This window comes from Saccopteryx leptura, chromosome 9 (assembly GCF_036850995.1).
Source record: "Saccopteryx leptura isolate mSacLep1 chromosome 9, mSacLep1_pri_phased_curated, whole genome shotgun sequence".
Taxonomy (NCBI): Eukaryota; Metazoa; Chordata; class Mammalia; order Chiroptera; family Emballonuridae; genus Saccopteryx; species Saccopteryx leptura.
In genome coordinates, this window is record NC_089511.1 from 81,762,171 (window position 1) to 81,823,118 (window position 60,948).

Sequence of the window (60,948 nt, forward strand, 5' to 3'; positions counted from 1 at the left end):
CCCCTCCACGCAGGTTCCACTGTGTGGAATCACTCGTGCTGAACAGCCCCCTCCACGCAGGTTCCACTGTGTGGAATCACTCGTGCTGAACAGCCCCCCCCACGCAGGTTCCACTGTGTGGAATCACTCATGCTGAACAGCCCCCCTCCACGCAGGTTCCACTGTGTGGAATCACTCGTGCTGAACAGCCCCCCCCCCACGCAGGTTCCACTGTGTGGAATCACTCATGCTGAACAGCCCCCCTCCACGCAGGTTCCACTGTGTGGAATCACTCGTGCTGAACAGCCCCCTCCAGCAGGTTCCACTGTGTGGAATCACTCATGCTGAACAGCCCCCTCCACGCAGGTTCCACTGTGTGGAATCACTCATGCTGAACAGCCCCCTCCACGCAGGTTCCACTGTGTGGAATCACTCGTGCTGAACAGCCCCCCCCACGCAGGTTCCACTGTGTGGAATCACTCGTGCTGAACAGCCTCCTCCATGCAGGTTCCACTGTGTGGAATCACTCGTGCTGAACAGCCTCCTCTATGCAGGTTCCACTGTGTGGAATCACTCGTGCTGAACAGCCCCCCCCTCCACGCAGGTTCCACTGTGTGGAATCACTCATGCTGAACAGCCCCCTCCAGCAGGTTCCACTGTGTGGAATCACTCGTGCTGAACAGCCCCCCCCCACGCAGGTTCCACTGTGTGGAATCACTCGTGCTGAACAGCCCCCCCCACGCAGGTTCCACTGTGTGGAATCACTCGTGCTGAACAGCCCCCCCCTCCACGCAGGTTCCACTGTGTGGAATCACTCGTGCTGAACAGCCCCCCCCCTCCACGCAGGTTCCACTGTGTGGAATCACTCATGCTGAACAGCCCCCTCCAGCAGGTTCCACTGTGTGGAATCACTCATGCTGAACAGCCCCCTCCACGCAGGTTCCACTGTGTGGAATCACTCATGCTGAACAGCCCCCTCCAGCAGGTTCCACTGTGTGGAATCACTCATGCTGAACAGCCCCCTCCACGCAGGTTCCACTGTGTGGAATCACTCATGCTGAACAGCCCCCTCCACGCAGGTTCCACTGTGTGGAATCACTCGTGCTGAACAGCCCCCCCCCACGCAGGTTCCACTGTGTGGAATCACTCGTGCTGAACAGCCTCCTCTATGCAGGTTCCACTGTGTGGAATCACTCATGCTGAACAGCCCCCTCCACGCAGGTTCCACTGTGTGGAATCATTCATGCTGAACAGCCCCTCCCCACGCAGGTTCCACTGTGTGGAATCACTCGTGCTGAACAGCCCCTCCCCACGCAGGTTCCACTGTGTGGAATCACTCGTGCTGAACAGCCCCCTCCATGCAGGTTCCACTGTGTGGAATCACTCATGCTGAACAGCCCCCTCCACGCAGGTTCCACTGTGTGGAATCACTCATGCTGAACAGCCCCCCCCACGCAGGTTCCACTGTGTGGAATCACTCGTGCTGAACAGCCCCCCCCCCCACGCAGGTTCCACTGTGTGGAATCACTCGTGCTGAACAGCCTCCTCTATGCAGGTTCCACTGTGTGGAATCACTCATGCTGAATAGCCCCCCCCCACACGCAGGTTCCACTGTGTGGAATCACTCGTGCTGAACAGCCCCCTCCATGCAGGTTCCACTGTGTGGAATCACTCGTGCTGAACAGCCCCCTCACACAGGTTCCACTGTGTGGAATCACTCATGCTGAACAGCCCCCTCCACGCAGGTTCCACTGTGTGGAATCACTCATGCTGAACAGCCCCCTCCATGCAGGTTCCACTGTGTGGAATCACTCGTGCTGAACAGCCCCCTCCAGCAGGTTCCACTGTGTGGAATCACTCATGCTGAACAGCCCCTCCCCTCCACGCAGGTTCCACTATGTGGAATCACTCATGCTGAACAGCCCCCTCCAGCAGGTTCCACTGTGTGGAATCACTCATGCTGAACAGCCTCCTCTATGCAGGTTCCACTGTGTGGAATCACTCATGCTGAACAGCCCCCTGCACGCAGGTTCCACTGTGTGGAATCACTCATGCTGAACAGCCCCCCCCACGCAGGTTCCACTGTGTGGAATCACTCATGCTGAACAGCCTCCTCTATGCAGGTTCCACTGTGGGGCCTATGGGACATTTCTGCAACTTTAAAAGATGGGGCCCTTAAAACCTATTATTCTCCCTAGGAGTGGACATGCCTCATCATGCTCTAGACATGATGTTAGTGTTAATAGACTAAAGGAAATACAAAAAAGTCATCTGATAAAGTTCAGTAGATATTCATGATTAAAATCAATCATAGCAGACTAGAAAAAAGAGGGAACTGCTTTTCCTTGATAAGAGGTATCTATCAGAAACCTAAAATAAGCAATATTTTCAATGGTGAAATATTGGAAGTGTTCCCATTTATACATTCAGGGCCCCCCAAAAGACATCATTTGTCATAATGTCTTCAACAATATCAAGTCTACCAGAAAGTTCTATCCGTTTCTATCACAAGTTTCGACACGTAAGCACATGTTTATTTGGCGCATGTGTGCCTCTCTATTTTTATCACTTAATGTATACATACTGATGTAGCAAATTAACTAAAACAAAGTTGATTCATGTTAGTCTTATGTGTGAAGCGATAGTGTACCCATGGCTACTGACAAAGTTCATTTATGCCACTGTATTTTTACAAATTTAACAAGGAAGAAATGCTACAGAAGCATGTAGAAATTTATCGAAAGTGTTTGGTGAAGGTACAGTTTCTGATAGGACATGCAGAAGATGGTTCGAAAAATTCGAAATGGGTGATTTCGACCTTTCTGATAAGCCATGTTCTGGACAACCATCTTTGATGGATGACGATGTTGTTAAGACCATGTTGGAGCAAGATCCTTTTCTGACAACATCGGAGATCGCAGAAAGGCTTAATTCAGCTCAGCAAAACATTTTGGACCATATTCGGAAGATAGAATTGATGTGGAAATATTCAAGATGGGTGCCACATGAATTAAATCAGAAGAATTTGGATGATCGAGTCGTCATATGCACATCTCTGCTTGCTCGGAACAAAATCAAGCCCTTCTTGAACCAGATGATAACTGGGGATGAAAAGTGGATTACCTACGAAAATATTGTAAAGAAAAGGGCATATTGTGAACCCGGAAACCTAGCCCTTCCACCTCTAAACCAAATTTGACTCTGAATAAGAGAATTTTGTGTATATGGTGGGACATTCGAGGACTAATACGTTATGAGCTCTTAAAACTGAATGAAAAGCTCAATTCGGAGAAGTATTGTCAGCAACTGGATAATTTAAAGACAGCAGTCCAAGAAAAGAGGCCGGTGATGTTCAATAGGAAGAACATCATACTGCATCATGATAATGCCAGGCCACATGCTGCTTTGGGGACTCGTCAAAAAATTGCAGAACTAGGCTGGGAAATTCTGTTGCATCCACCATATACCCCAGACTTAGCACCCTCCGACTATCACTTGTTTTTGTCCTTACAAAATTTTTTGAAGGGCAAAAAATTCAAAAATGAAGAAGATATCAAACAAGCACTGGTTCAATTTTTCGCATCAAAAGATAAAACATTTTTCAAAAATGGGATATACAAATTGCCCTCACACTGGCAAGAAATCATTAATAATAATGGCAATTATATTATTTAATAAAGTTTATTGACGGTAAGAAAAATTTGTATTTTGTTTTATTCCAAAAATGGACAGAACTTTCTGGTAGACCGTATATATAGGGATTCTTGGCACCTTGAAAACTATAAGAATGATATATAAAAAATGTAAATATCATAATGAATTGGCCAAAGCTTGTCATCTGTCAATACAATCATATATTTATAAAATATAAGATAATTATATTAGAATTATTAGGGGACAAATGAGAATCCAGAAAGATGTATGAATATAAGATCAACAAAAAATAAATCAATAGTTTTCTTATAAACCATCAATAATTATTTTAAAATGTGATAAAAGTAGTATAGTAACAATAGCAAGTAAAACCACAAAATAAGCAAAAAATAACCTAATAAGAAATGAGAAAATGTCAAGTTTTGGAGGCTTAGACTATTCATCTATGAAACAGGGAAAATACACTTCTCCTTCTTGCTCTTTTGAACAGGGGTCCCAAACTACGGCCCGCGGGCCTCATGCAGCCCCCCGCACTTCCGGAAGGGGCACCTCTTTCATTGGTGGTCAGTGAGAGGAGCATAGTTCCCATTGAAATACTGGTCAGTTTGTTGATTTAAATTTACTTGTTCTTTATTTTAAATGTTATATTTGTTCCCTTTTTGTTTTTTTACTTTAAAATAAGATATGTGCAGTGTGCATAGGGATTTGTTCATAGTTTTTTTTATAGTCCGGCCCTCCAATGGTCTGAGGGACAGTGAACTGGCCCCCTGTGTAAAAAGTTTGGGGACCCCTGCTTTTGAATTTTGAGTAAGGCTCAATAATTTGTGTGCTGGGCCCTAAGCACATGTAGCCAGGTGACCACATTAAAAATTATCATTCATGGGAAAAAAAGCTATTTCTGCTCATTCCCATCTGGCTGTGTGGGTTCTGATCCAGAGCTTCCTCTTGCCTAAGAAGAGAATTATGTGCAGTGAGAAAGTGCATTAGAAGATGTTAAGGTAGGAGAAGCAAGGGCCTTTCTGAAGACAGGACCCATATGTGGTTGCCTCCTCAAGCCAGTAGGGACATGGTCTTATCCCCACAGAGCACTGGGGCATGGTCCCATTCCATGCATACCTGAGACTGGGGTGACCCACAGAGGCCTGGGACAGAGCCCTGACTATGGGAAACAACCAGGTGGCGGAGTGGAAAATAGAAGATATAATGTCACCACCCAAAATGGACTACATAGACTTAGAGCAGGAGTTATCTTAACACCAGCCATCAATACTGATGTTCCTTCACATGTTTTCTTTCTTTCTTTCTTTTTTTTAAGTGAGAGGAGAGACAGACATTCGCATACGCCCCAACCAGGATCCACCTGGTAAAACCCACTAGGGGGCAATGCTCTGCCCATCTGGGGCCCTTGCTCCGTTGCTCAGCAACCGAGCCATTTTTTTTTTTTTTAGTGCCTCAGGCAGAGGCCACGGAGCCATCCTCAGTGCCCAAGGCCAACTCGCTGGAACCAATTGAGCCATGGTTGCAAGAGGGGAAGAGAGAGAGAGAGAAAGGATTGGGAGGAGTAGAGAAGCAGATGGTTGCTTCTCCTGTGTGCTCTGACTGGGAATTAGACCCGGGACATCCACATACTGGGCCGATGCTCTACCACTGAGCCAACTGGCCAGGGCCATCCAGGTGTTTTCTGTCGCTCCCTAATTGCCCGTATAACCCCTTCCACCCAACAAAGAAAACATAACCTGAGACCGACTTTTTCATTTTTTAAGTAAGTGAGGGCTCTGAGCCAGTTAAGTTGATCTATAAAAATACCAAAATGTGATGTTTCTTGGAACCAGAGCAATGGAAATACATGTTCACACATTCATAATTTATTACACTTCAATCATCTCTGTTCAGCAGGAGGGTGGGGCAGTCAAGATCATGAGCTTCAGGTTTAGGTAGATAGGTTTGAATCCAGTCCCTGCCACTTTCTCCACAAACTCAAAAGTGTTTAATTTCTCTAAGTTTCAGTGTTCTCATATAAAAAAAAAACATGGAAAGTAATGCTGGTCCTTTGGCATTGTGTAAATATTAAGTAATATTTCATTTGCTAGAAGTACTTGTCAGGGTTCTTGGCACAGTACCTGTATGTGCTGCCTAAACAGTAAGTGGTGTGATGAGTGGTGTGAACACCACGTGAGATCTGAAGCTGAGTGGAGGTGTGTTCATCAGCAGGAAGTTATGTCTGGCGTGAGGGTAAGAGCTTCTCTAGAGGTACAGGCTAGCTGCTTTTAGGCCAGGAAGTCAAGCTGGCACCCCAAGACCCAGGGAAGTGGATGATACATACCAATGACTATGGTTGTGTTGGCTTTCACCATGCTGGGCCACCAGTGGCCCTCTGAGCCTATGGAGAGATTGACCACATGTGTTCCAGGGCTCCCAGGCTGCCATATAACCCCAAATTTCCAAATTCCCAGAAGTCTCCATGTTTCTGTCATACATTTAACCAGAACTTGTAAATTTTGATGGGACTGTGCAGGGGTGAGCTGCAGAGAAAGGGCAGAGGGGGCCAGGAAGCAGGCACCTGTGTGGGATTTTGAAGGAACCTTCCATTCCAGGACCTCATGGTTGCCATCTATAAATGAAGGAACTGGACGAGTGGAGGAAGGAAGGAGAGAAGTCTCTATCTCTTGACAAATGGCAAAGTCAGGAGTGGCTGCTAGAGTGTGGTGCGGGGAAGGAGCTCCAGGGGCGTGTCAGACTGATTAGTGATCAAGTGGGAGAGTCAGGGCCCAGCTGGGGAGTGGAGTGGCTGAGAATGCTTCCAACTCAAATAGCCACAAATAAATGTTGTTGATGAAGAGTTATAGCATCTCATATGTCAGATGGATCTACAAGATGGAAGCTGAAAGGCAAGGCAGGACTCTGTCTATCCTGTGGTTTTGATGCCTGCTCAAAATTCACAGATGGTCAGTCGGTACTGCAGGCAGTTCTTGTCGTTCCACTGCCCATCTTTGTACATCTCCACACACTTTTCTTTGCCCCGACCCCTGGGCTCTCCTGGGTACCAGCTGGTGTAATTCACAGGGGCCCCATCCAGGTAGTTGAAGACTCCAGGGGTGGGGCCCTCAATCAGGCCCAGGTAGGCATAAGTGTTGTGCTTCTTCACAATGCTTGCAATGGCTTCATTCTCTTCTAGACTCCTTGGGACTGCAATGCTGCCACCCAATTTGAGACATGACTCTCTAATGGCATCAAAATTGGCTGACTGCCCATTGGTGGAGAAGACTTTCTCTCCCACTTTCAGCATGGAGCCCTGCAAACTGAGGACTGAGAGCAGAGGAGTCTGGGTCAGGCGTCTTTGTCTCACTTGGGCTCTCTGCCTCTATACTCTCTCCAGTCTCTTCATCTCTGCATCTCTGTCTTACCTCCTCTCCAATCCTAGCTTTCACAATTCTCCTCTTTGCTCTCATCATTCTGTTCATTCACTCATGCATTTAAGCAATTATTTATTAACTGCCCCTATAAGTATGTGCCCAAAACTGCAATTTTTTAAGTGAGAGGAGGGGAGGTAGAGAGACAACTGGGATCCTCCTGGCAACCCTCATCGGGAGCCGATGCTCGAATCAACTGAGCTGTTGCCTAAGGCTGACACTCAGACCAGCCGAACCACTGGCTGCAAGAGAGGAAGAGAGAGAGGGAGGGGAAGAGCAGCAGACGGTCTCTTTTCATGGGTTCCCTGACTGGGGATCGAACCTGGGACGTCCATACATCAGGCCAATGTTCTATTCACTGAACAAACTCGCCAGGGCCAAAAAACAGCAATTTCTTGGGATTCAGTAGAAAGTAAGATAGGCCGAGAACTTGCTTTCCCCCAAGGAGTGGATCCGTGTCCACGTCTGTCCTCTCTGGGCCATCTTAGAGGTCAGAAAAGGGGAGCATCATTTCCTCCAAGACATGCATGTCCACACCCATGTGTCATATCTTTAGGTTATAGAGCCTGGTGTTGAGGATGAGGGAAACTTATGGGAGACCCCTTATCCTAAAGGCTCTAAGGGGTCCCTTACCTCCCATCGACTGCAAGATTTGATGTCTCAAGTCATGGAGTGTGGTTTGGAGCTCCTCATCTAGATAAGCTGGAAGCCCTGTAGAGAAAACCCCATCCAGCATGAGGGCATACCAACTGAGACCCCCCACTTGCTGCCAAACAGGTGTGATACCAGCTTTGCCTGGCATTCTTCCCTCTACTTGTCCATAGCCACTGCCCAGGCCCCAGGTTGTTAGGGTCCCCTACACTGGAGCGTGCTCCCACCCTCCTGCACACTTGTCCTTACACCTGCTGAGCCTCCCCTCCTCTCCTCTCCCCCCTCCCCTCCCCTCCCCTCCCCTCCTCCCCTCTCCTCCCTTCCCCTCTCCTCTCCTCCCCTCCCCTCCTCCCCTCTCCTCCCTTCCCCTCTCCTCTCCTCCCCTCCCCTCCCCTCCCCTCCCCTCCCCTCCCCTCCCCTCCCCTCCCCTCCCCTCTCCTCTCCTCTCCTCCCCTCCCCTCCCCTCCCCTCCCCTCCCCTCTCCTCCCCTCTCCTCTCCTCCCCTCCCCTCCCCTCCCCTCCCCTCCCCTCCCCTCCCCTCCCCTCCCCTCCCCTCTCCTCTCCTCTCCTCCCCTCCCCTCCCCTCCCCTCCCCTCCCCTCCTCCTCTCCCCTCCCCTCCTCCCCTCTCCTCCCCTCCCCTCCCCTCCCCTCCCCTCCCCTCCCCTCCCCTCTCATCTCCTCTCCTCTCCTCTCTTCTCCTCTCCACTCCTCTCCCCTCCCCTCTCCTGCCATAGCCTTTAATGGCTCTGTCTGCCCAGCTCTGTGGGTTTTTCTGGTTGTTGGGCAGAGCCTCCTCCCCCGCCTTCCACCTAGGGAAAGTGTGGTTCCCTCTGCACACTCCTGAAGGACCTTAAGTACTACACAGAACTTCCAAGTTTCCCTCTTCGCGTGGGGCTCCCAATCACACCATCCGCTTGGATCTTTGGTCCACATAACGTCCTCCACCTTTCACCATGCTCCGGGTGCCTCACCCTTAAGAAGTGCCTCCCCTGCTTCCTAGCACTGCCCCATTACTTACATCACACACCCTGTGCTCCTACAGCAGCCATGATGCATAGGGAACTTTCTACACCCATTGGTCCCTGCATTGTGGGCTGCTACCCAGACCCTTCCAATTTCCTTCCTCAACCTCATATTCTCTTATTTAGGTTGAGCAGCATACCCTTTGGGGGCCTCCATGGTTTTGTTTGATTCCTTCACCCCTCGTGTGACAGTCAAATGGGCACTGTGCCCATGTTGCCCCTGACCGCCTTCCCCACCCTGCTTACCTGGAGGGCCTTTTTCACCACGTTCGCCCTTATCTCCACGCTCTCCAGGGGCACCAGGGACTCCAGTTAGCCCATCCCGCCCAGGAAGGCCTGGCATTCCTCCAGGGGGGCCCATGGGGCCTGAGGAGAGAAGGGGAAACGAATGTATGCTATCTAGCATCCACAACAGGTTGGACTCGCATGACTGGACCTCCATGAACAGCCAGGCTACCTTATCAGTGCAGGGCTGTTGTAGTCTAATGGCCCTGGGACACTCCTACAGTGCCCCACCCTCCAGGACACCTGGGCCACTGTCCCTCGGCTGCAGTACCTGGAGGCCCAGGGTCTCCTTTGACACCATCTCTTCCGTCTCTGCCCGGCAGGCCATGCGATCCTGGACTGCCAGGGATGCCCGGGCTCCCACCACAAACTTCTTTCACATCACACTCGATGCCAGAGACCACCAGCAGGACAAGGGTGAGGACCAGAGAGCAGAGCAACATCGCTTCTGTTCCAGCTGCTCCTCCTGCGGAAGGGAAGGGCTGTTGGCCCCAACGAAGCATTTGCGAAGGTGTCCCCTCCCCCACATAGCTGTGCCTGAAGGTGTCCCCTCCCCCACATAGCTGTGCCTGAAGGTGTCCCCCCCCACATAGCTGTGCCTGAAGGTGTCTCCTCCCCCACATAGCTGTGCCTGAAGGTGTCCCCCCCCACATAGCTGTGCCTGAAGGTGTCCCCTCCCCCACATAGCTGTGCCTGAAGGTGTCCCCTCCCCCACATAGCTGTGCCTGAAGGTGTCCCCCCCACATAGCTGTGCCTGAAGGTGTCCCCTCCCCCACATAGCTGTGCCTGAAGGTGTCCCCCCCACACATAGCTGTGCCTGAAGGTGTCCCCCCCCACATAGCTGTGCCTGAAGGTGTCCCCTCCCCCACATAGCTGTGCCTGAAGGTGTCCCCTCCCACATAGCTGTGCCTGACGGCCAGCGCAGGCACAGGGGGAGCTCCGGGAAGACCCCAACTATCCTTGGGAACCCCTGGCATCACCTGCATCTCACTTGATCTCATGCCCCACTGTTCTGCCCTGGGGTGGGGTGGTACCTGGGCGGCCAAGGAGGAACAGGGTACAGAGCTCTGGAGAGTTAGAGGACCTGGCTGTAAAGGAGGTCCTTTACACCTTGCTGTGTGACCATGGGGAACTCACTTCACCACTCTTAACTTCAGCTGAAACTTCTGTTCCCTGGAGACACCTGACCTATCCCTCCCAGGCTGTTGGGAGGAGGGGTGGGTCACTCACTCACTTCATGTGTCCCTTATACTCTCAGCCCCTCTCCTCTCAGGTTCTAAGGGATCATGATCCTGAGGATAAGTGAAGATGACCAGGGTGTGTGGCCTGGCCACTCCAAGATGGTCAATGACAGGGAGACCAACTTGGCAGGCTGTCCTCTGCCCCCTGGCAGGCCCTGCTGGGTTCCGAGTGGGAATGGACCCGGCTGAGGAGCCCAGTGAAGTATAAGGATACTGGCAAGCCCACCTGCTTGCAACATAGTTAAAATCCTGTGAGTCAACAGCAGGGGTGTGTGGGGAGGCCCCTCCTTCCCCGCTCAGCCTTGCATTAAGCCTGTGACTGCAGGGTGGTTCTCACTGGCTGCATCGCAGGCCCTGGAGAACACCCAGGGGAGGGGGCTACACTCACCTACACTAACAGAGCCCACGTGGATCTGTCTCCAGGTCAGAGTGGAGAGGTGCACAGCACCATTTATACAGACGTAGGCTACCAGCTTTCCTCTCTGCCCTGGAGAGGCTCCTGTCACAAGGGCCTCTGCTCCGGGGAGGGCCAGGCAGGAAGCAGCTCTTGTGTTTGTAGAGCCGTTTCCTCAGAGAGCTCTCAGGCTGGAGGGCACTTAGGAAGCATGCTCTAAGAAGGGAAACTTTCCATGGCCTGGAGGTCCCCTCCCATGTTTCCAGGCAGTGCAGGATGAGAGCACTATACACAGGGCCTGACGGAGACACATGGCAAGGACACCCTCCCTCTCCTGGGCCTCAGTTCCCCATCCTGGCTGGTGACATGCTCACAGTCGAGGATCACCAACCCCAAATGCTCACCACAGGAAAGAACAGACCAAGGCTGGACTCTTCACAGGAGAGCAAAGAGGCAGCTCAGCAACATGCAGGGCCATGTCCATGTGACTCCTCTCTGAGGCCATTTCAGCTCTGGAGACTGTTGGGCTCTCAGAAGGGTCCATGTGCCTCCAGACAGTGCAGAGGCCCTGGGCAAGCTGAGGGTGGTCGGGTTGGTCTGGATCAGTGGAAGTCAACCTGGTCTCTACCGCCCACTAGTGGGCATTCCAGCTCTCATGGTGGGCGGTAGTGGAGCAACCAAAGTATAAATAAAAAGATAGGTTTAACTATAGTAAGTTGTTTTATAAAGATTTATTCTGCCAAACTTAGTAAAAATCTAGCATAAAGTACTTGGTAAGTAATTATTATTATATGCTTTAACTTGCTGAAACTCTGCTTTATAAATTTTATAAAGTAAAGTTACTTCCCTACTTTATAAATCACCATTACTATGGAACTTGTGGCAGTTACTAACAGAGATACAAAAGTGGGCGGTAGGTATAAAAAGGTTGACTACCCCTGGTCTGGATAAACTGTCTGTCACAGGCTGTGTCTCAGCACTGAGCTCCCAGCTCCTGCTTCTAGGGCCTGTGACTGGGTTGGTGGCACATAGTTCAGAGTCACAGGTATTGACTGGTATCGCAGGTAATGCATGTTCCCCTTTGCTCTGTGCTGGCAGAGTCAGCTGTGGGAGGCAGGGCAGGGCCCAGACAGTCACAGGAGGGCAGCAGTTTCTGCCTCTGGCCATGGGTGATGTCTGATCACCGCGATGGTGATGTCTTTAAGTAGTGGAATTATATATGAAGCTCTAATTGATGAGATCTCCTATTTAAGGCATTTGATTAGGAGGGAATCTCAAACTAGGGTTGAGAAATCAATACAAGGAAAAATTGTCCTGCTTACTTGTAAGTGGTTCAAAAAATCTTGAGATCCTCAGGAAGAGCTGGAGAGCTTTTCAGGAGTGGGAGCTCAGCTGATGGAACCCCACTCCTCAGGACAGGAAGCCAGCCAGAGCCTACTTGGGGCGCTGAGTGCTTTCAGCTGCCCAGCTGCTGCAAGCGACGTGCCTTAGTGTGGGTGCTGGGCCAGGTAGGACGGAGGAGCCCAGGCACGGCTGGGATCAGTGGGCGAGCAGTTCCATCAGAGGGACTCCAGCTTGGCTTGGGGGAGGGAGGGCTGTTCGGCAGATGAAGAGACAGGAACGGAACAGAAATCTTCTACGTGAATTTAGAAGGGTCTGGAGAGAGGTAGCTGAGATGCCCAGGGCCACAGGATTGGTGTGGGGGGGAGTGGACTTTGTCAGACACACCTGAGTTGCAGTTTGGAGCTGCTGCTTATTATTTATGTGGCCTTGGTCAGATTACACTGGGGAACATTTTTTTTTTCTGTTGCATGAGGTTTTAGAACTGTTTCTATATTTCTGCATTGCTGATTCCAAATATGAAAACCATTTTTTGGTTCATGCTCTAATTTTTATGCAATTTTAATTTCTTTTTGTTACAGTTAATGGTATGCATTGATTTTTAAATTGGAGTTAAAGGGCAACGACTCTTGGATTGACCATAACCACAAGGCAATTAATAATGTTTTACAAACATCACTTTTACATAATTGTAGTTGTTTTTAAGTGTAAAAAATTATTATCTGATTAAAATACCCTCTTATTTTGTTTTAAGATTAAATCATGGCTTCTTCGAATAGGCGTAAATGTAAGAATAGTCCTGACACCTTCTGTTATATATGTGGCTGTTACACACTTCAACATCAAAGGCGCGATATTTCATCATTCGTGACATGTGCATATATTGCCTATTTTCAAGTTCCCCTTGGCGATCAAGACAAGAATTGGGCTCTTCATATTGTGTGTCATAATTGTGAGGAAATGCTTCGTGACTAGACAAAAGGAAAACACAAAGGAATGCCTTTTGGTATTCCCATGGTTTGGCGTGAACCTAAGGACCACAGCAGTGACTGTTATTTCTGTCTGATCCATACAAAGGGCATCGGCAAGAAAAAACGGCATATGATCATATATCCTAATATTCCTTCAGCAATACGACCTAGCCCACACTCTGAGACACTCCCTGTTCCAGTTTTCAATAGTTTTATTTCTTCTAAGGATGAAGAAAATGAACATGGTGATCAAGTATATTTTGATAAGATGCATGAGGAAATGGTTGTAGAATCTGAAGGGTCTTCTTCTGATGCCAAGCAGTCATTAACCCCTCAGCAGTTTAGCCAACCCGAATTAAATGGCTTAGTAGGAATGACATAAAAATTGTCCTCGACTTTCCGAAGTATGAGGAGCATAACTGAATCATTTGTGTGGATCTTAAAATGGTAAATTTCCTGCTAGGACAACAGAGGGGTTTCATGAAGTATCCTTGCTTTCTGTGTTTGTGGGACAGCTGAGCTCAGGAGAAACACTGGACACAGAAGGAGTGGCTGAAACATGAAGCTCTGGAAGTAGGGATGCAAAATATTGTGAATAAACCTGTAGTTAATTGAGACAGGATCATTTTCTCCCCCACTTCACATCAAACTTGGCTTAATGAAGCAGTTTGTTCAGGCTTTGAATGGAGAAAGTGAATGCTTTCAACATATTATTTCTGCTTTCCCTGCCTTGTTTTTTGAGAAGATCAAAGCAGGTGTATTCAATGGACCTCAAATTCGAACCCTAATATGTGATGAAGAATTTACCAGGAATATGAATAAGGAGGAGAAAGCAGCATGGCAGTCTTTTGTGGAAGTTACAAGGAACTTCCTTGGCAACAAAAACAGAAAACTATAAACTTCTGGTTCAAAGGATGCTGTTGGCTTTCCACGACATTGGATGTAACATGAGCGTTAAGATTCACTTCCTGAACAGTCACCTTGATAAGTTTCCCAAAAATCTTGGAGCTGTTAAGTTTTGCGCAAATTTTATGATTAAAATAAGTGTTTTAATATGTTGTATTTTGAAATTGTAGACAAATTCTTTTGCAATCATATCTTTTAGTGTATTTACTGCATTATATAAATCATTATATTTTTATAGCGATGATGCCCAAGAAGACATTCTACTTCATTATGTTAAACTAAATGTTGAAAATTTTACAGGAAGATGAAAACCTAAAATCTTGAATTGCAAAACAACTGTAGCTTACAGAGAAAAACTAATGTCAGATTTGAGATCAGCACACTTGAATTAGGTAAGAACATGTGTTTTTGTGGATGCAACATAAATTTTGTTTCCCAGTGTTATATACACTTGCAGCCTTGGTTTACTCTTTTACTTATTATTTTGAAGCAATATTAAACTTAGAGAGAAGTGACAGGTACAGAACATACTTTCCCTGAACCTGTAAGGTGGCCAATATGATAGCCATCACCCCAGAACTTTCATTTACAGTTCACATAAGTAGATTTTCCTATGTAACCACAATAGAACTATCGAAATCAAGAAATTAGCATGATTCAGATAATATTTTTATTAAAAGTGATAGAATACCATGAAGTATTTTATTCATTTGCTTTAGTTACCTGCTAATCTAATCATTGAAGTCACTCACAAAGATCAGTGGCAATAGGTAAGCATGAGACCTACACAATTCTAGTAAAATGCCTATGCAGTGAGCTACCTGGCCTTACCCCCTTCTTCATCTGGGTCCCACCACTCTGCCTCCTGGACCTCGAAACAGAGAATGCTGCAAGTACACAGAGTGGAGGGGCTTTCCACATCCCTCTGTTTTTGGTCATGATTTTTCTCTTGTCTGGAGTGTTCTGACCGTCCTTTCTGACACACACAAAGAAGGAGATGAAGGGAGGGAGGGAGCAGAGAGAGAGAGAGATTATTATCCAGGCCTCCTGTGATCCACTTTAAATCCTCTGCCATAATATTCCCGCAGTGTGAGGGTGTGCTTCTTATCATTGTACCCAAAGACAAAGGGACAGACAAGTTAACCTACCACTTGTATATGGATTCAGGTCTGACTTCAGGAACCTAGAGGGCAGCTCAACAACACGGAGACAAAGAATTAGGAGTTAAGCCTGCCACTCCTTGACCATCAGCACAGTCAGTAAATAAACACCTGTTACACTGGTGTCTGTCCAATAAATGATATTTTGTTAAAAAAATAATATAATAAATAAATCTATTTCTAGTACCTAAAAATGACAATTTGTTTAAAAGGTCACATTACTTGATTTATTTCTTAATTTTTTTACCAACACAGCCTTCTCATCTTTCTCCCACCCTCAGCATTTTCCATGCTAGCCTGTGTGCAAATTCCAGAGAAGCACAGCATGTCTTAGGCTTTTTTTTTAACCTTTATTGAAGTACACTTGACATAACATTGTGAGGTTTAAGGTGTACATGTTGATTTAATACACATATACTGTGAAATTATTACCACAGTAGTGTTAATACCTTTGTCACTTCAAATAATTACCTTTTTTTTGTGGTGAAGATATTTAAAATCTATTCTCTTAGCAACTTTCAAGTATATAATGCAGTACTGGTAACTGTAACCACCACGCTGTTCATTGGAGCCCCAGAACTTTTTAATCTTTTAACTGAAAGTTTGTACCATTTGACCAACGTCTCCCATTTCCCCCATCCAGCCTCTGGTAACCACCAGTCTACAATCTGTTCCTATGAATCAAGTATTTTTAGATTCTGCGTATAAGTGATATCGTGCACTATGTGTATTTTTGTCTGACTTAATTCGTGAACATAATGCCCTCAAGTTCCACCCACACTGTTGCAAATGGCAAGAATGCCTTCTGTCTCATGGCTGAACAACACCACACGGATGTGCAGCCCAGCTTTACCCATTCACACACAGACAGACACGGAGGTTGTTTCCGTACCATGGCTATCATGAACAATGCTGGAAGGGCCGTGGGAGCGGAGTATCGGTGTGCGACCCCGTTTCCATCTCCATAGCGGGACTGTTAGACTAGCACAGCTGCCCGGGGTAGTCCCTCACACCCAGCCCCGCTGGCCTCAAGCCCGTTTTTGGTGTATCAAGTAATGTGATCATTCTCTGAAACAAATATGGCAAGATCGAGCCTGAATTCAAATATTCTGTTAGAGTTTTCTGTTTTCATCATGGAAAAAACAAAATCTCGCTGTGTTCACAAGGGCCTTGTCACCTGAACCTCCCATGTCACTCCTGCTTCATCCTCTGCCCGCTGAGGACCTCACAGCAGATGCGGTAAGAGAGAAGGACCCCAGGCGAGTTCCAGTCCCAGTGGAGGAGGGAGCAGGAGAAAGCACCCACCGGTCGGAGGCAGCAGGGGCCCTGCTTGTCCCTTCACGCCCTTGTTCTCTGTGCTCCAGCTCTGGGCCTAGAGCTGGGAGGGCCCTACGGTGGCTGGCCCAGAGGCCCTGTCCCCAGGTGTGCACGAGGAGACGAGATGTGAGTGTGAGCGACCATGGCAGTGGGGACCAAGGACTCAGAAACAAGAGGTCCATCCCGCCTGGGAGAGGGGGTTGTTGTTGGCACCTGTGATGGCTTCTTGGAGGGGAAGACATGAGCTGGGCTGAGCAGTGGGAAGGGGCCTTCCAGGTCTAGGAAGCAGTCCAGACAGTGCAATCACGTCTGCTGTGAGTTTCCACAGAACTCTCTAGAGAGGCTTGCTCTTCCTGGCCCCAGGGTCAGGACGTGTTCTGTCCCCTCTGTGTGCAGGGCCCTTCTGTGGATCCTGTATTTGACTGACCTCAGATTATAGTGATAATATCTGAATCTATTCTTTCTGGATGTACGAAAGCAGTTCAGAAGGGACCAGAGCCTCTCTTCATAAAGGTCTGTAATGCTTGGTACCCATGTTCAGGGATGTTGGAGCAACACCTCCCTACACTGAAATTTGGGGCTTAATATTGGCTATGGTGTGAGTTTCATTTTCTAAAAGACCTGAACATCCAAGAGAAGAAGGTCTGCTGCTTTCAGCGTAAAGTGGATCAAGAACGGGGCTGGTTAGGAGATCCCAGCGCTCGCCCTGCTCCATCACACCCTGAAGTGCCGACCACCGCAGGGGGCTGGTTAGGAGATCCCAGCGCTCGCCCTGCTCCATCACACCCTGAAGTGCCGACCACCGCAGGGGGCTGGTTAGGAGATCCCAGCGCTCGCCCTGCTCCATCACACCCTGAAGTGGCCTGACCACCGCAGGGGGCTGGTTAGGAGATCCCAGCGCTCGCCCTGCTCCATCACACCCTGAAGTGCCAACCACCGCAGGGGCTGCTCCCACCCTTGTCAAGTTGCCGTGAGACCAGCCACCCTCAAGAGGCATCAGTGAGTCCACAGTGACAATCAGGCTGCCCGGATTTGAGGGCAGCACCATTAGAGATAAAATACAAGCCAAGCATATAATTTAAATTTTCTGGTCTCCACATTAAAATAAAAACTTAAAAACTGGAATTTATTTTATTGATGTTTAGTCCAATATAGTAAAAATAGTATTTTAGCATGTAATTCATATAAAAGCATCATTTGTTACACATTTTTTGTTCATTTCTTTTCTTACTAGATCGTCAAAATATGATGCGTACTTCCCAGATGTAGCACACCTCAGTCTGGGGGACATGTGTAGGGGCTCCTTAGGCACACACAGCTGGAGGCGAGCCCTGGACGGCACAGGTCCGCGGGGAGATTGTGTTGGCCACTCAGGGCGGAGCTAAGTGTTGATGTAAGGGACCAGTCTGAGGAAGGGCGTCAGAGAAAGAGCCCCCTCAGAACAGGTGCTATTTCAGCTAAGACCGGCAGGATGCAGGGAGGTGGCAATTTGGAGAGAACATGAGTTTCTCTGGCAGAAAGAACGTGTGTGCAGAGGTCCGAGAACAGGACAAGCAGCCTGTCTAGGAAACAAAGGGTCAAGGAGGCTGAAGTGTGGTGAGTGAGGGGCAGAGATTCGGGCATTGTTCAGGCATGTGCGGCCGTGGGTCTTACTCTGAAAAAAAAAAACACCCAAAAAACAAAAAGTAAAAACCCTGAGCTTGTGGCCTCAGATATGAGAGTGGCTGAGTTACACTTAGTTCTCAGCACTCCCCTCCTCCCCCCACCAGTGCCCTCCCACTGGTGGACACAGTGCCCAGCACTCTCCTCCTCCCCTCACCAGTGCCCTCCCACTGGTGGACACAGTGCCCAGCACTCTCCTCCTCCCCCTCACCAGGGCCCTCCCACTGGTGGACACAGTGCCCAGCACTCTCCTCCTCCCCCTCACCAGTGCCCTCCCACTGGTGGACACAGTGCCCAGCACTCTCCTCCTCCCCCTCACCAGTGCCCTCCCACTGGTGGACACAGTGCCCAGCACTCCCCTCCTTCCCCCCCACCAGTGCCCTCCCACTGGTGGACACAGTGCCCAGCACTCTCCTCCCCCTCACCAGTGCCCTCCCACTGGTGGACACAGTGCCCATCACTCCCCTCCTTCCCCCCCACCAGTGCCCTCCCACTGGTGGACACAGTGCCCAGCACTCCCCTCCTTCCCCCCCACCAGTGCCCTCCCACTGGTGGACACAGTGCCCATCACTCCCCTCCTTCCCCCCCACCAGTGCCCTCCCACTGGTGGACACAGTGCCCAGCACTCTCCTCCTCCCCCTCACCAGTGCCCTCCCACTGGTGGACACAGTGCCCAGCACTCTCCTCCCCCTCACCAGTGCCCTCCCACTGGTGGACACAGTGCCCAGCACTCCCCTCCTTCCCCCCCACCAGGGCCCTCCCACTGGTGGACACAGTGCCCAGCACTCTCCTCCTCCCCTCACCAGTGCCCTCCCACTGGTGGACACAGTGCCCAGCACTCCCCTCCTTCCCCCCCACCAGGGCCCTCCCACTGGTGGACACAGTGCCCAGCACTCTCCTCCTCCCCCTCACCAGTGCCCTCCCACTGGTGGACACAGTGCCCAGCACTCTCCTCCTCCCCTCACCAGTGCCCTCCCACTGGTGGACACAGTGCCCAGCACTCTCCTCCTCCCCCTCACCAGGGCCCTCCCACTGGTGGACACAGTGCCCAGCACTCTCCTCCTCCCCCTCACCAGTGCCCTCCCACTGGTGGACACAGTGCCCAGCACTCTCCTCCTCCCCCTCACCAGTGCCCTCCCACTGGTGGACACAGTGGCCACCACCCAGGCCTCCCTCCCACTGGTGGATACAATGGCCACCACCCAGGCCTCCCTCCCACTGGTGGACACAGTGCCCAGCACTCTCCTCCTCCCCTCACCAGTGCCCTCCCACTGGTGGACACAGTGCCCAGCACTCTCCTCCTCCCCCTCACCAGGGCCCTCCCACTGGTGGACACAGTGCCCAGCACTCTCCTCCTTCCCCTCACCAGTGCCCTCCCACTGGTGGACACAGTGCCCAGCACTCTCCTCCTTCCCCTCACCAGTGCCCTCCCACTGGTGGACACAGTGCCCAGCACTCTCCTCCTTCCCCTCACCAGTGCCCTCCCACTGGTGGACACAGTTCCCAGCACTCTCCTCCCCCTCACCAGTGCCCTCCCACTGGTGGACACAGTGGCCACCACCCAGGCCTCCCTCCCACTGGTGGACACAGTGCCCAGCACTCCCCTCCCCCCCCCTCACCAGTGCCCTCCTACTGGTGGACACAGTGCCCAGCACTCCCCTCCCCCCCCTCACCAGGGCCCTCCCACTGGTGGGTACAGTGCCCAGCACTCTCCTCCTCCCCCTCACCAGGGCCCTCCCACTGGTGGACACAGTGCCCAGCACTCTCCTCCTCCCCCTCACCAGGGCCCTCCCACTGGTGGACACAGTGCCCAGCACTCTCCTCCTCCCCCTCACCAGGACCCTCCCACTGGTGGGTACAGTGCCCAGCACTCTCCTCCTCCCCCTCACCAGGACCCTCCCACTGGTGGGTACAGTGCCCAGCACTCTCCTCCTTCCCCTCACCAGGGCCCTCCCACTGGTGGACACAGTGCCCAGCACTCTCCTCCTTCCCCTCACCAGTGCCCTCCCACTGGTGGACACAGTGCCCAGCACTCTCCTCCCCCTCACCAGTGCCCTCCCACTGGTGGACACAGTGGCCACCACCCAGGCCTCCCTCCCACTGGTGGACACAGTGGCCAGCACTCCCCTCCTCCCCCTCACCAGTGCCCTCCCACTGGTGGACACAGTGGCCACCACCCAGGCCTCCCTCCCACTGGTGGACACAGTGCCCAGCACTCTCCTCCTCCCCCTCACCAGGACCCTCCCACTGGTGGGTACAGTGCCCAGCACTCTCCTCCTCCCCCTCACCAGGGCCCTCCCACTGGTGGGTACAGTGCCCAGCACTCTCCTCCTCCCCCTCACCAGTGCCCTCCCACTGGTGGGTACAGTGCCCAGCACTCTCCTCCTCCCCCTCACCAGGGCCCTCCCACTGGTGGGTACAGTGCCCAGCACTCTCCTCCTCCCCCTCACCAGGGCCCTCCCACTGGTGGGTACAGTGCCCAGCACTCTCCTCCTCCCCCTCACCAGGGCCCTCCTACTGGTGGACACAGTGCCCAGCACTCTCCTCCTCCCCCTCACCAGGGCCCTCCCACTGGTGGGTACAGTGCCCAGCACTCTCCTCCTCCCCCTCACCAGGGCCCTCCCACTGGTGGGTACAGTGCCCAGCACTCTCCTCCTTCCCCTCACCAGTGCCCTCCCACTGGTGGACACAGTGCCCAGCACTCTCCTCCTTCCCCTCACCAGTGCCCTCCCACTGGTGGACACAGTGCCCAGCACTCTCCTCCCCCTCACCAGTGCCCTCCCACTGGTGGACACAGTGGCCACCACCCAGGCCTCCCTCCCACTGGTGGACACAGTGGCCAGCACTCCCCTCCTCCCCCTCACCAGTGCCCTCCCACTGGTGGACACAGTGGCCACCACCCAGGCCTCCCTCCCACTGGTGGACACAGTGCCCAGCACTCTCCTCCTCCCCCTCACCAGGGCCCTCCCACTGGTGGACACAGTGCCCAGCACTCTCCTCCTCCCCCTCACCAGGGCCCTCCCACTGGTGGGTACAGTGCCCAGCACTCTCCTCCTCCCCCTCACCAGGGCCCTCCCACTGGTGGGTACAGTGCCCAGCACTCTCCTCCTCCCCCTCACCAGGGCCCTCCCACTGGTGGGTACAGTGCCCAGCACTCTCCTCCTCCCCCTCACCAGGGCCCTCCCACTGGTGGGTACAGTGCCCAGCACTCTCCTCCTCCCCCTCACCAGGACCCTCCCACTGGTGGGTACAGTGCCCAGCACTCTCCTCCTTCCCCTCACCAGGGCCCTCCCACTGGTGGACACAGTGGCCACCACCCAGGCCTCCCTCCCACTGGTGGACACAGTGCCCAGCACTCTCCTCCTCCCCCTCACCAGGGCCCTCCCACTGGTGGACACAGTGCCCAGCACTCTCCTCCTCCCCCTCACCAGGGCCCTCCCACTGGTGGGTACAGTGCCCAGCACTCTCCTCCTCCCCCTCACCAGGGCCCTCCCACTGGTGGGTACAGTGCCCAGCACTCTCCTCCTCCCCCTCACCAGGGCCCTCCCACTGGTGGACACAGTGCCCAGCACTCTCCTCCTCCCCCTCACCAGGGCCCTCCCACTGGTGGGTACAGTGCCCAGCACTCTCCTCCTTCCCCTCACCAGGGCCCTCCCACTGGTGGACACAGTGCCCAGCACTCTCCTCCCCCTCACCAGTGCCCTCCCACTGGTGGACACAGTGGCCACCACCCAGGCCTCCCTCCCACTGGTGGACACAGTGGCCACCACCCAGGCCTCCCTCCCACTGGTGGACACAGTGGCCACCACCCAGGCCTCCCTCCCACTGGTGGACACAGTGGCCACCACCCAGGCCTCCCGTCAGGGACCATCAGCATCACTTCCCTTCGGGCCCTGCACTTCCTTTTCTGGAAACTGTCCTCACTCCATCCAGGGCACTGGACGCCTGGCTCCCTGCCCGCCGGCCACTCCCTGTGGCCTCCTGGGCTCCTGGTTCTCCCTCACCCTGCAGCTCATCCGGTTAAGAGCTCTGTGCTGAGGCTGAGGCACACTCTGCCCCTTGACGCCTGGGAGGGGCAGCCCCAGGAGCACACCTTCCTCTCACCACCGGCCTCCTCGCCTAGCAGGGTCTTGGCATCTTGCGTTCATCTCAGCAAAGCTCACCATTTCCTCATGAGGGGAAGAGAGAAAGAAAGAATCAGGGATGAGACAAACAGCTGCCACCCAGGATGTTCACAGTGATGGGCCTGATGCCTGGACCAGTAGGTCCCTTCTCTGCTGCCATCTTCTTGAGCCCACTGGCTGGTGGTGACAGTGCGGTTAGCGTCTCCCTGGCTGCTCTGGCCAAGCCTCCAGGGTCACAGCTCAAGGACTTCCTTTAAAAGAATTCATCTTTGCCTGACCTATGGTGGCAAAATGGATGGAATGTCGACCTGGAATGATGAGGTTGCCAGTTCGAGACCCCGGGCTACCGTAGTCAAGGCACATACATGAGAAGCAACTACTATGGGTTGGTGCTCTCCGCTCTTCCCCCTCCTACTCTCTCTCTTGCTTATCTCTCTAAAATCAATAAGTAAAAGAATATATGTATATGTATATACATATATGTTTTTATTCAGTGAGAAGCGGGGAGGCAGAAAGACTCCTGCATATGCCCCAGCCAGGATCCACCTGGCATGCCTCCTACTGGGCAATGCTCTGCCCAGCTTTAGTTGTTGCTTGGCAACTGAGCTATTTTAGCGCCTGAGGCTAGGCCATGGTGCCATCAGCACCCAGGGCTAACTTGCTCAAACCATTTGAGCCATGACTGCATGAAGGGGGTGGAGCAGAGAGAGAGAGAAGAGGGAGGGGAAAGAGTGGAGAAGCAGATGGCTGCTTCTCCTGGGTGCCCTGACTGGGAACTGAACCCAGGACTTCCACAGGCTAGGCCGATGCTCTACAGCTGAGCCAACTGGCCAGGGCCAGTAAAATATTTTTTAAAATTAAAAGAAATCATCTTCTAAGTAACAGCCATTTCTTTATTACTGTACTCACAACTGAAGGACTATGTGAAACAGTCGGGGGGGGGGGCAGATGTTAGATTTCGAGAAGGCTCAAACAGTTCCACCATTCTCATTCCAAAATATAGCTCAGTCCTGTGCCACCCAACCTCCTTGCCCTGATGGACTTCATGCAGTCACTTGTTTAAACTTGCACCGATACTTCCTGAGATCCAGCCTGGGTGCGGAACTCACAGTAAGGAAGGGGCAGCAGAGCAGATAGGGACAAGGACTCAGGGTAGCGCTGCCAGGGGGCAGGAGAGGCTCTGCAGAAGACAGAGGACCGCCTGCATTGATGGGCCCGTGGGCACCACCCTCAGCCCCGTGAAGTCTCAGAGCCCCATCTGTAAGGAGGGCACACCAGTATTCTCCACCTTGTTGGGCTGAAGAGATAATAAAAGACGACAACTTAGGCAGAGCTCCTGAGTGACTGCTAGGGGGCAACTTCATCCTTTCTGGGCGTGCCCCAGCCTTACATGGTGTCAGGGACCTACGCCCCCAGCCCAGCGTCTGCCCTCTGCTGTGGAAGCAGGGCTCCCTGGCATCCGAACTATGTCTAGCTCTGGGGCCTTCTGGACCGGCCCCCTGCGTGTGCCTGCTGCTCTCCAGTCTGCTCACACGGAGGGTCCGCGCGGGCTGTGGGAGGTGCTGCTCACTGACCTGGAGGGACAATGAACAAATAAAGACTCCAGCTTCCGATCAACACTTCTCTAAAACGTCTTCAACCAAAAACATCTTGGTTGCCCAAGGGGTAGTGTTGATATAAAAATTATGAATATGAAAAAATATACATAAAACTAAATTTGTGCTTCATACACTATATGACCTGAGCCATAGGAACTCTGCCTTCTGCAAACCTAGTGCAGTTCGCACTCTCTGCTGAAGCTAGGACTCTAACTCCAAGCTGTGTGGCCATGTCCCCACTCTAGGTATGAGAGGACACACTGGGCCATGAACCCCACACTGCCCAAAGTCAGCAGCCAGACCTGGAGAGACTTTCAGAATGGGCAGAGCCCTCAGAAGTGCAACTGTGGCAGGTGACCACTACAGGGAGGCAGGGACACTGGCCGCTAGCTACACCTGCTTCTGCTAAATAGCCTTGTCCGGGCAACCCAGCAGCACTGTCCCTGGGCCGTGTCCCAAGATGTGTCTGTCTGTGTCTGGGGGAGAATATGTTTGGAGAACATGTATGTATCATATCAATTCTGTGCGTATATCCATGTGTGTCTGTGTTAATATGAGTGTCTGGATATATGTGTCATGTCTGAGTGTATGTGTGGGTGTGGGTGTGTGTGTGTGTGCGTGTGTGTGTGCACATGTGTGTGTGTGCGCGCGCGTGTGTGCACATGTGTGTGTAGTGGCCAGTTCGCTGAGGAGGGCCACGAGCCCTGGAAAGGCGGTGCTGTTGGCCATGTCTGGGCCTCCCCAGTGCCAGGAGCAGTAGGGAGAGTAGCCTTGCTGTGTGTGCCATGGCGACCAGCCCACCTCTAGGCCCACTGTGATTGCGGTGAAAAGGCCAGTCCTGAACAGGGGCTTGTAGAGCCCAGGGAAATGAGAGGCTGTGCCATGGTGGGAACTGAGCAGAAGGGCCCAGGGCCCCTGCAAGGGCTGTTTCCCAAGCCTGCAACCCTCCTCCAACTAGTGGAGTACATTAGACTCAAAAACACCTTTTCCAGACCAACAAAGCCTGATGCCAGCCACTTCTTCCCATTACCTCCAAGATGCCCAGCCATCCTTCCTTCTCTCACTAAGGGCACCAGCCAGGTAGGGCAACCTACAGCAAGGCAGGTTGGGAGGGAGCACAAAGAACGCACACACACAAAATCCCACTCCACACTCAAGTGGGGCTCTGCTCCTCCTTGATAATAGTGACCCTGCAGGGGCCTCAGTTTTACACCTGTAAAATGGGCATGAGGACAGCTCCTAGCTAAGACACTGGTTGCAAGCACTGCATGGGATAGCATTCATGGGCCGGTCCTTTCCCCTTGAGAAAAGTACTTCTCTAACAGAGGAGGAAGCGGGAGCACTCCCTGGGATAAGAGGGGACACAGGCACACCAAAACCCTGAGAAATCTGGTCCGACTGACAAACATTGGGACTGGATTGCCCTATTCTGGACAGATGGAATGTTGGAAGAGTCCAGACCTCTCTGGGGCTCTGATGGCCTCTTGTGTTCATGGTAAGGGGCCGAGGGCCCTGGGCCCTGGGGTTGCTCCCCACAGAACATACAGAACTCCCAGGAGGGTCCCTTCCTCTATCCCACAGGGGATATGTGAGTCACTTCTGCCCTCTGGTGTCCAAATGAGAAACTGCAGTCACACGATGTGCAGACCAATCACCCTCCTTGTTCATTCATTCCACCTTCCTGAGGGCTCCTTTGTACCAGGCACAATGACAGGATAGGAGGCACGGTTTAAACCACTGACTCTCTCAGGCTGTATCCATGAGAACCCTCCCCTGCTTCCCCTGCTCACCCACGACTGCTCTCATAGATACAGTCTTGGTCCTGTGTCAGGGCTCTTTTGGATATTGTCCCATCCTTGTTTGTCCACACAAGCTGGTTCAGTGTTATGTACCTGGACAAGCCTAAAGTGAACCACTCTCCATTCCTGATCCCATGCTAGGTACCAGGCACTAGCTAGTAGACCCTTCATATTCACCATATCTCTCCCAGACTCACTGGAAAGGAGGCTCTCCTATAACAGCGGATACTGAGGCTCAGTGACGTTCCACAACTCACCAGAGGTGGACAGCCCAGTTTCCAGAACCTGGTTCAAACCTTTTCCAGATGATCCCAGGGCATCTTAGGCATGGTTTCCCCAAACAACCCAGCATATTCTCTGCCCATAACTGTGGGTCAAACCCTGGACAGGTTCCACCTAAACTGTCACTCTGCAAGGTGGACCTCTTCCAAGACTGCTCACCGTGTCACAAGGCGCTCCATCTGGCCTCGCTCTTTGCCCATAACCCCCACCCAGCCATGAACACGCGTGGTTCTGCCTCAGCTGGACTACTGCGCACAGCCACTCAGACTTCAGCCCCCAGTCCCTAGGCTGAAGGTGCCCCAGAGCTTGTCACAGGCTCCCCAAAGCCTTTATATAAGCAGTGGTGACTCTGGGGCAGGATCTTCACCCTAGAAGGGCTCAAATGGCCCAGATTCCCTGGTAAGATGGAACAGAGCTGAGAACTCCAGCCCGTACCTAACTTCTTCTGGCCCGAGTAGCTGAGTTCGGTCCAGTCCCGGCCAGGGCCCTGAGAACTGGAGGGCAGCAGCCCTGCTGGCTCAGATCTCCAGGAGCCCCCCGGGCCTCTCAGGCCAAACACCTTCCCTGCCTGCAATCAGCAGGGCCCAACCACTCTCTAACCAACTGCTGTTTGTGGAGACCACAAAGTGACCTCCACTGTTCTCTTACCACTGAGCAGCAAAGAAGCACCGGAGGGAAAACATGTTCCAATATTTCTAATGTCTCTGGTAGCACCAATGGCATGTTGCTTTAGAAATAGGGTATTGTGATCAAATGAAATTCAGCTCCTTAGTTCTCTAGAAATTATAATAAGAATAATTTATAACCACTATTCACTATTTACTATTCAGAAGTTTACAATACTAAGAAAAAGTAAAATCTGAGAAAATCTAAGAAAGAGTAAAACATGTAAGAAGTCTTTTAAACGGAAAACAAATATAGATAATTCAAGAACACATTTGAATGAAAGTGAGAGATTACATAGGGCTTCGTGGTGACCTGGGCCCTGGACTAGCAGGGCCGCGGGCAGGCTCTGAGGTAAGTCACTTCCGTTTCCGATGAGGCTGTCCAGGGAAATCTGAGCCAGAAGGATGATGATGACCCCGCTCCATGGGAGTCCAGTTCAGGGCTCCCCCAGGCTTCCTGGAAGAAGAGGTGGAGACACCCTCCCACCATGAGCCTTTGGGAACGGAGCAGAGGAGGGTATGTGTGTTGGCAGGGAGCCTGGCAGCCAAGGGTGGAGGCGTAAGTGGCGGGCACATACGTTTCCTGACAAACTGCATCCGGATCAGACACGTGCGGGAAGAGCTACATGCAGAAGCTCTGGATTAATCACTACTTCTGTTGTTTTTTGTCTGAGGTGTGCACCTCCTGTCCAGAAGTGACGTGGTTTCTCTCAGCCTCCGAGTTCTCAACCAGCGGTCATGAGCTTTCAGTTCAAGGGACAGAATCTGGTTCTGAGAAGAAAAATCTTCTTTCTAGCTTTTCTTTAAGACCGTTGAATCACTTTCCGGAGCTCCGGGTCCACTTTGGGCATGCCCGGTACATCAGGCATTTCTGGGCTTTTTGTCTTCTTCCACCCCAGGAAAGAACTTGATGCGAGCTTCACATTTTTCGAGAACTGGTGCTGAACTGCTTACAGGTGTGTTCTTTGTCATTCTGCACAGAATGGTTGTCTTTCACTAGTTGAATAAGTCCATGAGAAACAGAAGAACTATGGCCACGACATCTCCACCATCTCCCCCTAAAATCCAGGGAGAGCTAGACTTGGTCTCACAGAAAGACTGTGGCCACAAAACCCCACAGCATCCTCTTGGTTCATTGGTATCGCAACTCAGAGGCCTAAGCCAGTGAAACACCCTTGTGGCCACCACGGTCTGCTGAGCCACAACCCCGAGGAGACCAGGGTTCCCCCAGAACCAGAGCTGCACCTGGTAATGGCGTAGACCATCGCTGCAGGCGAACAAAGTCACACCCCTCACCTCCACGCCTTTTGCTGAAACCTCACCTTCTACAGTCCCAGGAGACCCCCTTGTCCTGTGCCCACACTACTCTCTCTGCTTGGAAAGCTCGCCTTTCACTGCCACGTGGTGAGCATACACTCACACATAATCCCCGGGCTCCTAAGTCCGTTTCCCGAGGCAGGAGCTCAGTGCTCCATGCATGTCTTGGAATCAAGAAGGAAAGAAAAGAGTCTCGCTTGTGAAGGACAGGACCCCTCACAGCCCCAGGATCGCTCTGTGGGGGATCCTGAAAACACCCCCAAGGTAATCCCCTCAACCTTGGTGACAAGAAGGGAGCCCTGCTCTTCAGTGGCCAAGAATAGGCCTTTACAGGGTGGACGGAAATGGACACTCGAGGTCTTACGCATCTGGCCCATCAGTGCCATTTCACACAGTGACTCCTCCCTCATCCTAGAACAGTGTCTTCACTTGGCTTCCAAGGACACTCCAGACTCCGGGCTTTCCTCCCACCCCATCCGCTCCACCTCCATCTCCTTTGCTACATGCCCCTGACATTTAGACACTTGAGTCTTCATGGCTCAGAACTTGCTTCCTCTTCTTGCTTTTGCTCATTATTTGGCCTTTATGCCCACAAAGCCCGCTCACTGACCATGTTCCCCACAGTCAAGTATCCCAGTGTGTTTTATGTGAGGTTCTTCGTTTGTAAGTGCACTTGCAAAATATGTATTAGTTACTATGGAAAATATCTCGCTGCCTAGCCCATGGGGCGGCTCCTCAAGTGCAGGATCTGCCTCAAACAAGGTTCCGCCCCGGCTTTCCCCTCCCCCCTGCCACCTCCTGAGGTCTTTTCCGTACCAGCCTCTCCATGTCAGGGTCTCACCAAAGCCCCCTCACCCAGGCTTTGCCCTCAGCCTGGACCATGGCATTTCTTCTCTCCCCACCATGTGCCTGTAAGCGCGGTGCAGGGCCCACCGCCTCACCTGCTCTCCCAGGCCCTCAGTGACACGTGTCCAGAGGCTATGGCAGCGACAATCTCCAACACAAATAACCATCTGCTCCCTCTCCTCACAGAATGTGTGAAAAGGAAATTAGCACCCATTTAAAGGCATGGCTCATGATTGCAGACCATGTATGCAGCCTGGTACTTCCATCAGGGATGGAGACAAACAGCTGCCACCCAGGATGTTCACAGGGACAGTGCGGTTAGCATCCCCCTGGCTTTCATCCACTCTGCTGTTCAAGCAGTCGGCAAACCCTGCCAGAGTGCCCAGCCCTGCCAGGCTCACTGTACACGATACTCAGGAAGGGGCGGAAGCATGAGACCAACGAGGACTGAGGACCACAGGGCACAGGGATCAAGAGGGCACCATGTGGGGACTGGGGAGCCACTAGACAGCCCGGGGCCCTTAGTCACATTTCTAACCCTCTTTGGGCCTCAGGCTCCCCACATTACGTGGGTTTTCTAGGAATGTCTGCCTCGGCGGCACACGGTACAGAGTGACTGTGGTGATGTGGTGAGAACACAGTAGCTGGTGAATGAGGAAACTCAATCCATGCTGGACAGGCCAGGAACAGAGGGCCCCGTCTGTGTGATCGGCACTGAGGACCCCACTGTGCTGAGGGACAGAGGAATCAGGTGGTGCCACTCGGAGGGTAGGTTTCGGAAGCTTTGCAGACAAAAACAACTAAGTGTCAAGAGTTGTCCCTTGAGGTTTTTTTTTAATTTATTAAAAAAAATTTTTATTAGGGTGACACTAATTAACATAATTATACAGGTTTCAGATGCCCAATTCTACAACACATCTCTGTACACCGTATTGTGTGTCCACTCCCCAAGTCAAGTCCTCGTCCATCGCCCTGTCCACCCCGTGCCCCCTCCACCTCCCATCCCCTGCAATCACCACAGGGTGTCCAGGTCCGGCAGTTGTTGTTGCTGGGGGTTTTGGTCCTTTTGCTCTTTGCTCCATGAATCTTTACTCACTGTCCTAGCAGGAACCAATATAAACAATGTTGACAGAATAAAAGATCTGTTTCTCTAAGGGTGGGATAGTATACAATTTTGAACTTTCACTTTGAATGGAACCTGAACTGAGGGTCTCAGCCACCGCAGAGCAGCGCCTCCCCCCCTGAAGGGAACCGAGTCCGGGCAGCTGGTGACCAGAGCTCCCCCACCTGAAGGGAACCGAGTCCGGGCAGCTGGTGACCAGAGCTCCCTCCCCTGAAGGGAACCGAGAGGTCGGGCAGCTGGTGACCAGAGCTCCCTCCCCTGAAGGGAACCGAGAGGTCGGGCAGCTGGTGACCAGAGCTCCCCCACCTGAAGGGAACCGAGTCCGGGCAGCTGGTGACCAGAGCTCCCCCCCCTGAAGGGAACCGAGACACAGGCAGCTGGTGACCAGAGCTCCCTCCCCTGAAGGGAACCGAGAGGTCGGGCAGCTGGTGACCAGAGCTCCCCCCCCTGAAGGGAACCGAGACCTCAGGCAGCTGGTGACCAGAGCTCCCTCCCCTGAAGGGAACCGAGACCTCAGGCAGCTGGTGACCAGAGCTCCCTCCCCTGAAGGGAACCGAGTCCGGGCAGCTGGTGACCAGAGCTCCCCCCCCTGAAGGGAACCGAGACATCAGGCAGCTGGTGACCAGAGCTCCCCCCACTGAAGGGAACCGAGACCTCAGGCAGCTGGTGACCAGAGCTCCCCCCCCTGAAGGGAACCGAGAGGTCGGGCAGCTGGTGACCAGAGCTCCCTCCCCTGAAGGGAACCGAGTCCGGGCAGCTGGTGACCAGAGCTCCCCCCCCTGAAGGGAACTGAGACATCAGGCAGCTGGTGACCAGAGCTCCCTCCCCTGAAGGGAACTGAGACATCAGGCAGCTGGTGACCAGAGCTCCCCCCCCTGAAGGGAACCGAGAGGTCGGGCAGCTGGTGACCAGAGCTCCCTCCCCTGAAGGGAACCGAGAGGTCGGGCAGCTGGTGACCAGAGCTCCCTCCCCTGAAGGGAACCGAGACCTCAGGCAGCTGGTGACCAGAGCTCCCTCCCCTGAAGGGAACCGAGAGGTCGGGCAGCTGGTGACCAGAGCTCCCTCCCCTGAAGGGAACCGAGTCCGGGCAGCTGGTGACCAGAGCTCCCTCCCCTGAAGGGAACCGAGACCTCGGGCAGCTGGTGACCAGAGCTCCCCCCCCTGAAGGGAACCGAGAGGTCGGGCAGCTGGTGACCAGAGCTCCCCCCCCTGAAGGGAACCGAGACCTCAGGCAGCTGGTGACCAGAGCTCCCTCCCCTGAAGGGAACCGAGTCCGGGCAGCTGGTGACCAGAGCTCCCTGCACTGCAGGTGCGCTCCAGGCTTCACAGTGACTTGGCCTTTTCCTGCCTTGGGGCTGCCTCTCCCCTGGGGGAAAGAGAAGCCCTAGGTTCTGTGTGTTTTAGGCCTAGAGCCCAGAAGCAGGCTGCCTGCTCCCAGGTGAGGCATCTTGGGGTGCCTGTCCCAGCCAGAACCAGCACCGTGTGCCCCGAAAGAAGCCCAGTCCCCTGTGCTCTCCTGGCCCATGGAGGCCCCTCCCTGAGCCTGTGGTCTGAGGAGGTGGGAAGAGGATGGAGATGCTGCTGTCAGAGGCCCAGGCTGAGGAAGTGGGGTGGGCGGTGCTGGCCATGGAGGGAAAGGCAGGTGAATGTATAGTTTCCGAGACCCTCTCTCACCAAGGACACCTCAGGTCCCTTAGTCGTAGACCCACTGCTCCAGAAGGCAGCTGGCAAAGGTGGAATTTCCCAGGACATCTCAGCCAGTGTGTCCACCATTAGGATTCAAGCCCTGCCCTTAGGTCAGCATTGAACATTAGACATCTGGGCCTTAGGACTGGCCTCTCTGGCCAGAGGATCTGGGAGCTCACCCTCTTATCCAACAGCACGCAGACTGCAGGGGTACAGAGGGGCCAAAGAGAGAGGAAGACTTGAAAGACACAGGGTTCCAGGTCCTTGTTTAAGGGGCTGACCACCTGTGCTAGGATGGGCTACTCCTACTCCAGGAAACCCAGATGCAACTGCACTAGACTCAGACAGCTCACCCCAGAGGTCCAGCCTGCATGTGCCTGAGTGGTCAGGGGCTGGGGTTGTATGGGTGCTTCTTAAACCCAAACTCCAGCCTGGCCAGCTCACCCTGAACTGTCTTCTGATATAAATGAGGCAAATGAAGTAGTCCTTTGTTCTGCCTTGACTTTTCAGATCACTGTTCAGGGCACACCACTAGTTGGTGGGTTAATCCCCTAATCCCACCACCTTCAGGTCTTTAGGACAAAGGCGCAGCCTCACTTCATTCTGCTTTGTCATTGCTAACCTGCTCTAGAACAAGACTGAGGGGCAGGGATGGGCCCAGGCTCTTGGGCCAGAGCTCCTGGATTCATGTCTAGGCGTGGACACACGTGGCTCTGGGATCTTGTGAAAGTTACCAAGATGGTCTGTTTCATTGCCCCATTTATAAACAAGAATAACCTAATCATGTTGCAGGGAAGAGATGGCATTAGAGAGTGGCTCAGAGCCTTGCCCACTGTGGATGCTTAGGCGGTACCAGCCCCTGTTCTATGCCTGCCAGGGCCTGGCCTGGGAGGCCCCTTTGGAGGCCGTAGCTCAGGGCTCTGGCCAGAGAGCTGAGAGGCACTGAGCCCTGCATGTGCCAGGGGTGGGAGAGCTGGTCCAGGTCCAGGCTACGGGGAAGGTGAGGGGATCTATTCCCAGTAGTGGTGGATTTTCCATGAAATTAACATCACTGCGGTCTGAGGGAGAGACAGGGAACATGGCAACTCCTCATGAGGAGACTGGATCCTCAGCACCAGGATGCTGGGTGCTGTGTCCTTCCTGCCAGTCACGACGACCACGACGACAACAGGTTAGGGCTGACTCGGAGGGGCTTGGCTTTGCCCAGGAGAGAGCGGTGGTGGGGAAAGGCACTTTCTCGACCATCGTCAGTGGCCTTTGGTCTGGGAGATCTGAGAGCTGGGATACTAGAGCAGAGGAATGCGGCCCCCAGATGCTTCCAGGGCGAGGCTGGTCTGCTCCCCAGCTCTAAAACACAAGCTTCTTGGGGACCTCCCACGGGAACTCGCTTCTTCCGAAATGGCCGTAGCATGCAGTCTTCTGGTAGATGGGCTTCTTCAAATCCAAATCCCTGTATGTCCAGCAAAAGAAAGGGTCATTTTTAGTGGAAAAGGAGCAGTTTCTTTGAATTTCAGGCACAGGAGTAACAGTCTATCACAGTCTCTGTGTGGGTGTCACCACTCACAGAGCAATTCCCATCAATTTCCTGTCCACACTACACTGTGTCGTATGGAGTCACTGCTGCTGGCCCTTGGAAAGCAGGCTGAGGTTCGGGGCAGTGCGATCAGGAACCAGAGCTACACGCTAGCCTCATGGTGCCTTTCTCCTCTGCATCCCCTTGACTTGGACCAGACAACGTCTGGTCAGCAAGCTCCAGAAAGCAGGAATGGTGTTAGGAATGAGGACAGAGGGGGCTAGACTCACCGGCTGAATTCTTAGCCATTGGCCCTATAATTATTTTCCTAAGATGTCCCACCAGCTGTTAGCACCTGCTGGGCCACAGCCCCTCCCACCCGAACGCCTGACATCCTGCACTTGGGGTGTGCACTGTGCTAGGACAAGAGCTCCCAGAGGCTGCAACTCTTCCTGCTTCCCTGTCAGCTGAGCATGCCCTGCCCGCAAGTGTGGGGTGGCACATTTACCTGACAATGACGCCAGGCCGAAGGTCAAAGTTCTTATTCACCACATCCAGCAGCTCTCTCTCTGTCATCTGAGAGGTTCCATAGGTGAAGAGGGAAATGGACAGCGGTGAGGCCACACCAATGGCATAGGAGACCTTCCAGAAGAGACGACGGTCAGGGACCAGACCTGCACAGGGCTCAGCCCTCACACAAACCTCATGTCCTCAGGAGGGGCAGTGGAGCCACACCCTGTGCCCCTCTTGCGCAACAAGCCCCAACCCCCACCCGCCCAACACCTGTCTGCCTAGAAAACCCTGCCATTTCACGGTGGGCATTTCTGGGCACGGCCCTCTCCCTGAAGATTCTTATTCCCTCTCCCGGGTTTTCAGGGTACTGGCCACAGTGCCCAACACGACACACACAGAGTCACATCCTTTGGGAAAGGGTGTGGCCTTCCCACCGGAGCTGTGAGCCAGGGTGTGCCCGGTCTGACCCACCTGCACGAGCACTCTCCGGCAGAGCCCTGCTTTCACCAGGGACTTGGCCACCCAGCGGGCAGCGTACGCTGCAGAACGGTCCACCTTGGTGTAGTCCTTCCCGGAGAAGGCCCCACCACCATGCGCCCCCCAGCCGCCATAGGTGTCCACAATAATCTTACGGCCAGTGACACCCGCGTCCCCCTGCAGAGAGAAGGAAGAAAGAGGGGGAGATGAGAACCAGCGCCCCCTTGTGGCTGAGAGGAGGGTGGTTGAAGCACTGTGATGGCTTCTGAACTACAGCTTGGAAAGCATGCCCTGCAGCTGCCTGGGGGTGCGCTTCAAAGACTCTTTGGCTAGGAGTCAGCCGGAAACCCTGGCTCTGGTTCCAGGTGAGTCACTGATCAGCTATGGAAGGCTGGTAAGCTCTCAGAGCCTCATCAGAAAGTGCAAATGATGGGAAAGCTGGGGTCTCAATCAGCTCCCAATACTTTGTTTTTATGAGTCAATCATAGTGGAGAAATCCAACTGTAGGAGAAAATTGTGCTGAAATCAATACATCCTGGCTGTGGCCCTCACTGGGGCCACCCAGTAAATGCCATATTGCCCATGTCCCCATGTGTCTGCTCCATGCAACACCAGTCAATAAAGATGTTTTAACTGGTGGTGGGGACTCGACATTAAATGATTTGAGAAAAGTGCATACTATATACCTCTGCTCAGAGATCTACTGTTCATACATTTCTAGTCTTTGAGAGGTTCTTCAGAAAATACAACAAGCTTGACCTTTCTTCCAACCTATGTTTCTGTACTACATTTGGTCCTAGGACCTGTGATGGGGGTCCAGCTGAGGTCCCTGGCAGTGGCCAGCAGCCTCACAGAAGTGCCACTCTAATCTTCACTTCCTCACTCCTTCAGGAAGAGAAAGGCGGCAGCAGGTGTCCACATGCAATGAACTGCCCACCATGGTGCCCACAGGAGTTGAAGGTAACCTGTGGCAAAGACCTGCTCAGTGCCACCTGGTAAAGTTCAGCCATTTGCAATGGTGGGTCAGCACATTGCCAGGTGAGGCTGCAGCCACTTGGGCAAGTATGACATCAAGTATGGGTTATCTGGAGTGGGACGGCCAGGCAGCACTAGTGGAAGAGTCCTGGGACAGGTCCCCAGTTCCTCGAATTCGTCCCCAGATTTGACGAATACACAGCAAGCCTCACAGAGAGTGGGCTGACTTCACATTCTGGCCAAGGCCAGACCCGGCTGTCTCATAAAGCCCCCTCCTGCAGCCTTTGTGCCCAGGAAGGTGAGCAACCTCAGTAACAGACAAATCAGGCCTCATCCAGAGGCCAGGGCGCACCTGGGGACCACCAATGACGAACCGCCCGCTGGGCTGCAGGTGGTAAATGGTGTCTTCATCCAGGTACTTAGCCGGCACCACGGCCTTGATCACCTGCTCCCTCAGGGTTTTGCGCATGTCCTCCAGCGTTATGTCTTCGTTGTGCTGCACGGAGATGACGATGGTGTGGATGCGCACAGGGATAACCGCGCCATTGTCCTGCATATACTGAACTGTCACCTGTCGGTCAGAAGGGCAGGGGGAGACTTCATGAAGCCCTGCCCCGAGCTTCATGAGGACACATCGCTGCTAAGCAGAGAGGCAGGCAGGGCTCCCAGGAACCAAGGGGGCCCTCCTGTCTTCAAAGGGCCTTCAGGGAAGTGCATCTGACTCACCCTGGTATTTGCATGGTTGCCCAGTGCTATGGCATGACTGGGCATGAAGCATATGCGATTCCCACCTCTGACCACAATTAGTGCCATTTGGAGACTTGGGGTTTATAGAGTCCCCTCTCTATGACACACAAGACTCCTCTACTTCTATTTCAGAGGGTTCTGGGTACAACAAATGCCCCCTGACAAAAGCCCTCTCTTGACCCGCTATGGCCCAGGACCAAGCTATTCTGGCTCCTTCCAAGGACACAGGAATCTACCGGCCACATGCTAGTTGGCCCCAGCCTGTCGGTGGAGGAGCTCTGGAAGCACACAGGGCCAGGGGACTTGCTGGCTAAAGGGACAGAGGGAGAGGGCCAGGTCAGGCAGCTGAGATAGAGGGAGCCGTTGGCTCTAGGTGTTTGGGTCAACAAAAGAGAAGGGGGAGAACTTTGTGGCTGGAACCTGCCCACAGTCCCCTTGCAGGTCAGGCCACAGGGACAGACCTAATATCACTTCTACCAGCGTGAGCCCGTTCTGCACCCATTCTGTGTGTTATCAACTAATATTTAAGCCATTCCCGCAAGACAGACATTGCTATCTCCACTTTACCAAGGAGAAAAACAAAGCTATGAGAAGTGAAACAGCCTGTCTGAAGTCACATGCTAGTCAGTGGGAAGCCATGAGCCAAACCCTGCTCTGCCCAATCCAAAAGCTGGTATCATTCCCCAGCAGCACAGACAAAAGGCCTCTCTCCTACCCTCCCTCCCTGGTCACCTTCACTGCCACAGTCTGGTTTGCGTGTAACAAATGTGAGCAGCCTGGGCCCCCAGAGTGAGAGGGAGGGAGGTGGCGAGGACGGCGGATGAGGCTGGGAAAGGAAACTACCATTAGTGACGTGTGCTAGGAACCATGCCACAGCTATGAGAAGCTGTTACTGTTCCCTTTCTAAAGACATAAAAGTTGAGGTTTGAGAATAGAAATGCCTTGGTCAAGGTCACACAGCCGGAAAAGCCGGGATCTGACCTGGAGCTGTGTGGCTTAGTAGCTGGGGCTCTGCCCAACAGGAGCCTGTCACTCAAGATCCTGTGGGTTAAGCTGGAGCCACAGGCCCCACTGCTACCCAATCAGTGTAGAGCAGTGCCCAGAGGAGCTATGCAGAGTTTGGGACCCACAGGTGGCCTGGTAGAGACGCTGGCTGCCAGGCACAGCACTGCTTGCCCCCCCCCCCCAGGGCCTCAGCAGGACCACAGGGCAGCAAGCAGGACTCTCCTGGGGCCGGGCCTGCAGCAAGGTCTCTGCCAGCCCAAGGCCCCTGAGATATCTGCCCAATGCTGGCCTGCATCTGTCTCTACTCTGTGCCCTGGTCCAAAGAGCACCAGGGTAGGACCAGGAACCTGACCATATGGTGTCTGATCCTCGTGAGATGGGCAGATGCACACCAGTGTCTGTGGCCGAGAGCAACCCTAACTGCTGGGCTGTGCACACCAAGGGCCCCTGGGGGGGGGGGGGTTCCCGGCAGCAGAGGCCCCATGGCCGCCTCTAGAGCTAGACCTGCCCCATCAGGCCTCAGGAGAATGCGCACATCCTGCGGAGCAGCCTGACTCCACTCCCCCTCTCCCCACCCCCACTGCTACCTCCAACGCTGCCGCAAGCTAACAAACCCCAGGCGATGTCCTTGCAAAACACTAGCCTGTGGCAGAGCAAAGGAGCCAAGCTCAGCTCTTATCTCATTGTGTCAGGAAAAATACAGCAGGGAAAACACAGCTCTGACCAGGTACAAAAATAGCCATTGGGCTGCCACTCAGTTGTTTGTATCAGCAGGACGGGTTTGTTCAGGTGGAAAAACTCATCCTGTTCACAGTCAACACCAGCTAGATGCTGAAAACCCTTTATCAATGGGGGACAGCAAAGGCCTGGCAGTGGGTTCTGATGCAGTGGGTCCTGATGCAGTGGGCCCTGATGCAGTGGGTCCTGATGCAGTGGGCCCTGATGCAGTGGGCCCTGATGCAGTGGGCCCTGATGCAGTGGGCCCTGATGCAGTGGACCCTGATGCAGTGGGCCCTGATGCAGTGGACCCGCAGGGCACAAGAGCCCCTGGGGGAGGGTCGGTCAGCCAACCTACACCCACACGTCTGAGCTTTCTAGCGGTGGAAGGCCGCCTGGGGCAGGGGAGTGAGGCCCATTCTGGGATCATTTTTAAGAGAATTTGGTGCATCCTTGCAGGAAAGGAAACCCTGGATGATCCCGCCCCACCCTTGCCCTCCCTGGCTGCCTTCTAGCCTGGGAAACCTATTACTAGGCAGAAAGAAAACCTTTTACTCCAGCTGGGCAGACAGGTGGTGCTCTGCCCTCCTCTCTTGGAGGGAAGGAAGCTCCGTGCTCCGTCACTCCCTCCCACTCCTGTGCTGGGAGTTCCTTTCTGTGAAATCTTGCCCCACAGCACAGCTCCGTGCAGGACCGCGGGGCATGCCAATATCTCCCTACCACCTTCTTCTGGGACAAGCACCATCTTTGCATTTGAAGCCTCCTGCCCCACGACCTAAAAGAACAGCCGATGCATGCGGCTCATCCCACCCTACCCACTGTGGGGCACGTGAATCACACCTGAAGTCCCAAGGAAGGGTTTCCTCGAGGCCACAAATACACTTCCTTGCCCTGGTACAGTTGACACGCACCCTCTGTACTGTGTGGCCTTACACTGAGGGTGCGTGTCTGTGCAGCGGGGGGAATGGATGAGTCACACGTGCCATGCTGAGCTATAAAACCACGTGAGCCGAAGTCCAGTGCAAGGGCAAGAGAAGGCCCCACCTGGTGGTGCCCAGGGGAACCATGAGGAGGTGGAGACTTTGCTGACTACTGGTAGACAGATGAGAAGGAGAGATAAAGCCCAAGTAAGGTTCAAGGCGAAAGCATGGGGGCAAAGCACAAATAAAGGAAGCATGGATGAAATAACAGATTGAGCAAAGACTGCAGGAGGGGCAGCAGAGGAAGGTAATGGTGAAAAACCATCAAAGGCTTTGAATGTCAGAATAACAGGTGAAGTTCTGCTCTCCCACAGGGAGCAGAAAGTTCTAGAAGATTCTAAGCAGACATTAGGAAATTAAAAGTGAAGCCCAAAAGAAATTAACTGGAGTTTCAGGCAGGAAAAAGCCTTGGGATGGCCCGGCACTGCCCTTGGCCCCGACTGGGAACCTGTGAAGGAGAGGGGTGCCCGTGGGGAGGGGTGACGCAGCCGAGGTGCCAGCGCGCAGCACCCAGGCTCTCGGGCACGTGTGTGTGCAGGGTGAGTAGAAGGGGTGCTGATGATTTGGAGAGAACTGCAGGTGGGAGATGTGGGGGCTAAGTGGGCTGCAGTGAAGACTGGATCCTCCAGCATGGATAGGGGGAGGGAGTGTGGAAGTGGAGCCGTGGAAGAAAGCCCCAGGGCGAGGGCCCACCCGGGCCCTCAGGGTTCAACAGGGCAGCACAAAGGCAGTGAAGGCTTCCTGGCCTCCAGGGTGCTAACACGGGCATTGCCGCCCGTCCTCAGACACAGACTTCAGTGGGGATCTCCGCTCTGCGGGGAGCAGGGTGCTCAGGGTCCGCGGCGCCAGAGGGTCAGGAACAGCAAGGATAGAATGGTTTTCTGAGAAACAGGAGAAAAGGGCCCAGATAGATGCAGACGACCCTTGTTCAGGTGCTGGGCAGGCCTTGCTCAAGACACGGAGACCTGTCCTCATGGCAAGGCAGTGATCGAAAGTGTGGAACTAGTTGAGAAGTCTGCGGTAGGAATTGGTGAATCATCTTACCAGAGTCAACATATGTTTAGAAGGCTAAAAAAATCTAAAAAATATCTCTATTTCTTGGTACTTTTGAGATTTTTCATAATAAAATGGGGGAGGGGGGGCATTAGAGCTGAATATTTTTCAAATAGTTCTTTTCAAAATCAGCAATTCTTTGAGTGTCCAGACTGAAGATTTGATCTGAACAGTAACAAGAATCCAAAGGACTTGGGTTGTCTAAGTGTGTGTCTGCAGCTCCCATGGAGGTGAAGGAAGAGCTGACCTGAGTCTTCGAGTCGGGCCTCAGCCAGGGAAGCACCCCCGAGCGCCTCAGTTCTGCCATCCGGGCATTGAGCTTGTGAGCAAGGATGATGGTGAGAGGCATGCATTCTTCTGTCTCGTCGGTGGCATAGCCGAACATCAGGCCCTGACGCAGAGAAGAGCCGACAGCAGTACCCACGTTACACACAGGACCACTTTCTTCAATCTAAAACTTCGCTGCACTCCAACCCATACTGGGTGCCTCGAGCATGCAACATTTGCATTGGGCACTTGTAGAGGAAAGGCGTGGTCCCTGATGTCCAACTAGGAGGGGGAGATGAGCCCAAACTGGCATCAGTTGCTACAACCTCACCCAGCCAGCAGTGCCCTCATGTCACTGCCCTGACATAGGCTCATGGAACTCATTTCAGGTACGTACCTCCCTGAGATCCTCTGAGATGAGGGACCACCCCACAATGTGATTGTCCCATTACTCAGGGACTTCCCCAGCCTACTCCTCAGCACACGTCAGCGCCAGGGCTGGGACAGGCTGCACTGCACAAGGTCCTGGCCAGCGCCCGTGCTCAGTACTCAGTTACCTGATCTCCGGCACCGACGTCCTCTTCGTGCCTGTCCAGATGCACACACTGGGCAATATCTGGGGACTGCTGTTCCAAAGCCACCAGCACATTGCAGGTCTTGAAGTCAAAGCCTAGGCAGAAAGGAGAGCAGGCCCAAGTGGGACACATGTCAGACATGGGTGGATCGTTCAGTTCCTGACATGGTATTTAGTTGCACATGGGTGGTTTCTAATTAGCTGGGATCTTTCTGGGCCCAGAGCTGAAGCCCAGAATGAAGAAGGCTACATATCCTTATCATTATGTAAAACTCTTTAGTCAAAGAAAATCCTGCGCTGTGCATTTTACTAAATTGAATTACACTGTGATTAGAAATGCATACCCTGCACAGAACTGCTGTATACAAACCAGATGACGGCTCTGGTGGCTCCGGCTCAGGAGCAGATGGGCCCTCATCACTCCGGCCCTCTGGCCTCTCCCAGAGGCACCTCTCAGGACGCAGGCTGAACATCACCGACTGAGTGAAAACCCGGGCCCTTCCAACACCACCATCCTGAAGCCCAAGTATCGGCCTCATCCAAGTACAGACAGTCCCCAACTTACAATGGTTTGATTTAGGATTTTTGACTTTGTGACGTTGCCAAAGTGACATGCATTTGGTAAAAACCGTACTTCAAATTTTGAAATTGATACTTTCCTGGGCTATGGGCAGAGGCGGATTTAACAGCAGGCACACTGGGCGCCCGCCCTGGGTCCCGACTTCTGAAGGCCCCACAAAACCTCAACTTTACACTTTTTTCTAATGACACTAAGTTTGGTTTCATGTGTGCAATTTTAACATTAATAGTACATAATATTTTTTATTTATTTAAAAATGTGGTTGAGATGTATTTTTATTTTCCCTGTCTCTCTTTTTTTTAAGGGGCCCAATATTTTCTTCTGCCCCCAGGGCTTCAACTGACCTTAACCCACCTCTGGCTATGGGTATTCAGTATGAGACTCTGTCGTGATGCTGGGGAACGGCTGGCATGGTCAAGGGGGTAAACAACCGGTACCTGCAGTGTAGTCATTGTATTAGGAGATTTTGCCCAACAGCAGGCTTATGTAAGTGTTCTGAGCACGTGTCAGGTAGGCTAGGCTAGGTAAGCTATGATGTTCACAGGTGAGCAGTATTAAATCCATTTTTAACTTATGATATTTTCAACTTAACGATGGGTTCACCAGGATGTTACCCTGTCATTGTTTGAGGAGCATGTGTATTAAACACTCTGAACAAATCAAGTGTACATGAACTATTTAGAGAGGCTCCCAGAGCCAGAGTCCTCTGACCCTGAGATGTGATCTTGCGGGGCCAGAGCCAGAGGGAAAAGACCCGTCCCTGGAGGCCAAGCCTCTGCCCATCCCTGCAGCTCAGGCACAGAGGTGGAAGCTGACCCTCTCCAGACCAGGGGCACAGGCTAAGCTTGGCTTGGGGAAGTCTGGGCTCGTGGCAGCCCTGCCCGAGGAGCCCCGGGAGGGAGCGCTGCGCGCACACAGCACATTCTTCTCCTCGGTCCTCCTCCAACGGCTCAGGCCTCAGCTCAGGGACCTGACCAATGAGAAGCTAAAGCCTTCAGGGGCCCTGTCACAGCCTCAAGTGTGTGATGAGCTGACTGTCTCCCTCTTTTCTCCTATCCACGCTGCCAGAGTTGGCTAACTAAAGCAAGCAAACAAATAAACTCAGATCTAATCTATTGTTTATGTACATGCCTCAGGCGAGGACCTACTGCCAAATGCAATAAAACTGAACTCAGACCCACCCAGCCCCGTCCAGCTGAACTCCTTTAGCTAACGTTTGCTTAGCTTTAAAGAGGACGTACTCTTGTATCTCCACTCCTTTGCCTAGAATGCTGTCCTCCGACTCCCCATCCCCACGCACCCAAATCAGACAACTCACAATCAGTATCCCTGGACCCTCCCACAGCAATTCCTCGCTCACTATGCCCCGACTGCCTGCTGGGCACCCCTGCTGCATCATCTGATGCCAGGCAGTGCCCCTGCTCCAGAGGCATCACGTCACCTCTGTTCTGTGCCGCCTTCTGTTGCCAGTGAATGTTTTTGAAGGCACAAAACAATGAACACTCTTTAGAGAGCTGCCAAGGACTCATCAATTTTGCATTAAACATTTCACATTTTGCCTTATCACTGTCTAAATAATGAATCTTCTCTGCTGAAAATCAATCAAGGGCTTCAAGTGATTTGGAAAAACGGAGTTTAGGGGACGAAAGGGAGAGGCGGGGCTCGGAGGAGGCGCCAGCCCAGCAGCTCTGCAGCAGACGCAGGGAGGAGCAGCGAGCCCGGGCCTTGCTGCCGTGGACATCACAGGGCGTGAGGGGTCCTTTTGCTGCAGGCATACTGACCAGCCAGCACACGGAAACACTGCCAACAGCAGGGCTGGTGCTCTCCCCCTCTCCCTTTCTAGGGGGTGTCACCTCCTGGGGAATCTCCTGCCACCCAACACAGAACAAGCTTTGCTCTTGAAAAAGTTCTAAATGTACATAAACAAGTTGGCTTTTCCTGGAAGAACAGGGGAAAGCTTTGCATGTCACATGTCAGGAAGCCGCTGCTCTGGGACAATGTGTTTCCTGTATGCATGTCCTGCGGTGCCACCTGGGAGAACTGGTACTCACTGGTTCTCCCCAGTGATTCTTGGTATAGCTCCCAACAATTCCGTATGCTCAGGCCAGCCTTTTGGGGGGTCAGAAGGTGGCTGCACCAAGTGTGAGTTTGCCTCATACACGAGCAACTCTCACATCATCCCAGCCTGCCTTGACCCACAAAGATGCCACAAATCACCCTCAACAACAAGTATGTGGGATGTCAGTGTGCACAGGCCCTTCGATGCCCCTCCAGGTGGGGCTCCTTCCTGGCCCACCCCCTCGCAGGGCCCCTGTCCTTCCCAGCTCTCACCGGTGGCGCCTGATCACAGTGCTCCTCCTCAGTTCCTGCCAGGGCCTGCCCCCCCCCCACACACACACACACCTTTCAGGCTCCTGAACTGCCTGCCATGGAGCCAGCCTGGGCCAGCCTGCCTCCTTCACCTGTGTCCGTACAAGTTCTGGATTAAGTCACCTTCTTGTCTATACTGGGAAGGAGCACAGTTTAGCAGAAAGCACAGGAATGTCAAATGGAGCAGCCACGTACTGACTGTCAATTATTTACATCTCTAATCCTCAGTTTCCTCATCTCCATGAGGCGTACAGCGAGTCCTTCAAACATTATGTAAGACGGCACATACAGGGAGCCTGGCACCGGTGCCCAGCAGAGGGCATGACCCCAATAGAGAGCAGCTCCTTTTACTCAGAGCTTCTTTCTCTTCCAAATCTCCAGGAAGGCAGGACATTAAACAAGACCAGAGTTAATGGATGGACACAGGCTGGTTCAGTGGGGCACCGTCACCTGGGCTACCACACTGTTGCCAGAGACTTGGACCCCTGGTCTCTGATGTGCAGACCTAGGAATGCTTCCCCCCCCCCCCAGTGGTATGTGCACTTCCAGAAGACCAAGAGCCTCAGATGTGAGTCAGCATCACGGGCTCCCGCAGCAGAGACCAACATGTATTCAGATTTGGGGGCCCTGCCCTTACCCTTAGCAGAGTCATCATAGCCAATGTGTTTGATGGTGTCTCTCACCACCCGCTGATAGTCCACCATGGCTGTAGAGGTGATTTCCCCGCACAGCAGCACCATGCCTGTCTTACACACTGTCTCTGGAAGGGAAGGAGAAGTAGTAATAACCACACGCCAGCATAGGGAAACTCAATGGCTAGACCGCCCTCAGTGCTAATAAAGAAACTCACAGGGAACCATACCAGGAATGGACTCAAGACATAAAATAATAATGCTAATAATAAGAATAAATTCCAGCCTGATCCATGGTGGCACAGTGGATAGAGCGTCGACCTGGAATGCTGAGTCCCAGGTCCAAAACCCTGAGTTGTCAGCTTGAGCATGGGATCATCAACATGATCCCAAGGTTGCTGGCTTGAGCCCAAGGTTGCTGGCTTGAGCAAGGGGTCACTGGCTTGTCTTGAGCCTCCTGGTCAAGGCATGTATAAGAAGCTATCAATGAACAACTAAAGTGATGCAATTACGAGTTGATGCTTCTCATCTCTCCTCCTTCCTGTCTCCCTTTCTCTCTCAAAAATAAAAATAAAAAATAAAATAAATTCCAGCCCAGTTGCTGGCCATCTTCAAATCTCTGGAGAACTGCATACATTTTGGAAAGAATTGGTTACACTTGAGTGTTCATACCAAGTACTTAGTGATTTTTTTTTTTTTTTTTTTTTTTTTTGTATTTTTCTGAAGCTGGAAGCGGGAGGCAGTCAGACAGTCTCCCGCATGCGCCCGACAGGGATCCACCAGGCACGCCCACCAGGGGGCAATGCTCTGCCCATCTGGGGCATCGCTCTGTTGCACCAGAGCCACTCTAGCGCCTGGGGCAGAGGCCATGGAGCCATCCCCAGCGTCCGGGCCATCTTTTGCTCCAATGGATCCTTGGCTGCGGGAGGGGAAGAGAGAGACAGAGAGGAAGGAGAGGGGGAAAGGTGGAGAAGCAGATGGACGCCTCTCCTGTGTGCCCTGGCTGGGAATCGAACCTGGGACTTCCGCACGCCAGGCCGACACTCTACCACTGAGCCAACCGGCCAGGGCATACTTAGTGATCTTGAACAACTTATTTAGCCTCTCTATGTCTGTTTCCTCAACTGTTAGATGAAGATAATAATAAGACTGCTGTGTGGATTAAAATGAGACAATGGTTGTATGTAGTTATCATAAAGAAAGCAGTCAGCATATGTAAAGCTCTCCTGACCCCTTATTGCTGGAACTCTACTGCGGACTTTAGGGAGTAAGCTCTTGAACGAAGAACCCAGGAAGGCCAACCTTCTCTTCAGCTGTTTACAGAGATGCCAGGGTGCAGTCTGCCCTCAGAGGGGCATGGGGCCTTGTAGTCCCCAGTGTAGGGGCCAGGGCGCACTGGAGAGGAAAATAGCAGTCTGTGCTGTGGAAAATACAGGGTCCCCGCAGTGAAGAGAGCAGAGCTGTGGTCTCCAAGGTGGGCACCCGTACCCTGTGACTTTGGCCAAGGTCCTGACTCGGCTGTACCCACTACCATTTTAGTAAAGTAAGAGGACTAGACCTGATCACCTCTGGGGCCCTCCTGACTCTCTGCTGTGATGAGGGCAGCAACACAGGCAAAACGTGGAAGCTCAGCAACTTAGGACTCCTGAAGGAAGGGCGCAGGCATTTCTTACCACAGGCCACTTTGGCATTGGGGTCTTGCTTGAGGTGAGCATCTAGCACTGCATCACTGATCTGGTCACAGATCTTATCTGGAAAAGAATTAACATGTGTAAGAATTACAGAACTATTAGGTATAACAAACTGAAATGTTAAAATAATTAGATATTTTGTCAGTTTACATATCAAATATATCTATGAGGTTATTTCTTAAAATATGAGAAATTTGAAATGTTTTAAAATTTTTAGTTTTTCTCATTTCTGCCTAATTCTATGATGTAGAAAGTCATAGAATTCCCTAAAAAAAGAAATATATTCCAATACCAGTTCTAAGGGTACAGCAATTCAGACACACACACACACCGAGGCACTCATCTACATGTTCTTCTAACTAAAAAGTCTCTCATTTCTCAATATATTCCCTTTAATTCTAACATCTAGAAAAGTCTTGGATCTAAAAGTTAAAGTAGCAAGTAATGTCAGTGAGATTAGATGTCAGGATGTAAAGTCATAAGGACAAACAGATGCATCGTAGTGCAGGTTCCACAAGATGCAATGCATGGTGTGTAAAACCACACCCAGTTCCACGACTCCACCCATAAAGATTTAGTAAGAGAACCTCTGGACCTCATTGCTGTGCTGCAGAACATTTCCATGACCACAGTCACTCAGCTTCCTAAAGCAGGGGTCGGGAACCTATGGCTCACGAGCTAGATGTGGCTCTTTTGATGGCTGCATCTGGCTCGCAGACAAAGCTTTAATTAAAAAAATAATGTTAAAAATGTAAAACATTCTCATGTATTACAATCCATTCATTTCCTACCAGTCATGTTCATGGTTGCAGATGGCTGGAACCAATCACAGCTGTCCTCCGGGACAACACCAAATTTTTATTGGATAATGCCTAACATACATGGGTCGTTGTATGGCTCTCACAGAATTACATTTTAAAATATGTGACATTCATGGCTCTCTCAGCCAAAAAGGTTCCCGACCCCTGTCCTAAAGTGTAGATGTTCTAATAGCTGGGCTTGACCTCCTCAGTCAAGGTGGGGCTGACAAGAGTTCAGCATGAGCTGGTATTTGATCTTACTCTGTATTTGTCTTTAAGACTTTACATGGTTGAGCATATGGACCACTAAATGGGACTGTGGAAATATCTACTCTTGCTTTGGGGTTATGTGAACTGTCCATGTTCACAAATTCAGAAATAAAAGTGACACGTAGTTACACATATTACAACTCTTTAGTGTTCAAAATATCCACAGAGTTTGCCCTTAATAAATTAATAGAGGTTTTCCCTAGTTTTATTGAGATAAAATTGGTCTATAAGAGTTTTGCATATAAGTAATGTATACAATTTGGTGAGTCTGGACATATGTATGCACTTGTGTTTCCAATACCACATCAAGGTAATAAACATATCCATTACCTCTAAATGTTTCCTTGCATTTCTCTTATCATTTTTAAAGTTTTTAAATAAAGAATTTGTATCCAGAATCAAGCCGGTCTACTCTCAAAAGCACACATTAAGTTCTGTAGTTAAAAATGCTAATTGGTCATTAAAGATCAATTCCTCAATTTTTCCTTCCAGAAAGTGCTATTAAACATATGTTTGAACCTAGAGGATATTATGCTAAGTGAAATAAATCGGACAGAGAAAGACAAATACCATATGATTTCATTGATATGTGGAATCTAAAAAACAAACAAAACAGAAACTCACAGATACAGAGAACAAACTGATCATTGCCAAATGGGTGGGGGTTTAGGTTGCTGGGTAAAAAGGGGGTAGGGATTAAGAAGTACAAATTGATAGTCACAGAATAGATATGGGGATGTAAAATACAGCATAGGGAATATAGTCAATAATATCATAATAACTTTGTATGGTGTCAGATGGATATGAGATTTATTAGGGTGATCACTTTGTAAGTTATATAAATGTCTAATAACTATGCTGTACACTTGAAACTAATATAATATTGAATGTCAACTGTAATTTGAAAAATTAAAGAGAAAATACACATACATTTGTGTTTTTTCTATCTATCCTCCTTCCAGTGGTAGATATGGTTGTAAGTCTGAGTTTGTCTGAGTCCATAGCCTCAGCACACCCCTACCAATGAAGGTCTCCTCTGCTCATCCACTTTAGGCTTACCCATCAGTGCCCTTAGGAGCTACTCACATACTGATCATGATGCCTCTGTTTATTTAAAGGACACAGGTCACATGTTCCCAATGCACACAGGGAAACGGGATAAAGGGTATTAGGGCTAAAGCTGGAGTTGAGCAAGAGTATCAAGAGAGATTGACAGACTAAAATAACATCTAAGGAGGCCCTTCAGAGCTGCTTTTTAGGCTTTAAAATTTTTTATCATCAGTTAGTAGCCTTAAACTAGCCAATAGTTGGTGTTCTTGGACGTTGGAAAGGAAGCATTAGTTTTATCTTTTTGGTGGAGATGAATTTAGCACAGGAAAATAAGCAGAAAGTAGCCGAGCCTTAGCCAAAGCTGACTGACTTATGTGGACAGTTAGTTCATTTTTAGTGGCAAGTGAACAGAGAATCAGACAAACTGATGGCCTGCCACTTACCAGACAAAACCACCAACTCATTGGCTGGAATTTCCCTTCTCTGTCCATTGAGCATATTGCTGTGTGTATGATGGGACCCCTGGCCACTGCATGCCAAAGCACTCACTTCTTCCAGACAAGCAAATCCTAACCTATATATCTATGTATATGGCCTTCAAAAGCCAGGGAGAAAAAAAAAAAAAAGAAAGAAAAAAGCCAGGGAGCTGTCCAGAATTTGCCAAACATAGTAATGGAGCTGAGATTATGAGTACAGTAAACCTAGAAAGTTTATAAAATTGTGCATAATAAAATAGGTTATTTACACTGAATTGAGCTAAGTCACATACAAAACCCCAGGTTTCTCAACAGTGGAACTATTGACATTTGGGGTCAGAAAACGTTTTGTTGTGAGGGGATGGCCTTGTGCATGCAAGATGTTTAGAAACATGTCTGGCCTCTATCCATTAAATGGCTGTGTCAACTCCTCCATAACTGTGGCAACCAAAAATGTTTCCAGACATTTTGAAATGCTCTTGAGGGGAAAGGAGAAAAAACTGCCCCCAGTTGAGAACCACTGGCTAACGCATAGGGAAGGAGCAGGGTATCCAGATGTCTAGAGCTGAGTTACAAAGTATAAAAGTTAAATCAGAATGAGGAAGATGAAAGAAAAGGTAGCCTTACCAAAAACTTCAACTCCTCAAATAAATATTAAGAAGTGCTTAACACATAAATCAATGCTCTGGCCCTCCAGGGCCTTCTGAGAGCAAAGCGTGGCATCCACACCAACAGCAGCAGCATCTCCTAGGAACTTATTAAAAATGCAAAATCTGGCCCTGGCCGGTTGGCTCAGTGGTGGAGCGTCAGCCTGGCGTGCAGGGGACCCGGGTTCGATTCCCAGCCAGGGCACATAAGGAGAAGCGCCCATTTGCTTCTCCACCCCCCCCCCTTCCTCTCTGTCTCTCTCTTCCCCTCCCGCAGCCAGGGCTCCATTGGAGCAGAGATGGCCCGGGCGCTGGGGATGGCTCCTTGGCCGCTGCCCCAGGCGCTAGAGTGGCTCTGGTCACAGCAGAGCGACAACCCGGAGGGGCAGAGCATTGCCCCCTGGTGGGCAGAGCGTCGCCCCCTGGTGGGCGTGCCAGGTGGATCCTGGTCGGGCGCATGCGGGAGTCTATCTGACGGTCTCTCCCCGTTTCCAGCTTCAGAAAAATACAAAAAAAAAATGCAAAATCTTTTATTTTTTAAAGAGAAAGAGAAAAGGAGAGGAAGAAGAGGAGGAAGAGGAGGAGGAGGAGGAGGAGAAGGAGGAGGAGGAGGAGGAGGAGGAGGAGGAGGAAAGAGACAGAGAGAGAAGCATCAACTTGTTGTTCCACTTAGTTGTGCACTCATTGATTGCTTCTCATACATGCCCTGACTGGGGCTCAAACTGGCAACCTTAGGGTCAAACCAGCACCCCTGGGATTGAGCCTGTACCCTCAGGATCCAGCCAGTATCCTCAGAATTGAGCTGGAAACCCTGGGATTGAGCCAGCGACCAGAATCAAATGGGACATCTCAGGCGAACTGGCAATGTCAGCTCTTCCGGATGACACTATCCACTGCAGCACCTGCCGGCCAACGACAGGGCAAAAATGCGAATTGTTGAGCTGCACCCAAGACCTGCTCAATCAGAAAGCTTGAGGGTGGGGCCCAACATTCAGGTATTTTACCCTGACATTTGAGAACCACTCTTCTAAAACTTGAGGATCCATTCATGGTCTCTGCTGCCACCATGGATGCCTGTCTCATTCCCCCACATCACAGTCCACTGACCTCTCAGGTAACAAAATAATGCTTGATTTTTTTTTCTTCCCCTTCAAGAATTCATCTGTGCTTAAAAAAAAAAAGAAAGAAAAGAATTCATCTGTGCTTCTCTTAGATAACGTATCGCAGACTTCCAGAACCTAAGATCTGTCTCAGCACCTATGAGAAGGCACTGCCATTCATTTCTAAACTACCTGTGCTTTACGTGAAAAACTTAGTGACCCATGGTCTTGTTTGACAAAACATTCTCTGTTGACTTAAGTTGCTCATTGACAATAAATTAAATATTTACTAAAAAATATATAACATGTTTATATTTGATGATACGCTTCATGCCCATGGCTGTCCTCGGACAGCCAGCTGCGCTCTCTGCGGCAGCCCCGCCGTGCGGGGGTGCTGGGAGCCGGTGGTGGTGCCAGCAGCAGGAACCCCAGCTTCACTGGCTTGCCATGTATCATTTGCATACAAGTGACTGTTTTACAAAACTACAAATAGAGGAAATACTTCATGTTGTTCCTCCAGAGACCCCTTGTAGTAACTGACATAAATTGTTTTAAGACCTCTAGTAAAAGCAGGTCACCATCAGTCCAGCACCATGTACTTACCTGGGTGTCCCTCTCCTACAGATTCTGATGTGAACATGAAGGCTCCTTCTGCACTTAGAGAATTGTCACACAAGCCATCCACCGGTCCATTCATCTTTCCGCAGTTCTCCACTCGGCTTCTTCAAGACAACAACGCCAACGCTGTAGCTCTGCCTGAGTTGTCTTTTGCTTTAAACTCAACAGGCTTGTCTCTGGAAGAACCACAGAGATCCCTCTGCCTAACTGCCTGTGTGCATTCGAGAGTAAGATGAGGATGGGTGAGAAGGGAGGGACCAAGATGGATGTGTCACTCCTTTAGACTGGTCAGAGCTTGCTCCCGAGTGACTCCTATATATGGAAAAGTGAAAGTGCCTGCATAATCATGTGAGAAAATTGGAGGAGTCCATTTCCTGGGAGGGGGGTCAGTCTTCTTACCTTGAGGAATTTCAGTCTTTAGCTCTGATTTCCCAAGCCCTGAGCCTCTGGTTAATGTATGGAAAAGAAGGCTGTATAGATTCTGTAGAACTGAATCTCCTTAGGGCCTCTGCTTCGACTAAGCAGCTGATATCCACACAGCTCCAAGGCTACCATCCCACAGTGGAGGGTGAGGGACGGTGGCTACTCAGGGGTACAACAAGCAGCATGAAACACCCTTCCCAGAGACATGGTTTGGGCTAAGATTGCAACACAAGGTGGCCATTGCTGTTGCGTGCACTCCCGCCTCCCCCACACCCTGTCTCCATTGGGCTCTTCCCCTCTGCCACCTTCATAGAGCAAGCGTGTGCACCTGTATTCTGTGTCAGCTTCGCTGTTACACAACATGTTCATTTTAGAGACAAAGCTTTTGAGTCTACACTTTCATGCCAACAGAAATCACCTAAACCGTCCACTTCTCTAAGACACTGGCAATCACATTAAGAAGCAAGATGTTTAAAAAGTATTTGGACTTTTTTTTAAAGAGAACAATATTTTTTTTTGGAAAAGTACTCTTGAGAGACAGATTCATTACAGAGAAGTTGTCAGAGTCTAGTCTCCCAAAGCTTCCAGATAATAAGTTAAACATCTGCATATTCAGCCCTACATACTTGATAAACATCCTGCTCTCATAACTCCTGCATGATTTTTGCTTTGACCAAGAAAAGCAATAGACAGGAATATATCTTTAACCAATGCATGCACTAGATAATGGCATTTCTCCCTTCATTTTCTTCCACTCTTGGATCTAGCTGTATCCTTAGGCCCAAGGAATAATAGGACATTGTGATCACAGAAAATAGGAATGGTGGAGAAACCACTAGAAAGCAATAAAATGTTATCAACTGAAACCAGATGCGTCAAAGGTTGGACTGTGGGAAGCAAGAAAGTGGGATGTAATAATGTCAACTAACAATTCTGGTGATCAGATCTCCTCTGTACTTATAACATGAGCATTTAAATATTTTTCCTGGGCTCCAAATCTTGAGTCTTGTCAGTTGACCCACAGTAGCAGCACTACTCCAGGCAATTAAAACCATATTGAAGTGACCTCTTTGAGATAAGAGATTTTACACATATGTATTTAATCAGAGGCATTTAACAATGAGTCAGCTGCAACATTCAAAGAAGAAAAAGATGAGATGGAAAAATGAGGAATCAAATAGGGACTTTAGACGATGCAGCCTGGTCCTGATCAGCACACAGGAATTCTCCTGTTTGCAGTTAAACTATTTCAACATCGCTGTCTCTTTGTAAATTTCTTCTGGGTACATTGGTCTCAAACCTGATGGCATTATGAGCTAATGTTTAATGTGAACTGCAGACTGAGGTTACCTAAACAGTTAGGTCTGTAGCCATTGTGTTATGAATTTGCTAAAGAGCAAGATCAAGTTGAAGTATCAAGCACTCTTCAAGGCTCCCAGAGCTAAGGAAGTCTGAAAACAGCACAGCTTAACTACCCTCTGGATTCCAAAGTGGACAGTAGCATCATGGGGCGGAGGGGCACTGGGCGGAGGGGTGTGTTCTGTACACTTTCAAATAACACTTTCTAAAGGCGTCTGCAGTCTGGACACAAATTCAGAGTGAGGGAAGGATCTGGACTCCATCTAGTTCAGTATCCATCTCATGTATATCTCACATGACATCCCCGCGAAATAAATCCTAGGCCACCTTCAGCAGGTATGTTAACAAGAAGCACATCAAGCCTGGTGGCTGGAGTGCAGGCTTCAGGCTGGAGTCTTAGTTTGGCTTCTAATGTACTATGCTCCCTGGACAGGCTTCTGTTGCTTTATCTATAAAGTAATTAAACAATTACCCACCTTATAGTGTTGAGAGAACTAAATGACGTCATTTAGGCATGTAATGAGCACAGTGCTACACACAATAAGAGTTTGATAAATAACCTAATATTATTGCTAAAGTATATTCAATGTATATATCCATATTTTTTTCCTGAACAGAACAGATCATCATATACAGGCATAACTTGGAGATACTGTATGTTCAGTTCCAGATCACCCACCATCGCCATAGTAAAGAGAGTATTGCAACCAAGTGTGTCATAAACTTCTTGCTAGTGGAGGGTCTTGCCTTCAATTTGTAAAAACCACAACATACTGTAAATACAATAAAGCAAAGTGCAATAAAATAAGGTGTGCTTGCATATGTTGTTTTTCATCTTGCTCTTTTCCCCCATAATATACTATGGTCCTCTTCACATCTCTACATACAGCTAGACATCATATTTTTGCTCCTGAACAGCATCCCACAATAGGATGCACCATAAATTACTGAGCCATTCATTCCCTGATGGTTATTTTCACCTTCTCTGTTTTATATCACTATAATGCTGCACTGAAAATACTTAGCCATTGACATGCTTTTGTAAAAAGATCAAATGCAAAGCCCTGGCAACACTGAACTAGCATGGAAATCAAAAGATTTCCATTTTGGAGTAAATTGTTACCAGTTATATAAAAGAAATAGCACTTCAACCAACAGTTAAAGCTATGGCTTCCATCTGGACCATTCAGGAAGAATTGGCAGAGCTTGGCAAAGATGTCCTTACTTAGAGCTAAACCCACAAGGACTTCGTAGCCCTAATTTGTAATCATAAACTCAAAGCCTCCTTTATGCACAAACTGTCCTGTTCTCCCTTACGCATGAATTGTCCTAATGCCACCCTTCCAGCCCTGCTAATGACCTAAGTCCAATTCATTGTGTCAAAGGCCTGCAGTTGGCCTCACTTCTGGGCAGCAACCTTCAACTCTGAATCTTCGCTGTAACCAGCCTCTGCGGAAACTTGTTTGAAAACAAATCTCAGTAGCAGTCAGATTTATCCCGATGAATCTCTGAATGTAAAATACAGAGGGAAGACCATGTTTCCATTAAGTGGTGCATGCCAGCCACCCTAAGCAGCTTCATGAAGGAACTCTGAGGGCACCTGATCCCAGGTAATGCCATGAGGCAGCAGAACCTGTAGAAAGCACCTGACCGATGGTGCCCTTCTCTGGCCCCTGCATGCCAGGCCTGATGGCTATGCCATCGGCAAAAGAAATGGCAGTTTTGATGACCTAAAACTCTGGATGCAGAAGTGGAGTATGCATCCACCTCTTAAATGCTACTTAAGTGCAAACATTTCTAAGCTTCGGTGAGAAGTTCCCCTAACTTAAACGGTATTAGAATCACGTGGAATATTTCAAAAAGATTTACCTCTTTGCCCTCATTAGTTTAGATACAAACTTTCCCCCATATATTATCCTGGAACATTAATTATTTATTTATGAAAGAAATATAAAATCGATTCAGACAGTACATATTAAAAATTGTTAGGTAATTTCAGCAATATATCATCTTCATTCAGTTAAAAGCCCAAATAAACATCCCACGTGCAATAGCTATTCTGAAAAAGAATAAAGAGATGCAGAAAGGCTTCATGGAAAAATAACTGAGTTAGACCCAAAGGAATCACAGGATCTTAAAAGGCAGCAGGGACACAGGCAGGCCTGGGGTGGCTGGGGAGGGGACTGGGCAGGGAGGTGGAGGGCTGGGACTCAGAACAGTAAGTAGCCCTGCAGAGGCAATAAAATGGGGGGTTTGGCCTGACTGGAAGGTCCAGGCTAGATTAGAGGAAGAAGATTCCAAAATAAGAGACAAGAGTTAAAACTGCCTTAATTCCAAAGTAACCTTAAGAGGAACAGGCTCTGAGATGTTCATATAATATAACGCAAATTCATACATGCATTGGCATTTTTCAAAACTTTTCTTATTAAAATCATCCTTTCCCCCAAACACATATAATCCCAATTTCGAAGGCTTGAAATCCTGGAGGTTACTTCAGTGTCTGGTCCTTTATCATCCATATCAATTTCCCATAATGGTGCATTGGAATTCTCCCCCTTTGTTTTCATGTCCACAAATAGTCACCTCTGCACCCATTTCTGTCACCTGACATTTGAGTTAAGCACCCACTGGGCTAAGCATCCCACACTAGCATACCCATAAGGCAGTGGAATGACACATTTAAAGTATTAAAAAAAGAGAAACTGTCGATAAAAAGTTCTAACCAAAGTAGAAACAGAGATTTCAATAACTCATTTTCAGTAATGGATAGATCAAGTATACAGAAGGTCAATAAGGAAATAGAGGACTTGAATAACAACTATAAATTAGACCTAACTGATAAAAATTCCACCCAACAACAAAATTTACACTCCTCTTAGGTTCACATAGAACATTCTTCATGATACACCATATATTAGGTGACAAAACAAATCTCAATATATTTGAAAAGATTGAAATTATGCAAAGTATCTTTATTTTTTACAACAATAAAAAAGCTGTAAATCAGTAAAAAAATGAAAACTAGATACTTTACAAATATGTGGAAATTATCTACATAATCTTGGACAAAAGTAGATTGAAAAATTACAAGTGAAATTGGAAAATACTCTGAGATGAAGGAAAATTAAAACAAAACATATCAAAACTTATGCAGCAAAAGCAGTGCACAGAGGGAAATTTATAGCTACAAATGCTTTCATTTAAAAACAGAAAAATTCTAAGTTAATAACTAATTTTACATCTTTATAGGCTAGATAAAGAAGAGTATGTTAAACCCAAAGCTAGTAGAGGAAGGGATAATAAAAATTAGAGCCGAGAAGAGAAAAATAAAATTAACACAATAAAAAGTTGGGTCTTCAAAAATGTCAACAAAACTGATAAATATTTACTTCAATGAAACAAAAGATACCAAGGAGAGAATACTGAAATTATTAAAACCAGAAATAAAAGTGGTGACATTACTACAGAACTTACAGAAATAAAAATTATAATAGGAGAATATTATGAACAATTGTATGCCACTTAGATGACCTAGATGAAGTGAACAAAATTCTAGAAACATACAAACTATAAAAACTGGCTCAAGAAGTAATAGAAATGTAAAAGACTTATCAGCAATAATAAAAGCCCTTCCAATGAAGAAAAATCTAGAACCAGATGGCCTCTCTGGTAAGTATCCCTTTCCCCCAAATATATAAGAAGAATTAACACCAATATTTCTCAAACTTTTCTAAAAATTAAAAGAGGTTGGCAACATTTACTATCTCATTCTATTTGGCCAGCATTACACTGATAGCAAAGCCAGACAAAAACATAGAATAAAATAAAATTATAGATCAATATCTCTTATGAATATATATAAATAAGCCCTTAACAAAATACATGCGTAAAAGTCCAGCAACATTTTTATATAGCATGATAAAAGAGGATATATCTGAGGAATTCAAGGTGGTTAAAAATATGAAAATCAATATAATGTACCATATTGGTGGAATGAATAAAAGAATCAGACGATCGTCTCATTTGATGTAAAAATAAAATTTGAAAAATCTAACTCTCTTTTATGATATAAACACAACAAATTAGAACTAGAAGACAATTTTCTCAACATAAGTAAGGGCACTTATAAAAAATCTACAGCTAAAATTATACTCAGTGATGAATAACTGAAAGCTTTCCCTCTACCATCAGAAATATGACAAGGATGCCCACTTACATCACATCTACTCAACAAAGCACTGGAAGTTCTGGTCAGAGCAAATAGGCAAATAAATAAATAAATAAATAAATAAATAAACAAATAAATAAATAAAATGCTCCAAAATTGGAAAGGAAGAAGTAAAACTATTTCTACTTCTAGATAACTTAGTTTTATAAATATAAATTACTAAGGAATCCACATTAAAAAAGAACAACAAAAATAAGACTATAACTCAGCAAAATTTCAGGATATATAACCAACACACAAAATGAGTTGTAGTTCTATACACTAGCAATAAATAATGTAAAAAAAATGATTTTTAAAAATTTCATTTACTATATATCCCACATAGGTGGAATATAAAACTGAAACTCATGGTAAAAGATAAAAGTGAAGTGGTTACCAGGGGGACGGGACTACAGAGGAACAAATATATGGTGACAGAAAATGACTTGACTTTGGGTGAGGGGTACACAACTCAATCAACAGTTCAAAGGTTATAGAAATGTTTACTTGAGACCTATGCACTTTTATTGATCAATGTCATACCATTAAATTTAATTTCTAAATAAAAAAACTATTTTTTATTTACAAGAGAATCAGAAAAAAATACTTAGAAAAATTGTAAAGAAGCTGAAGACCTGTACATTGGTAACTATAAAAAATGCTGAGAGAAACTAAAGAAAACCTAAGTAAATGGAAACATAAACCATATTCATAAATTGGAAGATGTACTGTTAAGATGGCAATACTGGCCCTGGCCAGTTGGCTCAGCGGTAGAGTGTCGGCCTGGCGTGTGGGGGATCCAGGTTCAATTCCCAGCCAGGGCACATAGGAGAAGCGCCCATTTGCTTCTCCACCCCCCCTCCTTCCTCTCTGTCTCTCTCTTCCCCTCCCGCAGCCAAGGCTCCATTGGAGCAAAGATGGCCCGGGCGCTGGGGATGGCTCCTTGGCCTCTGCCCCAGGTGCTGGAATAGCTCCGGTTGCAACAGAGCAATGCCCCAGATGGGCAGAGCATCATTCCCTAGGGGGTTTGGTGGGTGGATCCTGGTCAGGCACATGCAGCAGTCTGTCTCTCTGCCTCCCTGCTTCTTGCTTCAGAAAAATACAAACAAACAAACAAAATTGACTCGCCCTTTCCAATTCAAAACTTACTACACAAAGCTACAGTAATAAAAATAGTATATGGTATTGACATATGGGTAGACATATAGACCAACAGGATTGAATTGAGAGTTCCAAAATAAATTCATACATCTATGGTGAATTGATTTTTGACAGTGACAAAATCACTAAATGGTGAAAAAATACTTTCTTCAACAAGTAGTGCTGGGACAACTGGATATCCAGTTGCAAAATAATGAAGTTAAATCTCATCTTACACGATATACAAAAGTTAATTCAAAATAGGTGAAAGATCTAAATTAAAGAGCTAAAAATATTAGAATAAACAAGGAGTAAATCTTCATGACCTTGGATTTGTCAATTAATTTTTAGGTATGATACCAAAAGTACAGACAAGCAAAGAAAAATAATTAATTATACCTTATCAAAATTAAAAACTTTGTGCATCACAGGACACCAACAAAAAAGAGAAAAGAGGACATAAGAATGCGAAAAAGATATTTGCAAATCATATAACAGATAGGATCTAATATCAAGAGTATATTAAAAACTCTTACACCTCAATAAGAACAACAAAAGAAAATAAGAAAGAAAAGAAAAAGAAAGAAAAGGAGAGAGGGAAGAAAGGAAGGAAAAAAAAAACATTAAAAGAAAGAAGGGGAGTGACGTCAGAGAAATTGGGCTGTAAGGAGCGATACCAATAAATCTCCCCAAAAATTCAACAAGATCTTCAACCAGAGACAGAAAAATCTATCCTTGGAGCCTCCAGCAGTTCCACACTAAACACAAAGTACTATCAACAAAACCACCCTCAGATGCCATTAAGGAAAAGGAAATCAAATATCATGGATACAAAAGACAGAGAGGTAACACAGATAGATGAGGAAAAATCTATGGAGAAAAATTTAATATATTGGAAACCTTGGAGCTAAATGACAGAGAATTTAAAATAGAAATCCTAAAAATACTCAGAGATATACAAGAAAACACAGAAAGGCAATTTAGGGAGCTCAGAAAACAACTCAACAAACACAAAGAATATATTACTAAGGAAATTGAAACTATAAAAACAAATCAAAAAGAGATAAAAAACTCAACTCACGAACTGAAAAATGAGGTAACAAGCTTAGCTAATAGAACAGGCCAGATAGAAGGTAGGATTAGTGAAATAGAAGACAAGCAACTTGAGGCACAACAGAGAGAAGAAGAAAGAGACTCAAAAATTTAAAAAAATGAGAAAGCCCTTCAGGAATTGTCTGACTCCATCAAAAAAAATAACATAAGAATAATAGGTATATCAGAGGGAGAAGAGAGAGAAAATGAAATGGAGAACATATTCAAACAAATAATAGATGAGAACTTCTCAAGCCTGTGGAAAGAACTAAAGCCTCAAATTCAAGAAGCAAACAGAGTTCCGAGTTTTCTTAACCCCAACAAACCTACTTCAAGGCACATCATAATGAAACTGGCACAAAAAACATGACAAAGAAAAATTCTCAAGGCAGCCAGGGAAAAGAAGAATACAACATATAAAGGAAAGCCCATTAGATTATCATCGGATTTCTCAACAGAAACTCTACAAGCTAGAAGAGAGTGGACCCCAATATTTAAAGTCCTGAAAGACAGGAACTTTCAGCCAAGAATACTATACCCATCAAAGCTATCCTTCAAATATGAAGGAGAAGTAAAAACATTCACAGATACAGAAAAGATGAGGAAATTTATCATCAGAAAACCCCCACTCCAGGAATTACTAAAGAGGGTTTTCCAACCAGATACAAAGAACAAAACAAAACAAAACCACAAGTAAAAGCTCCACCAAGAAAACAATAAAACCAAATTTAAACTGTGACAACAAAAACAAAAAAAAGGGGGAGAAGACGGAAATTAACAGTAGCAAAGGATGATGGAGTGCAGAAGTACTCACAAGATAGTGCATTACAATGAACAGGGTAGGAACCCTTTTCATTATTTAATGATAACCACCCTTGAAAAAACCACCACAGAAGCACATGATTTAAAAAAGATAGCAACAGAGAAAAGAAGTATGGAATACAACCAAACAAAAACAAAGGATAGAAAAACAAAAGAGAAGAATCAAACAAGACACAAAACAAACAGAAACCAATGTATAAAATGGCAATAGGGAACCCACATATAACAATAATTACACTAAATGTAAATGGATTAAACTCACCAATAAAAAGGCACAGAGTGGCAGAATGGATTAAAAAAGAAAATCCAACTGTATGATGCCTACAAGAAACTCATCTAAGCAACAAGGATAAAAACAAATTCAAACTGAAAGGCTGGAAAACAATACTCCTAGCAAATAACATCCAAAAAAAAAGCAGGTGTAGCAATACTCATATTTAATAATGCTGACTACAAGACAGCAAAAGTACTCAGAGACAAAAATGGTCATTTCATAATGATTAAGGAGACACTGAATCAAGAAGACATAACAATTCTTAATATATATGCACCAAACCAAGGAGCACCAAAATATATGACAGCTACTTATTGACCTTAAAACAAAAACTGACAAAAATACAATCATACTTGGAGACCTCAATACACCGCTGATGGCTCTAGATTGGTCATCCAAACAGAGAATCAATAAAGATATATTGGCCTTAAACAAAACACTAGAGCACCTGGATATGATAGACATCTACAGGACAATTCATCCCAAAGTGACTGAGTATACATTTTTCTCCAGTGTATATGGATCATTCTCAAGAATTGACCATATGTTGGGCCACAAAAATAACATCAGCAAATTCAGAAAAATCAAAGTTCTACCAAGCATATTTTCTGATTATAAAGCCTTGAAACTAGAATTTAACTGTAAAAAAGAGGGAAAAAAAACCCACAAAAATGTGGAAACTAAACAACATATTTTTAAAAAATGAATGGGTCAAAGAAAAAATAAGCGCAGAGATCAAAAGATATATACAGACAAATGAAAATGACAATACAACATATCAGAATCTATGGGATGCAGCAAAAGCAGTGATAAGAGGGAAGTTCATATCACTTCAGGCCTTTATGAACAAACAAGAGAGAGCCCAAGTGAATCACGTACCTTCACACCTTAAGGAACTGGAAAAAGAAGAACAAAGACAACCTAAAACCAGCTGAAGAAAGGAGATAATAAAAACCAGAGCAGAAATAAATTAAATAGAGAGCAGAAAAAATTAATAGAACAAGGAGCTGGTTCTTTGAAAAGATCAACAAAATTGACAAATCCTTGGCAAGACTTACCAAAGAAAAAAGAGAAAGGATTCATATAAACAAAATCCAAAGTGAAAGAGGAGAAATCACTACGGATATCATAGATATACAAAG

The 60,948-nt window shown here is 49.2% G+C and overlaps 2 protein-coding genes and 1 long non-coding RNA gene across 5 annotated transcripts; 1 reads left to right on the plus strand and 2 right to left on the minus strand.

The window, feature by feature from the left end:
- Positions 1–6,562: 6,562 nt before the first annotated feature.
- Positions 6,563–10,782, minus strand: LOC136381023 (pulmonary surfactant-associated protein A). Of its 2 annotated transcripts, XM_066349360.1 has the most exons (5): positions 10,632–10,782; positions 9,274–9,468; positions 8,964–9,083; positions 7,677–7,754; positions 6,563–6,939 (listed from the first exon to the last, which is right to left on the minus strand). In XM_066349360.1, the coding sequence occupies exons 2-5, from the start codon at positions 9,443–9,445 to the stop codon at positions 6,563–6,565; spliced, it is 747 nt and encodes a 248-aa protein (XP_066205457.1). In that variant the 5' UTR covers positions 9,446–9,468; positions 10,632–10,782. The 2 variants fall into 2 exon arrangements, with proteins under 2 accessions (XP_066205457.1, XP_066205456.1); XM_066349359.1 differs by lacking the exon at positions 10,632–10,782 and having other exon boundaries at positions 8,964–9,005; positions 9,343–9,445.
- Positions 10,783–30,793: 20,011 nt separating this feature from the next.
- LOC136381417 (uncharacterized) lies at positions 30,794–32,838 on the plus strand. The gene is made up of 2 exons (XR_010747064.1): positions 30,794–30,926; positions 31,021–32,838. It is a non-coding gene; the product is annotated as an uncharacterized lncRNA (long non-coding RNA).
- On the minus strand, positions 32,179–50,792 carry MAT1A (methionine adenosyltransferase 1A). 2 transcript variants are annotated; one of them, XM_066350141.1, is made up of 9 exons: positions 50,475–50,791; positions 45,511–45,588; positions 43,843–43,965; positions 40,239–40,351; positions 39,662–39,805; positions 35,265–35,483; positions 33,932–34,114; positions 33,456–33,589; positions 32,179–32,884 (listed from the first exon to the last, which is right to left on the minus strand). In XM_066350141.1, the coding sequence occupies exons 1-9, from the start codon at positions 50,566–50,568 to the stop codon at positions 32,782–32,784; spliced, it is 1,191 nt and encodes a 396-aa protein (XP_066206238.1). In that variant the 5' UTR covers positions 50,569–50,791; the 3' UTR covers positions 32,179–32,781. The 2 variants fall into 2 exon arrangements, with proteins under 2 accessions (XP_066206238.1, XP_066206239.1); XM_066350142.1 differs by lacking the exon at positions 39,662–39,805 and having other exon boundaries at positions 50,475–50,792.
- Positions 50,793–60,948: the final 10,156 nt, after the last annotated feature.

Coding starts and splice junctions, on each gene's coding strand:
- LOC136381023 (XM_066349360.1), bottom strand. CDS start 9,445: ATGTTGCTCTGCTCTCTGGTCCTCACCCTTGTCCTGCTGGTGGTCTCT. Junction 9,084..9,273: donor AGGAGACCCTGGGCCTCCAG/GTACTGCAGCCG, acceptor TTCTCTCCTCAG/GCCCCATGGGCCCCCCTGGA. Junction 7,755..8,963: donor TGGTGAAAAAGGCCCTCCAG/GTAAGCAGGGTG, acceptor TTTTCTCTACAG/GGCTTCCAGCTTATCTAGAT.
- MAT1A (XM_066350141.1), bottom strand. CDS start 50,568: ATGAATGGACCGGTGGATGGCTTGTGTGACAATTCTCTAAGTGCAGAA. Junction 39,806..40,238: donor ACGTCGGTGCCGGAGATCAG/GTAACTGAGTAC, acceptor TCTCTGCGTCAG/GGCCTGATGTTCGGCTATGC. Junction 33,590..33,931: donor GCCGGAGAGTGCTCGTGCAG/GTGGGTCAGACC, acceptor CTCTTCTGGAAG/GTCTCCTATGCCATTGGTGT.